This window comes from Pteropus medius, unplaced genomic scaffold (genome assembly GCF_902729225.1).
Source record: "Pteropus medius unplaced genomic scaffold, Ma_sr-lr_union100, whole genome shotgun sequence".
NCBI lineage: Eukaryota > Metazoa > Chordata > Mammalia > Chiroptera > Pteropodidae > Pteropus > Pteropus medius.
The window spans coordinates 18636100-18708188 of NW_024349800.1; the positions used below are offsets into that span (position 1 = coordinate 18636100).

At 37.0% G+C, this 72089-nt stretch overlaps 1 protein-coding gene and 2 pseudogenes across 1 annotated transcript; all 3 read right to left on the reverse strand.

Annotated features, from left to right (window-relative positions):
- Positions 1-30744: 30744 nt before the first annotated feature.
- LOC120622396 (uncharacterized) lies at positions 30745-30863 on the reverse strand (annotated as a pseudogene).
- A 226-nt stretch (positions 30864-31089) lies between these two features.
- LOC120622538 (uncharacterized) lies at positions 31090-31207 on the reverse strand (annotated as a pseudogene).
- A 7445-nt stretch (positions 31208-38652) lies between these two features.
- On the reverse strand, positions 38653-43673 carry SPRY2 (sprouty RTK signaling antagonist 2). Its single transcript, XM_039886974.1, has 2 exons — positions 43166-43673; positions 38653-40433 (listed from the first exon to the last, which is right to left on the reverse strand). Exon 2 carries the CDS (start codon positions 40380-40382, stop codon positions 39441-39443), a length of 942 nt encoding a protein of 313 aa, XP_039742908.1. The 5' UTR covers positions 40383-40433; positions 43166-43673; the 3' UTR covers positions 38653-39440.
- Between the last annotated feature and the right edge of the window lie 28416 nt (positions 43674-72089).

Consider the following 72089-nt stretch of genomic DNA (forward strand, 5'->3'; position numbering starts at 1 on the left):
CAGTGAATTGATTAATTCCGTACAACTGATATAGCTATTTAAATACTATGTAAGCTTTATAAAGTACATAGTCCCTCTTTCCTAAACTGTTCCTGAAACAGCTTCAGGCTCAAAATTTCAATTTCAATTTAAAATGCTCCAAATTAAATTTAAATTTATGGGAACCCCCTACCTAGGTCTGAGCCTGATAATGTGATATTTATTAGTTTCACTGTCATCTTGCTGATTTCATTTTCTTCAGTTTTCCAGGGCACACACTACCTTGGTTCTCCTAATCCAGAGCTGCATCTTCTCAGTTTCCATTGCTAGTTCTTCTTTATCTTCCTAACCCCTAAATATGTATGGTCCCAAGACTCCTAGAATCTTTTATTTCTATCTGCACTCATTCTCTAACTGATCTCCAGTCTCATAGCATTCAATGTTGTACATAAACTCATAAATTTCAGCTTCAATCTCAGCCACGCCCCTGAACTTCATCCTCATGTACCAATCACCTACTCATCATCATTTATGAGTTTAACATATATCTCAAGACTGAAGTGTCAAAAATCAAATTTCTGATTTCCTGCCCAAACTTGTTCCCCCTATATGCTTCTCCATCCCTCCAGCTGTCTCCAACCAAAATCTTTGGAATGAGCTTTGACTTGTCTTCTCTCTTACCTTATATCTAAAGCATCAGGGAATCCTGTTAGTTACATTTTTAAAAATAAATCCAGCATCACACCTTTTCTTACAGACCTACTATTTTCCACCTCTGTCACTTGGAGCCATTTTTTTTTTCTATCACTTAGATGCTTGTAATCATCTTGTAACTCTTTAGTAAACAAGGTTTGGTCTACATACCATGGGCATGGGCATCCCCTGGGAGCTTGTTAGAAATGCAGCAGCTCAGTTCCCATTCTAGATCCACTGAAACAAAATCTGCATTTTAGCAAGATTCCCCTGATTTGTATGCTCCCTAAAGAGTGAGAAACTTCATCACAACCGGTCTTTCTGTTTCTTCCCCAGAACCTCCACAGTCCATTTTCAACACAACAGCAGCCAGAGTAATCCTTTTAAAATGAAAGTGATATTATGTCCGTTCTCTGCTTAATACTCTTTACATTTTCCTATCTTACTACAAGTAATAGCCACAGTCCTCACCGAGGCCGACATAAACGCCTACATTACCTGCAGCCTGCTCCCTCTTGGCCCCCAACACACTACAACTCTCATTCATTGAGAACATGTCATTTGGATGTGGAAACTTTCTAAATCTTGTGGGCGACTCCTTAACAAACACCTCTCAATATATCTTTCTTCTACAGGTAACTTCATTCTTAATGTTAGCTTTGTACTGACGTCAGTTTTCCACTCAGAGAGTGAACTCTACTTTTACTTGCCCCTAATTTCTAGAAAACACCAAAAAATTTCCCAAACACTGATTATATTCTCCTAAATGTTTTAATATATATATATATATATTTTTTTTTTTTAATAGAGTCCTTACCTTTTGTAGACATACTGAAATACAGATGTAACTATATAAGGCTGAGATTTGCATTGAAATGATGAGAGGAGGGGAAGCAGACATGAGAAAAGGTGAAACAAGCTTGGCCATAAGGGAAGGGAAATTGCTTATGTTTTCCAATCAGCGTTTGTATATGTTTGAAATTTGTCTGAACAAAATATTTTTAACACATATACAAATTTATTAAAATAATTTTCTTCTTTTCTATGACACCAGAATAAAATTATATGATGTCTAAGTTAAGCTTTGATGGTAACAATGAACAAATATGCCAAAGTAATACGGGAATAATTATTTTCCTCTGTGCTTATGATTTTTTATCTCCTTAGGCCTGTCTAGATTATATCTCCTTGATAAAATTTGTTCTTATTAGCTTTCTAACAGCAGATTATTTTAATGGAAAATTCTGTCCCTAGGAAAAATAAATAACTGCAACTGCTTTGGGTAGCATTAAACTTGGAGAAAAATTACTGTTTCCAATTTCTAGAAGAATAATGATATCTTATTATTTAATAGACAGCATTGGACTTTCTAATTCATTTATTTGACTGTTTTCCTAATGTAAAGTCGGCACATAGTAGGCAGTCAACAAGAATTTACTGAATAAAAGAATAGATGAATAAGTAATTATATTAATGTTGATGGCTGTGTTAAAAAATAAAATCTAATCGAGTCTTAAATAAGGTCAAAATTATATTTGGCAAAATTGCTTTTTCTCAAATGATTGCATCACCAAAGGAATGTTTATTTCTCATCTGGTTAGGATTTCAACTCAGTATTTGTTTTAGGTTACATTCCTAGGATAACAGATTCTAAGGTGTAGATTTGCATACAGGAAGTTTATTGGAATATAGATGAGGGAAAAACACCTATAAAAGTGAGGGAAGCAGGATTGAGCAGAAGGAGAAATGGAACTCTGGGGCAATTGTGACAGTGACTTCAGCTAATCCTACCTAGAGTTTTGGAGCTGGGTGGTTCTTCAGTTGTCCCAAATCAAGAATAGGGAACCAGGCCTTTGGGTCTTGTGCAGAGCAGTACTGACATGCAGACTGCCCTGGGCTCTCTACCTGGGCCATGCCTAGAGAAGGGGTTCTGTGAGCCATCAGCGGTCAAGCTACAAGGCCCACCATAATATTTATTTTCACACCCAATATTGAAAATTTCACACCAATAAAGTATTCTACAATTATTTCCTATCTACTCATTTCCTAATGTGATCTATGCCACTGCCATATACTAGATCATTTCTGTTTAAAAGAATATTGAACTCTTTCTTAAACTCTCCTCCTCTCTTAAACCTATGAAATCTGCTTTTCCTTCTCTTTAGGCATCTTGTTTCTTAACCCTATTTATTCTTGTTTTCATTTTTATTTTTGAACTTTTTTATTGTGGTTAAATATATATAACAATGTCATTTTAACCATTTGTAAAGATACAGTTCAGTGGCATTAAAAACATTCAAGATATTGTGTAACCCATCACCATTATCTATACTCAAAACATTTTTAACATCCTCAACAAAAACTCTGTACCCATTAAACAATAATGCCTCCTTCCTGCCTCCTCCCAGCCCCTGGTACCTCTGTTCTACTTTCTGACTCTACGAATTTGCCTATCATCCTAAGTACCTCATATAAGTGGTATCATACAATATTTGTCCCTCTATATTGGCCTTATTTCACTAAGCATAATGTTGTTAAGTCCTTTACATTGTAGCATATAGCAAAATTTTCATTCTTTTTTAAGACTAAATAATGTTCCATTATATACATATACCACATTTTGTTTATTTCATCTATTCATTGGTAGCTGAGTTATTTCCACATATAAATAATGCTGCTATGAATTTGAGTGTGCAAATATCTGTTCAAGTTCCTGCTTTCCATTATTTTGAATATATACCACAGATTGAAATTGCTGTGTCGTATGATAGTTCTATGTTTAACCTTTTGAGAAACTACCAAACTGCACCATTTTAAATTTCTACCAGAAATGTATGAGAGTCCCAATTTGTCTACCTCTGCACCAATACTTTTTATTTTCCATTTGTTTGTTTGTTTGTTTGTTTATTATCACCATCTTAGTAAGTATGAAGTGGTATCTCATTGTGGTTTTGAATTGTATTGCCCCAATGACTAATAATGTTGAGCATTTTTTCATATGCTTTTTGGCTATTTGTATATCTTCTGTGGAGAAATCCCTATCTATTGTTCCAACATGTCAATCTCTTTCTGGTTTGCATATTCTTACTAAATCTAGATAACTTTGCCCTTCAGTGCTCCACTGTTCCTGTCATGCCAATTTCAAAATCCTTTGTTACTCCCAAAATGTACATTCTCCACATTTAATTCCAGGCTGAGAAGCATGATTCAAGACACAGGAAATTCTGACTCTATCCATGTCAAATCTATGCTATTAAACTTTAGCCTAGTTCTCAGTGATGCTTTCAAATCCTTTTTGTTATACAAGTAATATGAGTTATTTGGAAGAGATAACTGAATTTATCACTTCTTCCTTAAATTGAAATGATTTGTGCTCATGTCTAATTGTGCCTGGTTTTATCTCCTTTTAATAATTATTGTAATTCCTTGAAGATAGAAGGCCCATAATAAATATTAGTTAGCAGATGGAAGAATGAATATTGGGTAAGAAGAACTGAACATGAAAACTGTCTTATGCTGAAAAATTAAAATGTGCAGAAAAAATCACACATTCATATATATGGCATTCTTTGGCTTGAATGTTCCATGTAGGACTCTTTTGGAGACCATAAAATATCTCATAATGGTATTGTTCTAGAGGAAAGGATAGAATCAAGTTGAATACACAGAAAAAAGCAAATAAACAGTGAGATATCATGTATATGTGTATATGGCAAAAGGTCCTGCTAGATGTTATAGAGTATACATATGTGTGTGTAAGTGCATGTGGGTGGGGGTAGAAAAAATTATTATCTCATTAATTAGTAACAACATTCAATAGATTGGAAGTAGGAAAGGGAAAAGCTAAGATGAAACAAAAATTGAAAATCCTTAGATCATTGGCAACAGGTACAAAGTACATGTGTTCAGTGACAGCCAACAGAGTGAAGAACAGGATTGGTAACAAAAGGCTATAGGAGAGGTAGAAAACAAGAAAATTGTAGTCATAGAACAGAAGCTATAAATGAAAGGTTTTTAGGAGGAGAGGAGGAATTTTGACAATTCAGTTAACACTTTTTCGTAACTTTCCAGCATTGATCTGAGGCGTGAGAGCCAGAGCACAGAAACTGGTTGTAGAAAGTTGTAAGAGATGGGGATAGAGGAAAGGAACATAGTAATAAGTCAAGGAGATGAGATATGTTGGAGTGCCAATGAAGGTAAGAGGGTGCTTATATGACTTTGTAGATCAGAGCACTCTATTTGCATGAACTACCCACCATCTTGGGATTTTACATAAGAGAGGCAGCTGGTCTGGGGGTCTTTTTGTAGGGAGAGGGGAGTTGATTTGTTTTTATCTCTGTTAAAGCAGCCAATCCAATATTTTTATTTCATTTATTTTAATGTAATTTATTCTTGCCCCCAGGCAAGAGTCCTGCTCAGTGGAGAAGGTATAAAGCTAAATGATAAGATAGCTAAAGATATTCAATTTTTTAGAAATAAAAATGGAAGATGAAAACAATTCATATTAAGAATTTTATAAGTTGAAAACAGGCATCCTGTGAATCACATGCAATGTAGCTGCAAAGAAAGCAATTCAATGGAAATGAAATTGCCAAGTGCTAAGAGATTCGCAAATTGCTCTCAGTTGGGCTGCTAAATTGATCTATGGTCTTCACATCCAAGGAGGAGGACATGTCCTGTCCATGGCAAAACAAAGTCATCTTATCCCAGTCAGACCAATCACCTTCCCTCTCTATTTTCCCCACCTAAAACTTTCGAAAATCAAGCTTTAGATGAAGGGCAATAGACAAAAATGTACAGGAAGAAAAATCTCTCTTTTTCAGGGCCCCTCCTTTCTCCTGGGCAACTTTTCCCCCTTTCATCATCACTTTCATTTCTCTGCAAGCTCTGGTGTTTTCACACTGAGTTACCCCTAGTAGGAGAGCCTGGAAAACAAATATATTCTTTAAAAAAGGAAGTGATTTTAACCCAAAGCCACAACTTAACCCAAAGGAATACGCTCAAAACAATAAAGTTTTGACACTGGTTTAACTGGGTAAATAGTTTTTTGAGGGTTAGATGCTCTCCAAATCATGGCAGAGGGGACTATCTAAGCCTAGCCTACTTTTGAGGAATTACTATTCTTTCGAAATCCCTATGAGGCTGTCAGCTTTTGAGAGCTCTCTTCACAGATCTGATAGCCCTGGCTTTATAACTCGGATATCCTGAAGGAGCAGGATGAAACAGATTCTCCACTCAAGGGTCCTCGATCTTTTCCTAAAGAAGAACTGCTTTTGACTTCTACTTGGGAACATTACACTGACAGAGCCAAATACTGAACTGCTACTGAGATGAATAGTGAGCACAGCTGAGAAGACGAGCCTGGCATCATTACCCAACTTTTAAAAGAGGCAAATCAAAGGAGACAGGCTCCAAGATCAGCAGGTAATATCTCAATATGCCCATGTGAGCCCTAGACCCTAGAGATCTAGATTAACAAGCTGGCCCCTAGACCCTGACCCTGACATTGGGCCCCTAGAAAGGAAAATTCTTTTAAATCAAAAGCAAATATTTCCTTAACTGTGTTCCTTAGAGAATATTATCCAGCCTTGATGAGTGACTCATTCCTCAGAAGTTACTGCCATTCTTTAACACTTTAATATTAAAAATTATTACTTATTAAAGATTTTAGCATAATTTCCTCAGAGACTATCAGAAAGTCCCCAAATAACCCAAGATAATTTAAATTCTGCATGACTCCTAAAATTGATAAGATAGAACTATAGTAATTACAGTACTTAGGATTTTTGTCAAAAAAAAAAGTTTAAGTTTAAAGCTCATTTTAATGGAGGTACCATTCCCCCCACAAAATTAAACTATAATTACTTTTCAAATTTTACTTGATTTTTCAATGTCCGTGTCCCTTAAAATTAATAAGTAAAAAAAAAAAAAACACCTTATAGATTTGGGGCTTTTAATAAATGCATTTTTAAACTGTACTTAGAAGTTGAGAATTATGCTTAGAAAAAAAATTGTCATACCCTACTAGTATTTGCTGCCAAGCATAGATTTCTACTAACTGCATCCTTATACTAATCCCAAAGCTATAGTTTTCTGAAGAAACTTCAAACTTTGAAGGTAGCTATCAATAATTTAAAAACATATATCAATTACTTTTTTCTCTTTAACTCTTAGCTTTTTTTCTTTTCTTTCTTACCTTGATATTCATTTTAACTAGGCATGTTTTCCTTGAAAGAATCCTAATATTACGTATCAGATATACATAATGCAATATTTTTCTATATAGTTATTTGGACATTTGATTATTATACTAACCTTGTGAAATAAGCAAAGTAGGGTATTTATCCTTACTCTATTAATTTAAAAATAAATCAAAAATGAAGTGCAGAGAGGATAAGTGACTTGTCCAAAGACAGAAAGTTAAAGTCACATTGAACACTATCACTCAAAACTGATGACTAATCTCAAAATTTATTAGTGACATAAAATGTTTACTTCTTCCTGTTTTCACAATACATTCATAGACAAAGCCCGATCTATAGCTACTCCACTTCCAAAATGTGTACATTCTCATTCGCTCTGACTCTCCTTTTACTTTGCTGTTAGAAATGGGGTACCTGAGAGTGAGCCATGAAAAGATGCCATCAGATTGTATCAAAAATTAGTGAAAACCATAAAGAGCTGGTTTCCATCCATCCCTGCCCCCTTCCCCAGGGAGGAAGAAAAAAAAAAAACTTAAGGCTTGTAAACCAGCTATGGCCACAGAGCTGTTTGATTGCTTAAGCCGGGTGGTCAGACAATAGGACCAGAAAGAATGGCCGCTTCCTTCCTTCCTGTTGAGTGTTCTGCCTGAGTGAGCAAATTCAATAGCACTTTGCTTCACAGCAACACTAGGCTCTAGCATGAGGGAAAATCAACAAAGAGCCATTCTAGGGCATTTCCAACCCCACCCAAGCCAAGCCTCTACCTGGCCAGAATCATGGGGGAGGCCAGATCAGGGGGGGGGGGTGTGCCTGAAAGCATGTAAACATGCAGGTTATTGTTTATATTAAGGGCTGCTGTTTATGCTACAGTATGTATCTGTAATTGCCCAGTTTAGTTATCTTCCACTTTCTAATCTACAATTCTCTGAAATGTTTCAGTGCTTTCTTTCTTCACTGTGACAACAAAGACAAAATTATTTTGGACAACTATGATGATCATAACTCTAGTACCACCTTAAATGCTCCTCCCGTATGCCATCTTCTTTTCTTCCACTGCCTTTTAGATCTATGTACATAATAATTTGGCCAATTTGGCAGTTTAGAATGGGAACTAATGAAGGTGTGAAAGAAAGATATTAAATATTTACTACTGTAGAGTTCTATTTAACTAAACCTAAATTTCTAAGTTAAAATACTTTTCTATTGTCTCTAGAAGTATAGGTGTAGAGCCTATAATTTCAAAAGTCTTTAAAGGCACCTATGCTTCCAAAATACCTTTTAAAAATTAAATATCATCTTACAGAATAATGTTTTTGTTTTTCTCATTCTGTGTAAACCATACTCAGAATAAATTATGTCAGTAGGTTCAATTTCTAGAGATGGTCCCCAAGATTCCATACCCGAGCCACTGAAACCATGAAGGCGATGGGATATGACTCCCTTGATAGTGTAATACTGTGCAGTTAGCCTTAAAAAAGAGAGATTATCTAGATGGGCCTGACCTATCACACAAGCCCTTAAAAGGCAAATGACTTTCTCCAGATGCTCAGAAAAGAAAGAGATTCAAAGTGCAGAAAAGATTTGACAGGACATTGTTGGTTCGAAGGTGGAGGGAGCTACATGAGAAGGAATGTGGATGGTCGGGAATTGCTGAGGATGACCATCAGAAAACAACCATCAAAGAAACAGGAACCTCAGTCCTATAGTCCTATATGTATGTGCTAGAAACTGGCTTCTGTCAATGACCTGAATGAGTTTAGGAGGTGATTCTCCCCCAGAGCTTCCTAGTAAGGACCCAGCCCAGGGCATAAACTTAGGCCTTACAGGAGCCTGAGGAAAGAACTGAGCCGAACCCTCCCAAACTTATATCTACAGAACTGTGAGATAAGAAATAGATTTTGTTTTAAGCCAAGTAGGTGGTAATTTGTCAGAGAAGCAATAATAAATAAATAAATAAATAAATAAATAAATAAATAAATAAATAATATATATCTTTCTTTTTCTTCATTATGCTGAATTTTCTCAGTTGCATCAACATCTTCATGAATATGAAAATTTACTTGGCCATCTTTTGTTGTTGATTTGGGCATAGTTTCTGCCACTGTGACATCCATCATGTTTAAACATTTCTGGCAGTAGACGTGCATGTGTATTTATACATGGACACTTCCACAACTGGAAATAGGCAGCATCCAACATTGTTATTATAGAGGCGTTTAGACTACAGGAAACCATAATATGGTTAAACTAAATTATATTATTCATCCGATGATGCAAACTGAAACATATCCTGGGTTGAAAATTGAAGATGAAAGTTAAGATTCTTTAAGTGACTAAAGAACATGCAATGCTTCATCTTTCAATATGAAAGATTAAACTCTACATGCATTCTAATTGGTAATCATTTACAAATTTTATTTCATAAAAATTAGTAAGAAAAAGTCTCCAGGAGTAATAAAATTTACTAAGAGCCAGAGACTATGTGAATGCCTTTTTTATTTAAACTTTAAAACAATCCCTTTAAGAAATTACTATTATTATAACCCTTTGACAGAGGAAGCAACAGCAGCTCAGAGAGATTACAGGATTTACTCAAACTCACACAGCTGGGATTTGAGCCAAAACAACTTGAAAACAGAGTCCCAGATCTTATTTTTAGCAATGTAAAATACAATTTTGTTTTGAGAGAATTTTAAATATGTATAAGAGTTCCAAGTACAGAACAAAGAACTTTTTTTTCCTGAGTCACTTGAGAGTAATAGCTGATCTGATGTCCTATCACCACCAAATACTTAGGTGTATATTTGAAACAAATAAAGACATTCTCTTATAGAAGCACAATATAATCCTCAAAATTAGAGAGTTAACCTTGATACATTACCACCACCTAATCCTCAGACCCAATTTAACATTTTCCAATTGACCCAATAATATCTTTTATGAGAAATGGATCTAGTTCAGAATCACACATTTCATTCAGATGTCATGTCTTGTTAATCCCATTCATTCTGAAAAAGTTTATCAGTCTTTGCTTCATTTTCAAGACTTTTGAAAATTATAGGCCCATTATTTTATAAAATATCCCTCAATTTCCATTTTCTGTTGTTTCCTTTTGATTAGATTCAAGTTTTGTATCTTCAACAGCATATCACAAAATTAAAGCTGTGTTCCATTTGCACGGTATCTAGCAGTGCACAATGATGTTCACTTTAATCTCTTGATTAAGGTGGTATCTGACATATTTTCCTGCTATGAAGTTATTTTTGTTCCTTTATAATTAAAAATATTTTGTGGGGAGTGGCTCCATAGTGTAGTGGTTAGCACATCTCCTTTACACACAGAAGGTCCTGGGTTCATGCCCCAGATGAAGCCACGGACCATACCCTGGGCGCCCCAGGCCTTGGCTCCCCGAGTGAACCAGGGGCGCCAGGCCCCAGGCTCATGGCATGAGCATGTGGGAGGAGACGCCCCGCCTTTAGCGATCCAGTTCTTAAAGAGAAAGGGCAACCTCCATAGGTCAGGGGTGGAAGTGGAGGAGTGGGTGGAATTTAAGAGGGGAAAAAAAAATAGTATTTTGTGGAGGATGTTATTTGAAGACGTAAAACATTTCTTATTTCTTATTCTATTTCTTATTGCTTTTTCAGTTTGTTTATTTATTAATTTATATCAGAATCATCTCACAGATTTCTACTTTATTCAAAGATTTACAATCCATTAATATTATTATTTACTTGTATCTTTATTTTGGCCAGTGAGAGCTCATTTAAGCTGGCTGCTATATCCATTTGATATCTTAATATTATTTTGTATTCACTTCCTTAATTTCTGACACAGTTGCTTTCTGGAACAGCAGCCCTAAAATCAGCCATTTCTTCAAGGTTCTCTGGTTAATTTTGTGTAGAGAATGATAGTTAGAAACCCAGGTTCAGGTGTTAGATGAGTTCATTGACATTAGGGTGTTGTTCCCAGACCCTTTCACAGAACTAGGGAATATACATAAGTATATACACACACATTAACATTTGTTTTCATTTCTATTTCTATTGAAATCCAGAGTCCACACCAATAGCTCCTATTCCAATCCAACATCATAGGGTTAATTGAAAATTTCTCCTTTTTGTTAATTGTAATTTCCTTGTGAGAAAGTAAGAAATTCTGAAATTACATGTTCTCAGGAATCAGAATTTGCATACTGGAATGTCTGGGCTGCTAGCTTCAGAATGTTCTTTGTCAAACTTTCTCTGTCATCTCCAGTTTTTTTTTTCTCTTTCCTTCTCATTTGCTAAACTTCCAGTTTCTTGTGCACACGCCTAAGGTTTTGCTTATTACTTACTCTATAATAATATTACATTGAAGGGGTTCAGAATGAACCTCCCCATAATGTGCTTCTTTGGCATCTGGACTATTTTGAGTTGATGGAAATCAAGACCCAGCAGATTCAAGAAAGACTTTACTTCTCCCTTAATTATCTAAAAGAATTTAGATAGGAGTCCTGGCCCAGAAAGAGAGCTATTAGTAGAAATAACTTCTATTTAAATGACCTACCTGTATAGCAGGAGAAACATCTAATTACAACTATCTGTTCTTCTTACTGTCCTCTGAATCATCCTCTCCACCTCTGAAGTCTCAGGCCTAGTCCATTTCTTAGCTCAGGTTAGCATGTAGGCTTCAATTGCCTGACTTGTCCTTGGGTTTCAAATTCTTATTATGGTGGACCCCCATACATACGTAATTAAATTTGTTTTTCTCCCATTAATCTATTTTATGTTAGTTTGTTAGACCAGCCAAAGAATTTAGAAGGGTAAAAGGAAAATTCTTCCTCCCCCACAATGTATGTGTCTCCTCTACTTGATTGCAATGCCACAAAGGTACAGATCTTCCTGACATAGTACCTGACACAAAATGTGTTAATAACAGTTAACCAAATGAAACATGGGGTAAATAACAAATGAATAGGATGGCCAGTTTTCAGGTCTTTCACTGGAAGAAAAGACCAAATGCCAAATCCTTGACCTGATCTGACAGAGAAAACCCGTTTTAGAGTATTGCCTAGACTATCCTAGAGCAGACTTGAATAATCAGATAAAAATGCACATTTCTTTCTGGTGTTCTTGAAGACTATGTTTGCCAGGTTAACCAGAGACTTTAGATCTAAGCATTGTTTTCATCTATTGTGATTTTTTGTATTTGTTGTGTGTAGTCCATCGGTTTGGCAATACAAGTCCATTAAGTATGTTATAAAATGAAAATAAACACAGCATGAGAGGGCAGACATTACTATGTTAATTTAGTAGAACTTCAGAAGAAATGAGAGTCAATTGACAAATAACTACTTACACTATTAGAAGGAAAACAATAATCTTTTTAATATATTTTTAAGCTATTTAAATTTTTAAAGCATTTTTGTTATCCTGTCTTTTAGAATTAAACTGATTTTAGAAATAAAAGAACTTAAACATAAAGAGTTCAAGGACATGTCAAGTTACAGAGTTGACATTTATTTGAGGGGCCTGTACTAGATGCAAAGAAGAACTAAAATTTTGTCACCCTGAAGCTGCTTTTTGGGATGTTGATTTTTAAGCTGTTTATTAAGAAATAAGACTCAGAGAGAACCTTTGGCTCTCCCCACTTTCCAACCCAAGAGATACAGAAAGAAAAATGTGCTTTAGGAAGTGTGTCTGGGCTTAATCACCTTAGCAATCTTCACCCCAGCATTAGTCAGGAAGACTCCAAGCCTGTTAGCTAGATACCCCCTGTGTCCCATTGTTTCTGAGTTGCCTGGCAAGAATTTGCCATGTATGCTCTGTTCTTCCTCAACTATCTGTAAATCTCCCATTCTCACTTCTGAAAACTAATACCCTACATCGCTTTCTCCTTTGTCCAAGAATGTCATATATACCACTGTTTTGGAATTTTCATGCTTATGTGAATTCCCCATGGGCATGTTTTAAAATGTGATTTTTCTCCTGTTAATCTGCCTCTGTTAATTGGATTATTAACCCAGCTAGAAGAATTTAGAAAGTGGGAGAAAAAGTATTAACTTTTTAGACCTCACTAAAGTTTAAACACTGATTTCAATTTCCGATGTTTTACTTTAAAACTCTCTTCACTAATTTGTGGTATCTTGAATAAATGCCTTTTTCCCCTATAGATTCTTTTTCGTTCTCCCTCAGAAGACATCAGGATTGCATATTAATTTTTTTTATGTCGAATGATAGAATTTATTCTTATTTTCAGAAAGGGCCACACGACAACCTCTAACAATACTCCATGTCTTCATTAGAGTTTTCAGTTTGAAAAAAGCTGTATAAAAATGGAATTTCTCCCTAGTTTGCTGGTTAATAAGCACACCGCCACTGTGGGTCATCGCAGCTTCTTCCGGTGGGTGTTCTGGCAACTCCTTTAGTTAATTAAAAGCTAGACTACATGTACTAATTATTCATTATGGAGCTGTCTCCTTTGCACTGCTGTTGACTCTGTTATAAATATGAGAGTACACTGTTACTTTGCTTTACAAATAGCAGATCAGAAGTATTTCATTCAGTCTGACTCAATTGTGCCCTGAGAAACAGAATGAAACATCAGGTTGAACTAAATCAGCACATTAATGTTTGTAAACGACGAAGATGTCTGATATAATTATTTTAATTAAAGTGATGTTCTGTGAACATTTTGTTTCCCATATTCTATTAACAGTGAGAAAAAAAATTCTCCCTTTAGTTTGGTAAAACAGTTAATGTTTTCCTTCTTCCTTCCCCCCAAAGCGGTAAATCTATCCCTTTTATAACGTACAAGAGCTCTCCTGAGGCATTCATATGCTTTGAAGGTCTTATACATTATTATTCATTAGTTATTATTATTATAACTAATAATTTCCCTAAATCCACATTTCACTTTTGGCTAATCTATTTGGTTCAAATGTGTGTAAATACAGGAGTGTCCTATTTCTCCACATCAGAAAGGCTTTTTTAGAAGCTCTGTAGGAGGTATTCAAGGTTAAAATTCAGCAGGATTTTCTCAGCAAACCCAGTACCTTTACTCCCACCTCCACTCCAGCTCTGCAGTTTCCTTATTTCCCCTCCCCCAGAGAAGGAAGCTCATCATCATTAGCACACAAATGCCAAATAACCAGCCAGGCCTCTCCCTAGGAATACAAATTAGGGGCAGGTAGTTGAAGAGCTTAGAAAGCTGAAATCAGTCACAAAGAAAAGGATGAATAGATGAGAGACCGAAAGTGGGGTAAAGTGTTTAGTTTTTGTCATTTAAAGTGACGTTTTTAACTCTTTGCCTTCTAGAGACTACCCCTCACCAAATAATAGAGCTTTGCTTTGCAATCAAGAGTATCTGGGTTAAAAAAAAAAAAGGTATTGAGTTTCCTTTTGTAAGACATAATGATAAAATTAGATATTGGTTTCACTAGTGCCTATGTCTGACAAAAATACGATAGAGAGCCTGTGACATTGAATTATTTACTAGCAGACTTTTTATTAAAGAAAAGAGAGAGAGAGAGGTCCACATTAGCTTTCTAGTGCATTTCCTTTATTTTCTTTTGGTCACTACTTTCGGCTCAATGCAAATCATGTTTTACTGCATTTACACTTGGCTGAGTTTTGACTTGGGAGGTGAGTTTGGCTGGAAGCTTGAATCTTATTTTCTAATTAGTTCTACTTTATCTAGCAATCAATAGCAGAGCCTTGCCATAGCTTTTGGTAATAATTATGAGATCAATGACCAAGTATGTTTTTTTCTAGATTGCTAAGGCTTTGGATGTCCGGAAACTTGGATATTCCAAATGCAATACTGCAGGCAAAGCAACTAGCAATGCACACACACATTCTCAAACTCAAGTCTGAGTGTTTAAGCATGACTCTATCTCAGTGGTTAGCAACAGAACTACAGAGTAAGATGTGTTAGAGTCTTAATATAAAACAACCAAGGGGCACAGAAGTAAGTATAGAGTTTAACAAAAAATTCAGGGCGTCTCCTACAACAGTATATTGTGACTTAGAACTTTTTTTTTTTTCATTACGAGTGTTAAGAGTGCATTTCCTAATTTGGAGAGACCAATCTTTGTTTTCACGCTGCTAAAGATCGTAAATCGTGTACTACAATTATTTATTAAATACCTTCTGTGTGCCCTTTGACCACATTTATGCTCATCTCTGATCCTTACATTTTTGGACAAACAAGTGATAGATGCTGAAGAAGATATATGTCATTGAAGTGGAAACAGAGTTTGTAAAACATAAATTCTAAGATATCCTAAATGACCACTTATATGATGGTCTTGAAGAGGAGGGGACCAGGACATAGGCACATTTGAGGGGTACCTGCCTATAATGCATGTTTTTACATCTACTGTGACAGATTCACAGTATCTCCATTGCATGGGAGGGAAAGCAGGGCTGAAGAAAGTTTTGGTGTTTTGTTTTGTTTATAGTAACACTCCTGACTAAGGCTACTACATCATCTTGCTTCCCTTTTCTTCTTATTTTTCCAGATATATGCATTTTTTTTAGGACAAAAAAAAAATGTTTTTTCCTTTCTCAGCATCATTTTTTTTTTATCACCACCCATAGTTAGATTTCTTTCTGTCACCACATATCTGATCCCTTTTATCCCATCAACTCCCGCCCCAACCCCTTTACCCTCTAGTAACCACTAGTCTATAGTCCATGTCCATGAGTCTCTGTTTATTTGTTTGTCCTGTTTGTCATTTTTGATTTCACACACAGGTAATGCTGCAAAGTTTCTGCTCTGAAATCTATCAACAGTAAAATCCACATATAAAATCTAGGAGACAATAATTAATATCAGATAAACAGTTCAAAGAAAGACACCCTCTGAAAATCATCATCATCTTGTCAAGGGATTTTCCTAAAAAGCTTCATGGATGTTTCCTCCTCTTCGGATTGACATTGAATTGAAGAGTAAGAGCTTCCCCCCAAACTCTTGCTTTCTTTCTTGTTTGGTTATTTCCGTACATTTTTAAAAAATCTCTGTAAAATCCTACTGAATAAGGCAATAGGGTAGCAGTTAGTCCATATAAGCTTTAGAAAGAGATAGTTTGAATGGAGGAGTCCCTGTCATTTATCATTAGTCTGACATCTTTGAGCTCTAGTATCTTATCTACAAATGTAGGATAATAATATCGACCTCACAGTAGGTTGTGAGATTAAATGGAATCCTATCTGTAAGAAGCCTAGTCCAGTGCCTGCATCTAGGAGCTACTCAGCCCATGCTAAGCTACTTTCTTTCTTTCAGAGAATGTGCAGAACTTGTTTATTTTATAGCTGGGTTATTCACAAGGAGATTGACTTTAGGAAGGATGAATTGAGGAGCTTAGTCTAATAACAATGTGACTCAACTGGGTTCTGAGAAGGGGTCTGAAGAAGGACACACAGCAATGGATGAAACCCAGGAAAGTCCAGAGTAGGTTGGTTTAAATAAGAGGCTCTCTGCAGTTACCCCATCCCTCTCCCCAGCCCTAGGCTTCCTTTTCAATACTCGACAAGCGACCAGAGGACTCCATCTTGTGCCTGGAGCCTAAATCTATATGTGTAAGTGCTCCCGGACTCTCCACCTGGATGTTCCACATATATCTCAAACCACTCATGTCAAAAATAAAATCAATAAACTTCTCTATTCAATCTTCTCTTTATCTCGCATTCCCTAGCTTTATGGTTGGCATTATTATCTAACCTAGAAAACTGCTTTACATCATTATAACTTTACCTTTGTCAAGGACCTTTAATTTGTCACCAGGTCCTGTAGGCTCTTCTTCTCAGTCATTTCTTCTTTTTCATCTTTATCTCTACTGGTTTTTCTAAAATACATGCTTTGAGCCGCCCCTTAGCTTCAATACCCCCAATTCTCTCCACTTGAAGGCTGTCGCCCTCTATTCTCCACCTCAGGAATAACTACTTCTGTTTCAAGAAGCAATTCCACTGTCCCCTCTATTAAACCTTTCTTTTCCCCTTCAATGGATGTTTGTTCCCATTAGTGTCCATTAGTGTCCATTTGTAGATGAACTCTAGAACATACCCCTGCTCTATTGTTTCTTCTTAAGTTTTCTATTTCTAATAAAATGTCTGTATTTTTGAATTATAAAACTAATAGAAAAAAGATAAAAGTGTTCACAGTAAATGATTCACAATGTATAAAATGTAAAGTAAAAGTCCTGCATATTTCATTGCCAGACAAAATCACCACAGTTAACAATTTGATGTATGTCCTTCCTCCTTAAATAAACAGAAACACACACACACACTCACACATACACCAGTGCACACACTTGCACTTGAGTACAAACACACATTTATTTCCAAGATTGAGATTTTAATTTTAATTTTTTTAAATTTAAGTATAGTTGATATATAATATTATATTAGTTTTATGTTAGTTTCAGGTGTACGATATAGTGATTTGACATTTTCATACCTTTCAATGTGATCACCCTTCTAATTCTAGTAATCGTCTGTAACTGTGCAAACTTATCACAATAAGGATGAGATTTGAAATATAGAATATTCCATAACCTTCTTTTAGCACTTAAAATTGTTTGGATATTTTTTCATGTCTGATCATGAATATACACATATGGAATTCTTTTAACTAGTGCATGCAATGGAACACTTCATTATGTAATTGTGTCATAATTTATTTAACAACTTTATATCAGTAACCATTTTCAAAAAGTCTATGTAACCACCTGGCACTATTTTATATTAGAGTTCCTGGTTTTGGTGTCATGTTAAGAAAGTTCTTTTCTAATTAAAAGAAAAAAGTCATGTATTTTCTTTTAGTTTTCATTGTTTTTGTTTTCACAGTTCCTGTCTTTACTATTTATTCATCTGACTACTAATTCCTTTTGAATATATTTGTACTTAAAAGGGAGTTTTTTTCCCAAATACTTGCCTATAAACCCAAACCATTTATTTAACAATCAATCATTTCCTCTTTGATTTATAAATGTCGCCTTTGTTACATAAAGAGGATCACACTATGCCATCCCAAAACATGCCATCTTGGCCTAAAAATTATTTTGAGCTGAAGGCGATTAAGAAGCAGCAAACATAGAACTGGCTCTCTGCCTCCCTCTATCAACCTAAAAGCAGGGCATAAATATCCCTTGATGTAGATTTACCCCTTCCCTTCCTGTACCAGAAAGAGGAAGCACAATTTTTATCACTGGAGACAGAAAGTAGACACTACGATGGGTTTACGCACACAAACCTTACTAAAATAACGCTTATCTTCTATTAGTTCGTTCTCCCCATATAGTTACCTTCCCATAATTTACCACCCCTAGAAGCCTCAAAGCCCTTTCCTTTGTCTTGTTACTTCTCCACAAAATTGTCACCCTTTGTTAAAATGGTATAGAAGACCTCATCTTATGTGTCCTATCTGCAGCATTTAACCCAATGAATTATTCCCTTCCTCTTGAAATAATTTCTTTCCATGGTTTCCAAGACACCATAATGCCCTAGTTTTCCTCCTATGTCTCTGGCTGCTCCTTCTCAGTCTCTTTTGCTAATTCCTTCTCCTCATCTCCACCAATAAACAATGCACCCAGGATTATTTACTTTAGTGGATTATCAAGTCTCATGACTTTAAGTACAATCTCTATGCCAATGACCCCACCTCTAAACTACATAATCCTATATCCAACTGTCTTCTCAATATCCTCCCTTGAAATCTAATAGATATCTCAATCTTAATATGACCAAAATTAAACTTTGAATGTTCCCTCTCAACCCTGGTTCTCTTACATTCATTCTATCTCAGGGTACCTCTATTCTTTCAGTTCCACAAATTTTGAAGAGGTTCTTCACTCCTCTCTTTCTCCCTACCATACGTCCAGTCTGTCAGAAAATCCTGTCAGTTCAACCTCTAAAATAGAATTGGGTCACTTCTTAACCTTCAGCTATGACCACCTTTGTTTAAACCACCCTAATCTCTTCCCTGCATTATTGCAGTAACCTTCCAACTGGTCTCCTTGCTTCTGCCCTTGACCCACTGTGGTCTGTGCACAGCACGAGAATGCTTCTCTTCATGTTCTGTCACTCCTCTGCTCAAAATCCTGCAAAAAATCCTTTCAAAGTGCACTCCATGGCTTACGAGGCACTTTTTCATTTGTCCCCATCATCTCTCTGGCCTCCTCTCCTTCATCTCTTCCAGTAGTCCACCCTCCTCTAGCCTCTTTTTCCTTCTTCATGGACTTTCACTATTTCAATCTACATTAAATGCTCTGAGTGCCCTTTACCTCATCACAGCAAAAAAAAAAAAAAAAAATTGCATTTATTTAATCAAATTTGGAGCTTTTATTTATATTCATGAGCCTTGAAACATAAAGTTCTCGACGTATGTTGAATTCACTTTGGGGGTCACACAGCAGGCATCCTCTAGTACAGCAGAAGGGCTTGCCTGACAGCCCATTGCAAGAGATCTAACAACAAATTAAAATACCACCAAGAAATAAATAATGGTTTTAGCTACGAACTCTAAAGGTAAATGTCTAAATTACAGATATTGATTTGCGATCAACTGCTTCTCATTAGAATTTATTTGCTTAATAAAGATCATTTTTATTTAATGGTGGTTAATAATTCACCCTTTCAACACCAAGGAATCTAACCAGTATGATAGTGAGGTTGATGATAATTATAGTATGATAGGAGCTCATATTTAAAACTTTTTGATAGAATATATGTGTAGAATAAATTTTTTCCAGAAAGCTTAATATTCATCATACTGTTAAGTTATCACAAAAATTGTCTGAGGTATGTATTATTGTTATCCCATTGGCCCTTGAAGAAACTGAAGCTTAAAGAGATGATTTATCTCTCCCAAAGTCGTTCACTCAGTTGCAAATCCAGGTCTCAAATTCTATCTGACTTTGGAAATGACATTCTTAATATTGTTCATATTGTTGTTTTAGAAAAATAACTCTAGCAATAAGTGAAAAGCAAAAGCTAACTAGAAAGAGAAAATAAGCCAAGAGCCTAGTGCAATAGTCCAGGTAAGAAATTAACAAGGTCTGGTGTTAAGCACTGACTATGGAATGACATAAAGAGAAAGGATTCTGGGGCCATTTGTGAGATTAAATTAACCAGATTGGAACATCCATTGGATGTAAAGGATAAGAAAGAGACAGGAGTCAAGGTGAATCTTGAGTGACTAGGCAGATGAAGATAACATCATCGAACACAAGGCATGTAGGCAAAGGAACAAGTTTTACTGGGACACTCAGAGAAGTGATTGGAGCTTAAGATATAAATTTTGGAATCAGTTTCATTTCAATAATAGCTAATACTATGGGGATAGATATCTTGACCCAAGGAGAGAACCGAGAATCTGTAGAAACATGAAATAAGGAAAAAAACCAGAATCCCAGAAAAATTTCAGATATGCTATGAGAATTTAAGGAAGGCAAAGTTTAATTCTGGCTGAGGGCATCAGGAAAAGCATCTTGGAGGCGGGATATACAGCAGAATTTAAAAATATAAATGAGGAGAATAGTAGAGAAAGGAAATTCCAGGTCGAGAACAGTTTGAATAGTAGTTGGTGGATGTTGCTTCAGAAACTTAGTGTATACACAGGGAGGATAAAGTTGTAGTGGGAAGAAGAGAAATTGTGCAGTGGTTGGTAGAGCTGGAGAGGTGAAGAAGTCAACTTGCAGAAGATGTGTATTGGTATGGAAGGAAGAATTTCTAGCAGGAGAGTTATGTGATGAGTTCTGAGTTTCAGGAAGAAAGCTTGTGGAAGCCTCCCCATGGGAAAACAAGAGGATCTGACCTTTTCCAGGTCAAATCTGCAAATGATCGTTGTGTTAGGGAACCAAGGAAGAGTGTTTTAGGCTTTCTTAGGCAGAAAAGGAGGTGGAAGCATGTATTTTCTTTTTCATAAATCCTACGAAATCTTTAATTCAGACCTCTATCTGACCCATGAACTAAACAAATGGACTCATTAATCATCTAATTATGAAATATCTGCCTTTTAACTTGAACAAATTTATAAACTAGTTATGACAGCATTTCAGAAGAAAAATATCTTTCATCATCCCTCTAACTTAAAGAACAGTCTTAAATTATATATTATTTACAATGTTAAAAATCTGGAAATTGTTCAAAAGTTTGCCACGCTGAAGAATAAATTATTTGTGACTTTATAATTATTTATACTTCAGATATGATGTATTTATTCTTACGAGTAGATAAATTAAATTTTAAAAAGAGTTTTTTTCTGATCTAGGAAGTTACATAGCTTCCTTTACTTACAGATCTCTGATTTATGACACATATTTTACACTGTATTTTATTTTTTTAAATACTCTAAAAATTGTTATTTCTAGAAATAGTTCTGTTTATCCAGGCTATTAAGTTTTCTCAAAGCAGTTTAAAGAGATTCTTCCATTATATTTTGCTTTTTTATTTTATATAGTACACATATTTTTTTTTTCAGAAACACTAATATTGAAATGCTTTTGATTGTGAATTTCCAGGGAATATAGAAATAATATTATCAAAACACACACACACACACACACACACACACACACAAAGAATAGAAAGAATCAGAAAGTTTGCGATGACATTTTAAATAAAGATGTTTTAAAGTTTCATGTCCTTTGTTTGCTGTTTTCAGAAAGAGTCAGAAGATTTGCTAGCTAATATTGACAGTTGTTTCGAAAAGTTTTTACAGAAGTTTGGAAAGAAATATGACTCTTCCACGAGGGAAGGGGAGCAGGGGTTCCGCTGGGCTGACTATAACCTTAAGCAGCAGAGCCGGAAATGGAAACTTATTCTTCTGAGAGTTGACAGCGGTGTACTGTACTTTGCAGACTTCCCCTGGAGAGTCTGTTGCTAAACTTGTGCTCAGCAATGTTCATAACTGATTCATGCTCTATAAAAGAGAGGTCAAGGGATGTTTAAGTTCATTTATTTTAACAACCTGAGAATTTGAGTCCAATGGGATTAGAATCCCCTCTCACCTCCCTAATGAAGCCACTGTGCAATTACTATTCCCATGAGTTGTCCTGGTATCTTTTTGATTTCTGTGAAGTACCACAAAGACGAGAGATGCTATAATCAGAATCTGAATGCATTTACCACATATGAAATGAATGACTGACACTTGGATGAGGCCTTTGAAGTCACTAGTGTGTAGCCCTGTATTAAATCTTAAGAAAGATTAATTTTTATTATTTTTAAAGTAAAACATACATATGCTCTTTCTACACTCCAGTGATTCATTGTTCACACTTCGGGAGAACCCCCAACCCACTCTGGAGGTTATTCCTCTAGACTATTCAGGCTAAAAGAGGAAATCTGGTTGGAAATAAAAGCAAAAAACCATTTGCTGATGAAACAATTCAGTTATCTCTTGGAAATTAACACTTTTGAGCAGAGAGCAGCATTTTGTTCAAAATAAATTTATTCACTAAGCAAGAGCTATTCACTTAAGCAAATCTCCTTTAAATTGACAATCAGGCTGACTTTATCTTTTTTTTAATCATATATATATATAAATCCAGTAAAATGGACCATAAGATATTTCTCTATTTTGTGTTGAAAATTTAGTTTACCGTGTTCGTGGATGAAGTGGAGGGTTGAAAGTGCACTTTTGGGGAAATAGGTATGGTTAAAGAAATTGAAGAATTGCTTCTTGGTGGCTAGATAGGAAAACAGTGCCAGAGTCTGTCTATTGCCAAATTTTATTTCTCCTTTTACTACAAACAGAACTTATTATTTCTGTAAAGGATTTTGGTGATCATGTATTAATCCAATTCGCCTACTTCACAAGAGGCAAAAATGATTTAAACGACTTGCCTGTTGTTACACAGTTAGGGACAGAGTCAAAATCAGAATCCAGTTTTCCTCACTGTTGCTCCATTTATTCCATATTTTCTCACTTATGAAGAACACCCCATAAGTGCCCTTTGCATAAGTGCTTGGCACCTCGACGCCAAGGTGCAAAGCACTTATGCAGATTATTTACTATCAATAATTTATTGTATTTAAACATATGAACATGGCATGTCTTTGAGCATTCAGGCAATTAAAAAATAGTTCTGTTTTATAAGGCATCCTTTCTTGATGTGCTGTTCGTTGTCTTGGAATTTATCTGTAAGATATGTCTAAACTGCTTCATGAAACTCCACGTTTCCCTGACATCTAACAACCTTACCGTTGTCTTTCTTTTTTTTCCTTTTTTTTTGGGGGGGGGGACTTTAATTTCTTTTCTTTTAAAAAAATTTTATTTTAATTTCAACTGTACAGTACATTGGCTAGACATTTATATAGTTTACAAACGATCCCCCTAATTGCTCTCTCTCTCTCTCCTCTGGTTCTCCACTTAGCCATTACATTACTGCTGACTACATTCCCAATGCTGTACTCCCCATCCTCATGACCATTCATCAACTACTAATTTCTACTTCTTTAACCGTTGTCTTTCAATGAGCAATTTATAGTCCTAGCTTCAAAATCCCAAAGATGGGATAGATGATAGATAGATAGATAGATAGATAGATAGATAGATAGATAGATAGATAGATAGATAAAGCATATCTGGGATAATATGAGTAATGTAATGACCCTGAGATAAGACACTCTAGAAAGTGTTATCTGGTTATGCCCATTGGTCAATGGTTATTTTGGTAGACTGTGTTAGTGGCCACAGGAGAAAAGTACGTGACAGGGTGTAAAAAAATGGAGAACTCCAGTGTAGGTATTGCAGCTTCATTGTAGGCTGTCTGTAGCATGAATGCATGCCTACTTGCTGGTTCAGAACCTCGTGCTGCCATTGCTCTGCATGCATGGCAGGTCTAATAGTACTAGATTTTGGCACTTCTATTGACAGCCCAAGGCAAGGTGCTGTCCTTGCCTTGTGCAGGAGGACTTGCTATCAGAGAGGCTAAATTTGTTCTCTAAGGACAAAATAGTGTAATTGTATCACAGATGGAGAAGGGTTTCCTCAACTGGATTTTGCAGAGACGGTGTAGGACATTAGGGTTGCTTGAACTTGGAGAACCTTTACCAGGTGAGTATGCCTCAGATGATGCCAACATCCTACTGTCTCAAAACCAGCATCCAGGGATCCATCCAGAGTTTAGTAGGGCTGCCTCACTGACACCTGAGAAGCTCAGGGAAATGTTGGTCACCTTGGGAAAGAAACAATGTGATTCCTCAAAGTGAGTATTGACTTTCATTGCAATCCTACCTCATGAGAAGGATGAGAGGGGCACTACAGCAGGAAGAGAATTCAGCTTGTGCGTCTTGCTTAACTACAAATCTAAAGATGAAACACCAAAGCCATGGGTATCAAGAGGGACTGAGCTGTCATATCAGTTATTGATATGACTGGGAGATGTAAAGAGAATCAGAGATAAAAGGAGCTAACACATATCAACCAACTACCAGGAGCTAGGTGCTCTGCTTAAAAATGCACATACCTTATCTTATCATGAATTGTTATATAACTTGAGAGGTAAATATCTTTCCTTCGGTAAGGGTGAAGAAACACAGAAAGATTAAGACACTCATCCATAGTCACACAGTTTTCTTCTGGTAGAGCAGGGGTCAAATTAGGGTGTTGGAGACTTCAAAGCTCATGTTCTTTCTGGGACATTGCACAGATGAGTAAGTGAATAAGTAAATAAACTGGACTATTTATTTTTGTAGGAAATTACTCTCTTAGTAAAATAAACAAATTAACTAATAAATAAAATGACTCGGAGGAGTCTTGGTTTTAGGTGTGCTTCCTACCGGCACGTATATTCCCTGTTGATGATCAACCTACATTGACAATGTTGATATAATCTATGACAACACTACCTTATAATTTGTTCTCGTTCCACACAGAGAAATAGGAGTTGAGGAGTAACAGAGAAGGAGAAAGGAAGATAGAACTAGGCACCAGACCCTTCTTTCTGGCTAAGATCTGGGAAGGGTCATGACCTCATGCTCAGAGCAGTGAATGCCATAGCAAATTTCTGCATCCTCCTCTCTTAGAAAAATTCCCCAGAAATTTATTTTGAAAATTTAAAAGTAATTTTTTCCCTTTCTCAATGTCTAAGCTTTTCTTTTCAACTATCATGATTATACTACATTAAAAAATAAACTACAGTTACTCCTATATTAAATGCTTTTGTATTTTTAATGCCTGCAAGGCAAACACAGGTGGAAGAATCAAAGCAAAGGCTGTAAAACAAATGAAAACTCATAGCATTAGCAGAGAAAGAGACAAAACAAATTACAAGATTTTCTTGTATATATTTTCATAGTTTAGCTTACCACAAAATTCAGCCACTCTTTTTTTTTAACTTAATAAATTAAGCAATTGAACTTTGAATATAAGACAGGTCATCAGACAGACCAAATCAGTTACTTAGTCATTCCACCCTTATGTTCTTCTCCACTTTTGTTTGGCAATTACACCTAGCAGGCTGCAAGATGTGTGAGCTCTGGGTGCAGAAGACAGGAGAAAAAGAAAATGAATCAGCCTGGCACCCACTGCTTCGGGCCCTGTCTAAGAACCACTGGGAGGCAGGAAACTGGGAATTCTTACATTCTGCTACAGTGGCTGAAGTCAGCTTTTTTATGTGTCTAAATGGGACATAAATTATTGTTAACTTAAAATAGAACATGGTGATTTAGCATGGTTTTAATTGGATTTGGGCAATAAAAATACCCTTTGCTACTGAAAAAGGAACGCGAAATTTGAAAATGAAGGTTATGTAACCTCTTTATGGCAAAAGAGCAGTCTTTGAAAGGTTGTTCTCACAATAGAAGCTGATTTTATATTCCTAATGAGGCATGGGAGACAAAATCTACTCTCCAAATGTCTCAACTCTCTTCAGTGTTCTCTATTTAATTAGAATTATTCCCTATACTAACCTCTCCAGCTAGCAATCTAATAACCATTAGCAGAATTTATTTACTGTTTAAATTGCTACTTAAAGTTTAGGCTTGGTTCCAAAGATTTAGGCAGGTAACGAAGAGAAGGTTTAGTCTTTTAAGTCAAATCCTTGCCTCATCTCTCCCTTCCACGTAAGTACAAGAACTTTCCTTGTAAAACAAAACAAAACAAAACTCAAAGTCTTAAGAAAAGAGACTTTTTGGAGGGGAGGGGGCAGGGATAAGGGGTGATGAGACAAGCAGATAATTCTATGTGTCTGAATATACTTGCAAATCTGTTGAATTTGGAAACAGTTTAAGTAGATTCTTTTTTTCTTGTTGGTAAACACATTTGCAAATGTGAATCTTAGATTTTAATAATGTATGAGACAGACAACAAAGAACAACAATCAAAATAGATCTGCCACACTCAATAGGGCAGCATCTTTTCATTTCCTATAGGAAAAAAATTAAAGCTACAGTAGTAACCAACCTAGAATTGGGCAAGTTCACAGTTATTACTCCAGTATATACTTTTGGTAAGCTTTATTTAGAAGTTCTATCAAATTCAAATAGAATATAAAATTTAGTGTTTTAGATTTTAAATTTATAACCCTTTTAATTTTTAGATTAGTCTGATTAGAACAATTATGAAATAATTTCATTCTATAGTTACTAGGATTAGGAAAATCAATGAAAATAAAATAGTGTGTTTCTATATGATAACTAACCAGGAATTAAATGGCAAATTTACTCAAATTAAATTTTGAATAAATCATTATATAAATTGTTCTTAAGTTTAAGTGCCATAAAGGAACACTTTTATATTGTTCAACTACTTGTTCAATTCTGGTTCATTAAATGCAACACATAGGATAAAAAAATATATATTTTCATGGTTTCTCTTTATAGGTTTCCAAGTTAAGTAATTAATATATCATAAATAAAAAAAGGTCTGTGCATTTTTTCATTATTGTATAGGATTAGAATTGCTGAGACTAATTAGATGAGCTCTATTGCTAATGCACTGATTTGAAGGAATAGTAGCAATGATGATGACAATTACAACAAAAATTGTATTAGACCCCATGTAAGAAGTTAGTTTGGAACAGCCCAATTTTAAATAATAATTTGTGGCCTATCTGTGAAGATGCCGGAACAAAAATATCATCAATGCAGAAGACATTTAAGAGATGTTTCTCGTAATCATTGATAGAAAAAATGACTGTGATATGATCGAAACATAGGACTTGGAATCAAAAGTCTGAGCTTGAAGATATTTTCACTCACTTACTATATGATTTGGAGCTAAGTATATATGATTCTCTCATCTACAGAAACTCTGATTTCCTCTTATGTAAAATAGGACTATTAATATCTGTCCTACAAGCATCTCAGGGCTAGCTGTGAGGAAGAAAAGTCAAATGAGATACTGTGCGTAAAAAGAACAAGTCAAAGGTAGAGTACTGTACCATAAAATGCAATTGATTACTTGCATAGATGTGGCCCCAAATATCAAGGTCTCAGTCTAGAACTCAGGGGGAAAAAACAGAAATAAGGTACATTGGTACATAATGGTATTTAATCTAAAATGTTTTTATTTCTATCCTGCTTTATCCTATGAAGAAAGTGAAGTGGCTAACAACCAAAGCTGCTATTTTATTAAGTGCTTTGTTTATTTGGCATGTCTTCATGCCAAAATATTGCAAATCTAAGGCATGTGCTAGATACTGGGGATAAAATAGATTCTTGCCCTGTCAAGGATTATATGAACCAAGTTAAATAAGGCAGTGGTGATATACCATAGTTTTAATTTTGAAACAATTCACGAAAAGAATAGTTTTAATCTCTTTTATCTGCGAATAAATTGATGCTCAGAGATGTTAAATAACCCCCTAAGGTCATTCAGCCAGCCAGTGGTGGCACCAACATGAGATGCCATCTATCAAGTTTCAAAGTCAGTGATTTTGTAACCTTGTAAATCTTCACTTCTTTAAAATGACTTTTTCTCTTCTCTTTCTCCTTGATTCAAACTGGCCTTGGGCTCATTGCTTCTTTTCTTTCCTTATCCTGCATACTGCATGACCACTCCCTTAATCATGAAGCCCTTAGGTCATCATCAAAACAGCCTTAGGAACAAAGCTTCAGGTCTGTGGACCACAAAAACAGAGTTTCCCTCAAACTAAAGATAACATGTGGCAGCTCCACACCCATGAAGGCAGAACTACGCCTTGACTGACATCAAGACCTGAAGCAATGATCAACTGCCTCCTACCCTAGCCCTGACCAGTCAGAAGCCCCACAACCCCTTAGTTTCCATGACGACTCATTTTTCCCTATATAATCTGTACCCCTGAGACACTCGGGGAGCCAGGCCTTTGAGCGTTTGAATGATAGCTTGCCTGTGTCTCCAGGACTTGGATATCTCTAATAAACTTTACTTTCTTTACTACAAAACCTGCACAAATCTCTTCTTTGGCTTAGACTCATGCAGACAGATGAACACTTTTTCTGTTCCAGTAACAATTTTGATTCTTACATATTGCTTCAAAATAAAGTTTTTGGTGCTTTCCTACAGACCCACGAAAGCTCTAATAGGTAGTTCAGACATTAAATTGTTCTATTAGTTATTTATGTACACAGTGATTTTTTAAATACATCAGTTTTCAGAAGAAAATATATTTTATATTCTTTAATATGGCTTTCTGTTTAATACAAAGAGTTTAATGTCCCATTTTTTAAAGTTCATTCCTTTTGTCACCAGGAAATGAATTATGATGTATTGATGAAAGCCTAAAGGCAAAACAAATCGGATATAACTATTCTAATTAAAAACCAAGTGATTCCCTAGATCCGTGTTGTTTGTGATGATGAATTTTGTATGTCAACTTGGCTGAACCATGGTACCCAGCTATTTGGTCAAACATTATTCTGGGTATTTCTGTGAGGATGATTTTGGATGAGATTAACATTTAAATTGTCAGACTTTGAGTAAAGTAGATTGCTCTCCACAATGTGGGTGAGCCTCATCCAATCAGTTGAAAGTCTTACTAAAACAAAGACTTATCTCCTCCAGGAAAGATGGAAATTCCACCAACAGATGTCTTTGGGCTTGAACTGCAACATTGGCTCTTCCCTGGGTTTCCAGCCTACCTGCTCAATCTGCAAATTTGGATTTGCCAGCCTCCATAGTCACATGAGTGAACTTCTTAAAACAAATATCTTGTGGGTTCTGTTTCTCTGAAGAACCCTGACTAAAACACTGCTCAATGGGAGATAAGCAGGATCTGTATAACTAGTATGGAAATGCAAAATCTCAGACCCCTCCCTTGACCTATTGATCAGAATCCACATTTTAGCAGCATCTCCAGTAGACTGGTGTCAGTTAAGTTAGAAAAATCCTACCCAGGATGATCAGAAATTCAAGATTTTTTTTCCTTTTATGTTTGTAAGTATATCTCTGCTAGACTTGACACCTGTATTCAAGGCATTGAAGGTCCTTTTACTTCAGGTTAGTTGAGTGCTTTGGGTCAGTGACAGTGTTAATGAGAAAAATTGTTCCTAGTTCTATTTGATTACTACCACCACATGTTTAAAAAAATTGATAAAACTCTTTCCAATTCTGTGATCTAAATCATTGCCAATGGGAAAGCCTAGTACATATTTCTGTTTGGATTAATGGAGTAGATTCATAGGCTGCCCACATAAGAAAAAATATTTTGAAGGGTTATGAGTATCTAGATAAAATATGTATACATATAAAATCATAATAGACCCACTTCCATGATGGTTGGATTTTCGTTAATAAAAACTCGTTCATTCAAAAGACTTGTAGAGAGCATCTACTTTGTGCCAGGCATTGTGATAAGCACTAGAGACTAAAAGAAGTCTCATTCCTGTCTTTAAAAACCTTACAATCAGCCCAGTAGATGGCTAATGTAAGAGAAATACCATGATACAGCTGTCTCCCACTAATGTCCATGAAAGGAGGAAGAGACAAATTTTTCTTTAGCTGAATTTTTCTTTTCTAATTTATTCCACGTAAAATAATCAGCTGAGTTTTCCAAAATGGGTACTTCTTCATACCTCTTCTTTCTTAGACATTGTTAGTATATCTTCACTTTTATTGAATTCACTTATTCATTTATTCATCAAATAGTTATTGAGCACATCCTATGTACGAAGTGCTGGCCTTGGCCCTGGAAATCCAGCAGTAAACCAAATAATAAAGGTCTCATGGAGAGGAAAGTTAAATACTCACACATATAATTATATACCTACATTGGCAACATGTGCTATGAAAGAAAAGGAGTGAATAATATTACAGCAAATCACAAGAGGACATTATCTAGACTAAGAGCTTCCCTGAGAGGTGATATTTTCACTGATTCTTAAAGGAAGGGTAAGAGTTTCTCAGATGAATGGATGTGGGATGAGGGTAAAGGAAGAAGATTCCTTGGAAAGGCAGTAGTATTTTTGTGATGGATGAGATCAGAAAAAAGAGAGAATGCCAACACTTATAGCTCTTGTGTAACCGGGCAGAAGAATAGGTATCGGAATGGAGAAGAACCAGATCACTCAGGACCTTGAAAAGAACTGGAACTTTGTTCAAAGAGCAAAAGGAAGTCATCAAGTCTGTTTTAACAGGGATCAGCTAGTTTAGAATACCTTTTTGAAGAATCACTCTTACCGTCAATAACAAAATGTTATGGAATTGGCTAAAAATGGATTTGGGGATAAAATACAGGTTCTTTAGTTTGACATTCAGATCCCTCTGAGAAGAGGCCAAATCTGTCTTTCTAGTCTTCATTTCTACTTCTCCCTTACATTAATGTTCATTTCAGCCAAACTGGTCCACTCGCTATCTCCTGAACAAAACTTTGCTCAATCCTGATTTCTGGCTTTCCAGAATACCTTCTCACTACCTATTTTCAAGAGCCAGGGAAAATTTCTTTCTTTCTTTTTTTTAATGCCTACAGCACCTGGTATTTCTAGGTGGCCTCCCATCCAAGTTCTAATCAGGCCCAACCCTGCTTAGCTTCCAAGATCAGATGAGATCGAGCACATTCAGGGTGGCATGGCCGTAGTTTCTATTATTATTATTATTATTATTTTTTTTTTTTTTTTAAGAGCCAGAGAAAATTTCATCTATCTTTGGTACCCTGGTTGAACATTATTCTTTTCTCTACATATCCCAACTACGATATTCCTGAAAATTTAAGACACTGTAGATTGTAAGAGACACTGATATTTTTGAACCACAAAGAAAGTGAATATTTTTTATTTTATTTATTTATTTATTTATTAGATTTTGACTCCTACAACACCTGATCTTCCTAGGTGTCCCCCATCCAAGTACTAACCAGGCCTGACCCTGCTTAGCTTCCGAGATCAGATGCGATCGGGCTTGTTCAGGATGGCATGGCTGTAGATAAGAAAGTGAGTAAATTCATAACAAAACCTTAATGTTAGCCTGTGGAGGTACATAAATTGGTCATACTAGCTTAGCATTGCTTTGAAATTTCTCTCATCTATTTATCTACTTGTGGGTCTCTCCCTTTCTTAGGTCCTATAAAGCGCTTACTTGCTTTTTTTAAAAAAAAAAAAAAAAAATAGATTGCAATTTATCCAATAACAATATTTTTCCTTACTCTTATATTGAAGCCCAGTAATGAAATATTTAATATCCTTGTTTTTTAGGTACATGATAAATTTTCATTTCTATGTTGTTTCATGAAGACATTCTAAACAACGATTAAACTTAAAATGTATAAAACCAACAATGCATATTAATTCAACTGGAGTGGGACAATATGAATAGCTATGATCATATTTAAGCACTATGATGACAGTTTTGCCATGACCGTTGCCTATATGCCAATGCTGGGCTCACCAAATGAACTAATACTACGAGTCCCCACCTCCCCTGACAAAAACAAAACAAAACAAAACCATCTACATTGCTAGCATTGTCACACATTCAATCCTGAAGTTATCAATTGAGACCATGAATGAATTCCTCAAGTTCTTTTTTCTGATGTGCTCTCAAAGTAAATTAACATTGGATAAAAACAAAGTATATAAACCTATTGACATTGCTGTTTGCTTTCCCAGAAATATTGCAAAATTCTGTATGTGCACAGAAACACACACACATACATGCCTATATACATGCATATATCTCTATGGAGAAACTGTAGAAAATTGAATGCATAATATTATTAACAATATTCATTTAACAGTTCTCTGTTAACAAGGTACTTTATTTGAAGGGTGGTATCTCATTTAATTGTCAGACCACAAATGAAGTATGTATTATCACCCAGTTTGCAGGGAAGAAATTGAACCATAAAGAGGTTAAGTAACCTGTCCAAGAAGATAAATGACCTATGGTTCTATAGCCAATGTTTTTCCTAATAAGCCATATGATTTCCACATCATTAATATCTTATAGGTAGTTAATACCCAACAATAATAGTTTTATACACATCCCTTTTCAGACTTCTATCAAAATTATAGCTAGTCTGATTTAGAGTTATATGTCATATGAAAATTTTCATTACTTTACAGAGAGACTTACCTGTGTCTTTTTTTCAAAAGAAGTTTATTTTAAAAATATGCTTCAATTTGTCAACTACTTAGGTGAGTGGGAAGAAAACAGCATGTTAGCTAGCACCTATCAACAATTAAAGATAAGTCTACAAAGAAAAGGGATTTCTGTACAGATTTTTAATCTTAACAATCCAACATTCTTTTTAAACTAGAGTATTATTTACAATGATTTATACTCTACTTTTTCTCCAAGAGCTTTAAAATAGCTTAATGTAAAAGATAGTATACATGCCACAGATTAATCAAGACTAAAGTAAGCTAGCTAATAATTTGAATTACAAAATTATACTAAATTAAGATTTTTACTTGGTGTGTCTTTTTAGGTGACAAAAGTATCTCGTGAATTTTATGAGACAGCTCACTTATTTCTGCTGCTTGAAACAAATATATGTCCATTAAGAAATGTCAGAAACAATTACGACACCAGTAAATTCTAAAGATGTGCATCTCTTGAATGTGCACGTTTTATACAGATATGTCTTATATATAAATAATACATAATATACACATACACATATTTATTAGGTGCCAATTTTCTGTAACTAAAATCTCTTATGAAGAAACATTTATTTGAAATTTATCAATCCTTTTGGCTTCATGTCAATTCTTTTTTGTTCTTTTTACATTCAAGAATGAATCCCTTTCTCTCTCACACCTGGCTATCTGTGGACTCCTACCCACCAGCATGATTTTAGAGAATGATTCAAATCCTCTTGCAGATATATCCCCCTCTGAAAACACTTTCATACCACAGCCAAGATAGTTCGTTTCTCCCTCTACAGATGTATTGTAAGTCTGTTAACACATGTATTATGCTCCATAGTAAACATTTGTTTTGTTGTCCTACAGAGAAGTTCTAGGAGAACAAGAGATATTGTCTTATATCTCCAGTATTTTACACTGTGCTTGAAGTTAAAAAAAAAAAAAAATCAAACTGAAATACAAAATACTAGTAAATATTCTTTAGTACTTACTTTGTACCAATCACAAGGGTTAATATTTCACACATATCTCTTCAACTTCACAACAACCTTTGGGTCAAGAAATTATTATCTCAGATAAAGCCATTAGGCTTAGAGAAGTTAAGTAACTTGCCTGTGACTACACAACTAATAAGTAACAGAGGAGGGCATTTGCACTGGAGCTTGTCTCCAAAGCTTATGAACTTAAAATACTATGGGAAAGTACATATATTGAACTTATATAGATATTTACAAATATAGGGCATTTATCCACTAGAATTTCAGAGGCCAAGCATTCAGAATGAAAATTCCAAAATTATGGTCATAGCGATCTCCTTTTGTCTTTTGGTCTTACCCTCCCTCACACAGCTGACAGCCTTCCTTGCTATATGTTAGAAGGATATATTACATTCTCCCCACTGCTCCCAGTTTTTCCTGCTGCAGAACTTATGAAACTCGATAATATTGGCATTTTGGGCTGAATAATTCTATGTTATGGGGGACTGTCCTGGGCATTGTAGAATGTTTAGCAGCAGCCCTGGCCTCTACCTACAGGATGCCAATAGCTCCTCCCTCCTTACTCCCAGTAGTGAAAAACAAAATGTCAAATGTCCTCTTGGGGGATGAAATTGCCTAAGACAGAAAATGGGTAATATTATGAGTCATCTTCTGTGACTTAGAATCTGAGTCTTAGATTATTAGCTTCCAAAGATTCTGAGCATCATCCTTAATTTGCTAGTGCAGTCACAGATCCAGTGAATGCTTTTTCTCTTCTCTTACTGTAACATCTTTTACATTGAAGATACACAATAAATATTAAATCAGTGACAAGTAATTGCATCTAGGGCCTGCAGTTTTGATTGTTCATGTGGAAGGGCTAAGGCCCAGAAGACACATTGTTGAGTTATTATCTTCAGACTTTTCGTAGGCGATTAGAATCAGACCAAGAGTCTTTAAAAGAATCCATTTCCAAAATTTAAGCTTAACAGTATAGTGTTAATGTTTGGAGCTAAATCAACCAGGCGCTATCCTAATTATGTAGGTCAGAATCCAGGTGACATCTAGACCTGAATGCAAATGTTGATTTTGTGGTTGCTCATGCTCCTAGAATCAGTTTCTCACTAGCAGAGTGATGATGGATCAGAGACAAACATCTCTTGGGACATCCTAGCCATTGATCACCAATGTAACAGATACTGGGTGTACCCCAATACACTGTATGTGCTACTGCTTGATGCATGTTAGGCTGCTTGGTCACTAGGCTTTATAGTGTTCACAGTTACCATTAGATATGAATCCTTAAATGCTGTTCTAATTTATAAGGCTGACTTTCTAACAGGAATGTAACTGCTTTATGCCTACTTTTAAGCAGGAAAGCTGGGTTTGGGACTACAAAGGGTACACTGAGCCTATTAAGAACTTGGGAGAAATGAGAGATGATACAAAGATGGTATTTGCCAGAACACTGCTTGACTGTAAGCCTTATTTAGGCAAATCAATAAACCAGATGTTATTTGAAGGACAAAATGTTAAGTCATATTAACTTAGGAGCCAGACATAGTCATCTAGGCTTTGAGAGCCATGTGGACCTGTGCAGCCAGAGCTCAGGCATTATTTTTTGGCAAGGTCAGAATTGTTCCCAAGTTCAACCACTTTCACATTATCACACCTTTTTTCTTAGCTTGATTATCCACACTTCATTCACAAGTGTTCATCCTACTCTACATACAGAAGCAGGCTAAAATTATGGTTTAATGATAAGAGCTGAATTCCAGCAAAAGCTGGGAGAGCAAGAATAGATCAATTTTTCCAACTTATTTCTTAGTTAAATATTTTTAAAATGTGTTTTGTAATGCATACTTTTTAGGGAAAGGTATTAGTGGATCATGAATCTTAAAATGAATAAACATAGCAAAACATAGCTGTCCAAATAATCCAGCATCTCTACATTTCATTTAGGATTTAGGATATTAGCATGGTGAACATAGTTTCATTTCATGAATAATGCTAATTCTGTTGCATCTCCTTTAGCAAAAAAAAAAATTGTTTTAAATTTAATTTTTAATTAAAATTTTTTCAATTTTTCTATTTAAATAGATGTAACCATTGCCGAGAACTGGTGATCAACCATTATTAAGAATACATCAGGGCTTTTCCCAATTTTTTGCACATGGTACCTTATTTGTGCCTTTGCTAACAAAGTTCTGCCATTTATTAAGAGTTGCTAACCTTTTCCTTTTGCATTACATCAACTAGCCCTGTGACTCGTAAGAAGTACCCAGTCAAAAAATGTTTAAGTTGAAATGCTAAACTATTTTGGTGCCCAAATTCCATTCCAAGTGGGCCTTTATATTAAGCCAAATTATTTATTCTTCTCTGTGTATTAGAACTGTTTTGAGAAATAAACCCTTTAAAGGTATGCTGAAGCCTTTACATGCCTCTCACCTAGCCAAGCCAGAGGCCAACACAACAGGCTTCATATTAATCTCCTTTAACAGTTTCTTAAAAAAACATGAGTTAGTTGCCAAATAAGACTGGTTTTTAAAAATTCTTTAGGTCAATCAAAGTGCAGTTTTAAATAAAAATGTGAAACATTTCCTAGCCAAGGATAAAAGTTCAAGTGCTACTCTTTTTTATTGGCTCTATTTCTATCTCCTTTTTCTTTTTTGATTCAAGTTAAATGAATATTTTAAGTTTAATTTTGACCATGAGTGCACTATAGTTAGTGGTATTCGCATGTCATCATTCCCGTGGTTGTCTCTCATGATGTAAGGAGGGTGGTGGTGTGGCATCCAAACAAAATCCAATTATAGGAGGTATATATAGTCCTACAGTTTTATCCTCCCATGAATGGCCAAACCAGTGTTTAAATATTCCAGATATATAGCTTCACGCTGATGACCAGTTAGGCCAAATCAGATTGACCTTATTTTAAAATTCTGCTCTGATCTTCAATCAACAGACTCATCCTTGGTATACTACAGATAATTGAGGCAATCGCCCCAAATAAAATAGAAATTAACATAACTTTTGCCTTAATAAATGATGAAAACAAACAATGGATACTGATACGATATTGATGTAACTAGTTAATGCCCTATTTTTATTTTTCTTTACTGAAATAGTATGAAATACCTGCAAAAGATAAAAAACTTATTGTTTTTGACCTATGCCAAACACTAAAGTTTTCAATGTTGAGACTTCTGCGTCTACATTCCGGTCCTTTTGCACAATAAAGAGAGGAAAGCAAATGACCAGTTGTGGATATAACAGCGAGTGAAACTCCAAACTGACCTATACACTCAAAGTTAATGATTATCAAACCCATTAACTATCGAATACCTCGTAACACTGGGCAAAGAACAAATTCATTTCTATGACATCAATATTTTCAACATATATGCTGGAGATGAGCAGTCTTTGAGACACAAGTGTACTAGAGAAAGGAACTACGCAAGAAGTTCGGTTGGGAGTACCTGCACTTGGTTTTTGCTTTTTTCTTTCACAGACAATCCCCAGAGCATGCTCTAACATGGCAGAAATTGGGCAGGGCCTTACAAAAAAATCTCCTCAAAACACATAAATGAGTGTTTTAAGTAACAATCAAGTTGTCATTCTTAAATGAATTTTAATATAGAGAATGTACAGGTTTCTAAAAAAATAAAAAGGCAAGAAACCAGAAAAATAAAGATTTCCCTAAATGTTTAGCAGTCAATTGACATGTTTGCTGTATTGTTATATTTTTAACCTAACACAATATCAAAATAATGGCCATTGATTTTAAACTCATATTTATGAATTTTCATGAACTTTAGAGATTAAAAACTTGAGGTGGTTATTCCTGCATATCTCGTGAGATGATTTGTAACATTTAAACTCTCTTTACCACACTGATGAGCACCAGCTGCTTTCAATCTATTTAAACATTTAATTTTCCATATTCTGAAAATGAATTCCACACTGGTTTATAGATTTACAAATCTTGCAAACTATCCAATGAATAAGAAACCCTGCCCTATTTTTAACATTCTAATTCCTCTTAGACCATTTGAAGGGTTAAATTTAGGAGTGGTAGAATTGCAACATCCAGTATCCCAAAATTGGAACTTAGAGTAAATCATTTCTAAATTAATTTAACCTTGTTTTTTTGGAGAACGTTTAGAGGAAAGTGAAGAGGCTTACAGCAATATAGGAGGCTATATAGTTCCTTGAAAGCCAATTTAAAAAAACAAAACAAAACAAAACAGAAGACGACCTGTATACTAAGACCTCTTAACCAAAGAGGAGCCTCAGAACAGGAAATGAGAGATTAAACAATGATAGGTAAATCATTTCCTAGACTTCCGGCGATTCTTGGCAGCAAAAGAGTGTGCTTTTGGAAGAAAAAATCATCAGACACAAAGTGACTAATTAATCAAGTGACTTACTACAAAGAAGAAAACCTGGTATTTGTTAAGATGGGCTTGTAGCAGCTTGCTGTGTTTGCTCCATAAAGACAACTGCAAACACTGAGTTTTTGCCATACTGCATCTTTTTCCCAAAGTAAAATTTTACAATTTTCTGGATAATCTGATTAAATAAATGGGGCCTCTCAAGTCAGCCTGCTTGGGCTTGAATTAACTAGGCTAACACAGGATGGATGACATTTCATTATCTCCTATACCTGAATCAAAAACAAGCTACATTTTCCACGTCTTTCCTAATATAAGAATCTGGTATCATGGTGATCAACTTGAGAGTCTAAAAACCAAATAGACTGGCAAAACATAGCCATGACTGCCTAAGACAAGAAAACTTTTTTTTTGCCTCAATCACAAACATTTCTACGTGTGTATACTGCATGCCTGACACACAGAGGACATTCAATACATTTGTTAAACTAAATGTGTTTCTCTGGTCTTGAATCAGCCTCATGGCATTAATTCTTAGTACTGGATAAAAAGTCTCATCATTAACATTTTAGGGATGTCTCCAGAATGAATCAATTTAAGATTTTTCCCCCCAAAAACCTGCAAAACAAAGGCAAGTCAGCAAATCTACAAAAACAGAAGGAAGAACAGGAGTAAATGACACAACCAAAGTAAGCTCTCATGATTAATACAGGTATATCAAATGCTTATTTCCTGATTGCTAGAATTATCTCTGAAAAAATCATCAAATCTCCACGTACTTTAAAACAGCAACCATAAGATAAAAATAACCTTACAGATAAGTGAAACTATTTCTTTGAAATGCTAGCCTTAACATAAAATGCGGTTTCTTTCGCGTCAAGAAAAAAAGGTAAAATAAGACAAAACAGCTCAGTTTAATTTCAAACGTTAATATATTTTCTATTTTATATTGAACATATGCATCTGTAACCCCTCATTTGCAGCAACTATCACATCCTCATAAAAGGGACAAAATTTGTAAGATGCCTCTTAAAATAAATATTCTTTTTTATAAAATAATAAAACTTCAAATAAATATTCTTTACACTAAACAATATGTTGAAAAAATTAGAAAATAAAGGTTGAATTTTACTGTAACTGTACAATATACATGAAGTCCAAAGGGAAATCAGAGTCTTACAATAAAGGCTTTCTGTAAGGCAAAATACAATCTAAAACATACTGATTGATTCACATTCTTCCGAATGTACAACATATTAGTATAATATTTTGTGACTGTGCCATATAGCATGGCACAACTTGTTTTTCACAGTTGCAAATATTATTGTATATACAAAAATATAGCACATTATCTCTGAAGAAAACAATGAAAAAAAAAGTCATCTGCTAATTTACAAATTTTGCAAGGACTATTAACAAACAAAAATTTTGCCTAGGAGAGTGTCTGTTCCTTTAGCTTATGCAAGGTGTGAGTCGCCAGGTTCCGTATGTATCCCATACTTTGAGCTCTGTTAGCTGAGTTCTAACAAGCATATCAGTTAAAATGGCACATGGACAAAAGCATTTCACTGCAAACAGCAAAGAATATCCCAACCCTCTAGTAACAGTGCCAAGATTATAACCGTTTAGTTGGTTGCATATGTGTGTTAAAAAGGAAAAAAGGAATAATCCTTATTACAGCAATATTCCTGATTAATGATGCTATGTTGGTTTTTCAAAGTTCCTGGGTGGGACAGTGGGAACTTTGCAGCAAACTGTGTTTGAGTTTTTACAACGACAACCAGGCCTGTTAACCCGGTCATAACACCCCTGGCACAATTTAAGGCAACCCTTGGCTGGAAGGTAACACCATAAACAAGGCAAAAAGAGGGACATGACGCCCATGGCCGACCAACGTGTACAACAGTGAGACTGGCTGCAAGAACACGGGTTGTCAGCACAGTTGTCCTCGTCATCATTAGAACAGTGATAGAAGAGACCTTTCACACAGCACACACAAGTCCCATAGTCAATCACGTTCTGGGCCGAGCAAAGGCACTGCTTGTCGCAGATCCAGTCTGACGGCAGAGGCCTCGGGTAGGTGCACTCCTTACACTTGCACTTGCCACAGTCCTCACACCTGTAGGCATGCAGGCCCAAATCTTCCTTGCTCAGTGGCTTAAGCTCACCTGGCTTGAGCTCTGATTTGGGCTGCACCCGGATTATCCCATCGGCAACTGGCCCAGAGAAGGATGGTCCCAACAGTCTCTGTTCGGAGGAACTGCTGCTGGTACTTGTCCTCGTACTGCTCCGGGACCCGGAGCTGACAGTGCTGATGGACCTGGACAGAGGGGCTCGTGCAGAAGAATGAACAGAGTGTTGGAGCCTGGGGGGCTGGCGGTGCTCAGGCAGACCATGGAGTCTCTCATGTTTGTGCTGAGTGGAGGGGCGAGGAGCAGGCTTGAGCCCAGGTCTCGGAACCACAGTGGGCCCCTCTGTGTACTCATTGGTGTTTCGGATGGCTCTGATCTGATCCAGAGACAACACGTGTACCTGCTGGGTGAGGGCATCTCTGGGGTCAGGCTCCCCACGTTGCCTGCCACCATCACGGGGTGCCTGTAGCAAGGGCTGCGACCCGCTGCCACTCTGAGCTCTGGCCTCCATCAGGTCTTGGAAGTGTGGTCACTCCAGCAGGCTTAGAACACATCTGAATTCCTGTGGAAACCAAGAGGGAAAAGTAGGTTTATACTCCAGGATACTTCCCACTCTCCACCTACCTGAGTTAACTCTTCACTTCCCACTTCCCCTAGAGAAACAGGATTTGAAATGGAGTGGCTGTGGGAGTTATAGAATAGCCATATGATCAATGCCTGTTCCAAAACATAATAATTATGGCTGAGTACTGACAATTCTTTAATCCTGTGACGTGCAGTGACACAAGCTGACCTGTTTCAATCATACAAGTAACAATTTCTTATTCAAATAAAATTTGCAAGATTCAAATCAGTGTAAAAATTTCAAGAAAGTAATGTTAGAACATAACATTGCTACTGACATTCTCAAAAGTTGAATACTTTTACCAAATTTGAACTAGGTTTAAGATTATCATGGCCATGTGCCTTAAATGTCAATATAGCTTAGAAATTTGTACTTTAATATACAGTTCAAATACCTTGAATTATGATTTATCTAGTTTTCTGTGACTTTATTAAAATCCCGTAGAATAGCATGCAAAAAATAAATATTCTCCCCCCAAGGAACAGTTATAAATTTTATAACAATCAGGTATTAACTTATATAGTAGCACAAAGTTATAGAATTAAAAACAAATCGATTCAAAAATTCTGTTAGGTGCCAAAAGCACAATAAAGCAAACTCGCACAACAAGCAATGAGACAGAAACTTATTTTCAACTTTTCAACTTGAGAATTGAACCTTCTACAGCCTGACTGCCTAGAACTTAAATTCTGCAGCTGAAAGGCTGTTCTGTTTTAGAAATAAGTTATGTCAAAATCTTAACTGCTGTGCTTGTTTCCAAAAACTTAACAGTTCAGAACATAAACTGGTTGGTGATAACGGGAAATGTTCTAAAAATTCAAGTGTCACATCTCAAATCTATCATTCTGACAAGTAATCGCTTCAATTGCAAACCCTTTATAAATTTGAAAATTATCATCCCCTTCACCACTAAATCTACAATAAATAAAAACAGGCAAAAGTGGACCTTTATCCAACCTCCGCTTTTTAGAAAAGAGACACAAGGCAGGTGACACACGCCTCCCAATTTGGAACAAGGCAGAGCTGGAAACCGGATCTCACTTCCAACAGAAAGGCAGACAAGACAACGATGCTCTTTGCTTTCACTCCATTTATCGGCTCTATCTACACTCCAGCACTGTCCCCAGCAGGTGGGACACAGTCGGGCTCCAAGGGACTTTTTTTTCTCTGGGCGGACTGCCGCAGCCCAGAGGCTAGGCTGGCCCCCCCTGCGCAATCCCGAAACATGCAGACAGGCGGGGGGCGGGGGGCGCGGGCGCCTCGGAAAGGAACGTGCTGTGAAACGCTCGAGCACACTTCCCCCTCCCCTCCCTTTCCTGCTAAAATCTCCCCTACCCCTGGCAAAGGTCACGTAGCCCACCACAAGGCGTTCTCGAAAAGGCCTCCGAACTTCGGGTACAGGTTTTCAGCCCAAAAGCCGCCAGGACGAAAGCCCTGCCTGAAACACAGAGCCGGGACACGGAGGTCTAATCCACGTACACTGGGCGACTCGACAGTGCACTGACCAAAGGGTCACTGCCTGCAATCTGCACACGCCTGTATGTTAATTTAAGAAATACAGAGGTGTGTGCGCACACACACCTCTGTATTTCTTAAACGAAAAATTGCTTTTTAATGAAAGAACATGTTGCAGGGCCCCACTGCACACGTCGGGCGTGCAGAACCCATATCCCTGGGCCGGGAACTTTTACTGTAGTGCAAAGAAGCTTCTTTTGGGGGGGAGGGGAGGTGTTCTTTTTTTTTTTTCTTCTCGCGAAAGTGATTTCTGTCCATCCTTGGCCTCCTTCGCAGTCCGCCCCCCATCCCCCGCTTTGAAACTCCCATTAAGAACAGTGTGTGATCAGACTAAGGATTAGGAGGAAAGGACTTCAGCACAGGGGTGGGGCAAACACACACAGAACCGCTTTGTAAAAACGCACAAGTTTCCGAATTAAAAAACAGCAGCAACAAAAAAAGTAGATCAGCCAAAGGAAATAGAAAACTAGCCTCTTATGCCACCTATTTTCAGGTAATGGAAAACGATCACGACCGCTTGATGACTTTCTTCCTGTGTTGGGTCAGCCCAATCTTCTAAAAATAAAAAAAGCGTGACCCAGGCGCACCACGGAGAACGGAAAAAAGAGAAAGCTGCACTTCCGAACCGCAGAGACCCGGCGCCAGGCAGGGCGACGCTCCCATCCGCATCGGGCTTGCCTCTGTCCACACGGGACAAGGGCGGGGGCTCCCCTCCGCCCGGCACACTGTCCTTTTTCCACCCGTGGGTTCTCGCTGCCCCCGTGAGGCGAGCGACTCGCGCGCCCTCGGTCCCGCCTCTCCCAGGATTTGCCTTCCCTGGAGAGGAACAGGTTAGAAATGCGGGCGCCTGCAACGGCGACCTGGAAAACACAAAGTGGTTTGCCTCCCTCTCTTTCGCCCTCAGCGCCGAATTCGCGGCCAATGCAGGGTCAGGAGCCGACCCGCGGCGAGCGGTCCGCCACCTCAACCACCAAGAGCGCGGGCGCGTGGGGTCGGGCACACTGCACCGGGCGCGCACTGCAGCCCCCGCCGGGATTTAGAGAAAGGGAGGCCCGAGGACAGAGACCCCACTCCCGGACCGAATGCACCTACTCCATGTTGCCCACAACGCGCCGACTACGGCGCCGGGAGTTGAAGAGCCGAACGCGCCTCACCGTGATCGCGGCTTTGCACCAACCCCTCTCTCCGTTGAATTCTCTTCTTCCTGCGATGTGCAAATAAATCCAGCCCCGATGCAAACTTTTCCCCCCTTCTTTCCAAACTCTGCTCCAGTCCAACTTCTGAGCAATCGGCGGTAGGGAAAAAAAGGAGAGGACTATCCTCAGCCAAGTCCCCAGCCGAAAAACACTCCGGGGTTCGTGGCTAGACGCGACCCCTTTCCAGAAGCGCACGCGGAGTATTTCCTTTTTTTCTCAATGAACTGGAGGCCGAAGCGCCAATGGCGAGTCTCTTTTCCTGGCAGATGAGCGAATGAGGAAAGAAAACGGCCTTACAGAGAACCTAAAGCCAGATGGCTAAGTCGTGCGGCCGCCGTCGCGTTGGAGCGGAGGCGGCGCGGGGACGCGGTGCCGCGGCCGGGCCGGGCGGGCGCGGGGGCCTGGGCGCTGCGCGCTCCGCCGGCCCCTCTCCGCTCGCGCTGCGGCGCGCAGCTCTCGGCGGTGCAGACTGGGCGTTGTGGAGGCGCGGCGGCGAGGCCGAGGCGGGGGCGGTGGGTGCGGAGGAGGAGGCGACGGCGGAGGAGGAGGTGGAGGAGGAGGAGGAGGAGGAGGAGGGTCCGGAGCCCGGTCGGGGGGGGCTCGCCGTTGGCCTGCGCCCTCGCCTTTCCGGAGGAGGCAGGGAACTCTGCGGCGGCCGCGGCAGCAGTAAATGGCGTCATGTGGATCCGAGGCGGAACAGAGCAGTTGTTGTCCCAGAGGATATATCGCATCCGGTCCCAGCTCATTGGCTCCGCGGGGCTACATTCACTCACACTCCAGCGCCCGCCAGCGCTCCGAGCCACAGGAGGCATTCAAAAGGGCAACCGCGCCGCCCTGCGCGTCCCCAGGCCGGTCCTGCAGCCCGGGCGCCGTCACGCGGGGCGCCCGCGGGGCCGGACTGGGCATGGCGGGGTTAGTTTATCTAGTTTCAAGGAAACACTGACCTTAAGGTTTCCCCAGAGGCCACGAGGACGAGCCATAGGCTCGAGCTGACTTACGGAACTTTCTCCTCGCCTCTTAGAAAAAGAGAATGAACATTGAAAACTAATTCGGGCCACACAGTGTTAGCATTTAAAACAAGTTGCAGGTTTTAAGACTTTATTCGGAATCCATTTCAAGCCCACCTCTCCCCTTTTCTGATCCCCCTCGAGGGGGCGACGGGGAGAGAAGGAGGGGGAGGGGAAGGGGAGCGGGAAGTGAGGTGGGAGGGCTATTGGTTTATTCTTTGTCTACTGGATTAACCCGATTATACACCAGGCACCAGCACTAACCGCCTCCCCCACCTCAGAGCGGTGTACCAGAGGAACGGAATGCAGATTCGGGTTTCAAGTACTTTACGCTCTGACCGGGATTTGCTTATTTATTGTGTCGATTTGTAGATTTCGGTTTAATATTAGATTTTATTTTTGAACGGGGAGTTTAAAAAAAATATTTGTTACTGTTTTGTTTGACACAATAGCTGAAGGAAATTCTACAGTCTACGCCTTTTTAAAATTAGTTAATTCAGTAATACGCACATACACGACTAAGGGCGACATCACGGGTTTCTGAAATGGGAGCGGGAGCTCTGTTTCGTTGAAGATTTCCTCCACTTACCCAGAAAAGTCATCCTTGATTTCTTATTCTCCTTGTCACCGAGGACAATTCTCAAGAAGATTCTATTGTCCGTTTGGAATGTGGACTGTATTTTACTAGTTTAAAAATGTAATTATATATAAAGATAGAAATGCATACATATGCACTGCTCTAACTGCCGTTCACTTACTAAGAAACGTTTGCACGTGGGCGCACTAGTGAGAAATTAACACCCCCTCATGCACATTCCTAGTACTGGATTCAAATGATTTACAGAATGTTTTTACTTTACAGAAAAGTACGGTTAATACTCCCAAATAGCACCTGCGATCTTGCCCCCGTGCAAGGTTAGAGTTCTTAAAACAGTGCTAGGAAAACGTGCTTAACTCCCCGGGTCCAGCTCCAGCCCACAACCGTTCGCAGCTGCCCTGGCACTTGCTGCCTTCTCCTGAGCTCTCGCTCTAGAATGTCCCGGACGCATTCCCTGCCGCGCTGCGCTCCCGCCCTGCCTTCTCCATGTTTCTCTAGGGCTGTCTGCCCTCGCCCGCGGTTTGGAACAAGAGATGGCAGGGGAAGTGGCATGCGTTATTTCCGGGCGCTGGCCTACGTCCCCACACCCCTCCGGTGAGGGTGGACGAGGCTACGTCGGCCGGCTCCGCCGTGTCCCGGGTGCTGCTGGCACAGGTCTACCCGGCTTCCCAGGTCCAGGCCGCTCGCCCGACGCCCGAGTCCTTTGAGCCACCGCATGAACGCGGGCGTCGTGTAGTTTACGGCCCGTCCGGCCACCAGGGGGCGCCCATCCGGCGCGGGGCTGGAGCTCCCTTCCTCCTCATTACTCAACGAGGGTAGGCGAGGTTACCTTTCGAAATGTACTGTAGGCAGGCTGTTTCAAAAAAAAAAAAAAAGAAAAAGAAAAAAAAAGAAAAGGAAAAGGAAAAGAAAAAGAAAGAAAGAAAAAGAAAGGAAAAAAAGCATTTATAACATAAATGCCACAACAGGTAGTTTTCCCTACCGTCTCCTCGGACACGTTCCGTTTGGAATGCGAAATGAAGCACCTAGGTTCTGAAAAACTCCAGCTTTTACCAAGGGGAAGGAAGGAGTTGGGGGCCAAAGCCAGGTTGTTCAAAGCTGGTCGGGAATGCGCTGTTGGACTGCGGTCAGGCAGTCTCAGGCAGGACAGGTGAAACAAATGTCTTCGCCTCTTCAAACCCCTTTATCCTGTGACTGCTTCCTGTGAGACACTTGTGCCCATTCTGTTCTCCCACCACTGCGGGGACTCTGTAAAGACACGTTGTTCTGGATCAAAGCATAAAATGGAATTTAAATCAGGAGCTTCCGCCTGGTTAGAACACCTTATATTTTATTGAGTCAATAGGGAAGAAACTAGGAATTTATATTTATCTTTCATGAGCTAGAAGGAATCCCATGTAATCTAGCTCTCCCCTCCTCCCCCACAGCCTCCAGTTTGCTGGCTGGAAAAACATTTAACCTGTAATTTAAGCACAAGGTAAAAACAAGAATCTGTTGGATTCTTTCTAATTTACTCCTTACTATTTATTTTATTTAGTGCAATTATTATTTTTCAGACGTGGTGTATAAAGCAGTATATTGTACCTCCAAAGTTTATTTAGGGAGTTATAATCCCAAAGAGGAATTATGTTTATGTGTATGCATGTGCACGCACACACAATGAAGTGTTTGGTGCAGCTCTTGTAATGTTTTCCCAAATTGATTCTCATGTTGCATTCCAAAATTATGACTGGGATTAATTTTGAAAGATTCTTCAGAATTATGAAAGAATGTTATGTAAAACTTCACAATGACGTCCATTTCAATCGTGTTGTAAAAGATTCTAGAGAGGCAGCATAGTTATTACCATTTGCCTAATGCTGAATCCATGGAAACTCGTGCAGCACCAACACTCACCTCCAAGTTCTGGGGGATACACCAGGTAATGTGCCTTCCTACCCTAACCATGGAACAGGACTGTGTGGCATACATTTGGAATCTAACCTCTGCCTTTATTTTATTTTCTGTGTTCATTTATTTGGATTTATTTCATTTTATAACTATTATTCTCAATTTCTTTTGTTAAATGAGGCAGTATATAAACTTATGTGATTTTTGCCTCCCCCAATCTTTGGTAGAAGGCATCAATAGAGATGACGTAGACATGCCACTTTACCAGTAGGTATGTGGGCAGAGTTAAGTCAGATATTTTCAAGGTTGCACTACTCAACTCACCTAAGCTTTTGAATATATTTAGCAATGGGTGAATGTAGCTTTAAACAACTCTACTTGTAGTTTGTGTGTGTGTGTGATTGATCAAACTACTTGGCCTCACTTGGTTCAGAGCCAGTTTTAATAACCAATGAGAATTCTTGCAGTGATATGATGAATTTTTGAGATAAGAATTAATAGCTATTGATTATTTGGTTATTTTGTTAGTTTTATAAACAAGACACTTTATTTATGTATTCACATTGAAAGTTGGTCCAGAACACACCAGTGTATACTGCTTCCAAAGAGTAACAATTTAGGTCTCTCAACTATTACGTCTCCTCACATCCCAATTGCAATAGCGAACATAATTTATGCAAGGACTCTTCTGGGAAGGACCTTCCTCAATTAAAGGGCTTTGCAATAATGGACCTTTTGATTTGGCAGCCATGACTTTAGTCACTTCACTTTTTGAATTGCTTTGATTTTTCAAATTCTGTTGATATTGCCTCTGGGAAGGAATTGGGAGTGGCTGTACTAAAAGATGCAAATGGATTCAAAATAGACCCCTGAGGTTTTTATCTAGATAGCTTGGAGAACTGGCAACAGTTTATCTCTGCATCTAACCTTCTTTGGTGGTGTCCTTTATCTCTAACTAAACTGTAGAAAAGATTTGGAATTATTTCAGGGTAAGAGGAGTGGTCTTGATGAAGTTGACCTTGAACTGGAGGCTCCTGTGGGTCTAGTCTTTTTCTGAGATCTTATATTCAACCTGATGATTCCTACTGGTCCTGCTAGATCTAAGCAATTATTATTACAATTTCTTCAAAGTTAGTTGTGGACTGAAGTTCTGAAACAAGGCAAAACAAGATTTCTGTGCTGGCCAGCATGATTTTTCTCATATTTCCAATATATTTGTCCTTTCACCTGAAGACCAAGCTTCTTCCTTTGTAGGATTGATGTGTGCAGAGAAAGTCTAATCAGTGAAAACACTGCATTGTTGCTTTTGACTTCCCCCAAGAGTCCTAGGTTAACTTGTTTTTCTGTTTAACATTCGATCCCTTTTGTTCCGGAATCTTTTTAACCCAGATGCTAAACCTTCATGTAAGTGAAAATTGTAAATTGAAATGAAGATTTGGATATTACTGGACAAGTTTTGTAGCAGTAGAAAGATTTTAGCCTCCGAATAAATAGGAAGCTTTGGTTTTATACTTATTATTATGTGGACACTAGATCAAAAGTGCATATGAAGTTCAACCTGTTCTCTAAGGGAGATGTAGTCAAACATTCCACTAAACCCATTCCTATGGTCCAGATGCCACAATATCAAGATTGCCAGCTAGCCTTGAATCAATCTCAGTTAACAGGTCAAATCTAAAAATATTCGTTTTGGTAAATGGACTAAGAGTGCATGCAGATTTAATTTGTTCCTTTGGACAGGAAGTATTTTGAAGTCACAGTGAATTGTGAATCATTTGAGAATATTGCGGGGTTATATAAAACAGCTTTTCTATATATAGTCTGTGTTGGGTGTGACTCTTTAAAAACAGAGATTATTCCAAGGATCTGGAGAGTCTATCAGGCCTGCTTTGGACTTCTTTGTTAGGGGACAGGAATGAAAATGAAAGATACTGCAACATTTCAATCTTAAAAAAAGAAAACACTCGGATCTCCATAAACATTAGATACTCAATAAGTGCTTGTCAATAAATGAAATTAATGAACATAATTAAAATAGGTAAATATTTTGTATCTTAATTTTGTGGCAAAAAAATAAGATTTAAAAATTTTTTTAATAACAGAATTTAAGAGTTCCACCAGTCTGGAAATTACCATCGTGTTTTGCATAATCATCAGGCAGTGACTGAAATAAGTTTAAGACCATGATTTTTAATAGCTGAAATGGTAAATATTAAAAAGTTAAAAAATAAAGTTTTATGGAAATTTTATGTAATAGAAAAGAATTTCTATAAAGAAATTATCATACAGTTTAAGAATAGGTGTTCCTTACAGGCTTCTTTTGGATGGCTGGAGAATATAGGTAAAAGTAAACTGTTATGAATTTCTTACTTTGAAAAGTACATTTGGCGAAAGTATGACTATGTTAATTAAATTAAGTACTGAACTGTAATTTCAAATTAAGAAATGATCACTTTGTTAACTTTTAAGAATGTGTTTTAAAAATAACTGCGGGAAACCCACCAAATAGTGAATGACTTTGCCTTTCATGTTCTTTGTGAAAATCTTGCCATTCTGAGAAATACTCTTCTTACCCTGGTTTGACAGTGCAGAGACATACTTATATTATAACCTAAAAGATGTTAAAACTATGAACTTGCAAAATTATAAATTAGATCTTCAAAATCATAATTCTCTCTATTTTTTTAACTGAAATTCCTAAACGCAAATGATACTGAGGTTAAACTTTAAAATATCCTAATAGATTCTGAAGGCTTTGAAAGTTCAAGAGATCTAGATTTGGAGTCAGTGTGGGCTATTTTGGGCAAATCTGAAGCATTTAAGTATCCCTGGCTTCTGATTATTCCTAGGGTAAAGATTCAAGTCCTTAAGTCAACTTCAAGGTCCTACAGTCCAGCTCCTTTTTATTCCCAGCCTCCTCTTACACCACATTCTCCTGCTTTCTGTCCTGCAGCTATGACTGCTATCTTTAATTGCTCAAAAGTACTTCTCTCTTGCAGTAGGAACTTCGTGTGTATATGCTGTACCCCAATCACTTCTGGCCTTTTGCCACGTTAATTCCGATTTATCCTTCAAATCTCTGTTGTCATTGTCTCTGGAGAGCTTTTTCTGACCTCTCTAACTAGGTCAGATTTCCCTTTTTCCTTTTCTGACCCTCTCTGATACAAACATATATGTAATTAAATGATTGATTGATTAACTACTGTCTCCTTCACTGTCTTTTAAGCTGCGTGAGGTCTAGAATCCAAGTCCGATTTTGCCTGCCATTTTATCCCCAGCCCTAAAGAGCCTGGCACATATAAGGAATTCAAACATTATTTTTAAATAGGATGAATGAATAAAATTATTAACTTTAGTTTCCATCTGTAAAAGGGTTGCTGTGAAGATCGAATGATGTAAAATATCTACAAAGCCTAGCATGTGAGAAGCTCTCAATAAGTAGCAGTGATCATTTAAATTGGATTTGATAGTTTATTTGGAAAAATTAGCTATTTTGCCTCCATATTTTCAAAAACTTTTAAAATTAGGAAGCACGATGTAATTTATTTTATATATCTTATCGTGTGGGAATAAAAATCGAGGTTTAGAACAAGTTTTAATGACTGTTATTAGCTTTATTCAGCTATTAATAGTCAGTATTTCTATAGAAAGTTTAACCTTACATTGATTTTTGTTTTCACGTGTGACCTTTTCTAAGTAGGTAGAGCACTTTAGGGAAGAAGGGATTTATTTAGCTGATGTGGTAGTTTCTGACTGGAATGTCTACTCACCGAATTGCCTGTCCAAGATGTCTGGAGGCTTAAAAAATGTGAGTTCCTTTCTGAGAGTGGCTTCCACATTTGGGCTCTTACTTGGCACTGAATTTAACTGTATGTTTTGGGGATAGAGGCTTGTGTTTGCGATGGCGTTCAAGCTCCGTCCCGTTAGAAGGAAGATATACGTTCACATCAAATGATGGGTGGCAGAGGTTTTTGTTGTATACTAGAATGCAGTGATATTTCAGTGTTCTGAATTCTTTAGGTTATTATGGTGGTATAAAGGTGAACTTGCACATGACTCGTAGTAATAATGATCAAACACAATCCTTAGGTTTAGAGTCTTACATTATGTAACAAGTCCTATTCTCCAGCATTCTGGGGGAAACACATGTCAAAAACTCTAACTTATTTAATATCAACATGGCATGGACTTCTTGGGGCAGAATTCCTTGGCCTTAGCCTGGGAGCTGCTGACTCTATCACTTTGCTCAGTGGGTTGAGATGAGAACTAGCAAGTTTCTTACTGCAAGGAGCTGAAACTCTAAATGGGGAGACAAGGCAAATAGCCATGAAAATACTAGAAAGCCATTGGAAGGAACCCACTAAGGCAGTTTTTGGGTGCTATTGATGCTTGAGGGTTTGCTGGCCCTGGGGAATTAAGGAAGCTTGTGAAGGAGGCAGCCTCTGATCAGGGCATCAGGTTAGGTGTTTGATCTCCTTGGGCCCTGGTTTACAGATCTGTCATCCTCTCATTTTGGCAGTATGAACTTTAAGTGGTTTATTAAAAAGCTAAAATTCTATGAATATATACCAAGAGTGTGGTTGAAAAAGACCCTTATGTTTATAGTACTGTAACTTTATAATGGAATTCAGCTAAGACAGTTCTAGACAGAAGCCAAAATACTGTATTTGAATTTCATTAAAGAATCCTGTAAGTATATTCAAGACATCAATTCAACCTCAGGCGGGGCCAGGGTTTATGGCAACAGACAAATGATTGTCTTAACATTTTTGGCATCCTTTTCCCAAGACCTTCCTACAATTGTTAAAATAAGTTGTTTTTCTGACCTACCTTCTTAATCACTTTTCAAATTATTAGTGGAGTATGATACTTCTGAAATCTAATACTGAATATCCTGGGCCCATGGTACCTGAGGGGCAAAAGCCATCTTCCATGTGGCAACGATTAACGTTATAGCTCAGTAGGTATTATAAATCAAATCAGCTGTGATTTAGCATGCATTCAGCAATAGCAAGGGAGCTTTTACCAAAAAACTCTAGTATATTTTGATGATTACTTTCTATCAATTTATATCAAGTACTTTATATTCTAGAATTATCTATAGATAACTGACTTTCCATTTTCCCTTATTACTTACTGCTTCCCAATGACAAATGAATTACTTTCATTTTTTTTTCTGAGTTATTTGCTCACTGTAAGAAAAAAGGATTAAACAATTAAGAAAACTATAAATAAATAAAAATACCATCATGATTAATATGAAGTGAATATTTATTTTAAAAATCCTTCATTACTAGTCATTAGAGTCCCCATTTTTGAGGGCTCAGGGGACAGGTGGTTTTGCCAGAATAAACAATGCTGGGACAAGCATTTTTCTTCATATATATTTGCACATTTGCCTTATGTTCATAGCATATGTCAAAGACAAAACTAAAGCAATTTAGTAATAAGTTCGATGTCTTTTATTCAAGGGAAAACAATTCATGGATTGGGGGAGGCTGTGCTTCACAAGCAGTGGAGCGCATTTCTCAACAGACACTTTCAAAGAAATTGAATTTGAGGCAAATTTGTGCCTATTAAAATTCTGATAATATTTCTAATAAGGTTACTAAAAGATTATTCCAGTTTACATGTTTATTCTCAGTTTATGAGAGGGACTGTTTCTCCCAAACTCTTACCAATAGTGAGATTTGTCAAAAATTTTCATCCGTGCTTATCCGATAGGTGACTCTTGGTATCTCATTTCATTTTGTATTTCTTTGTTTACTTCTGAAGTTAAGCCTATTTTCCTATGTTTACTAAACATTTGCATTTTTTTTTCCTGTGAATTCAATTTTGTATTCTTTTTTAAAAATATTTTTTTTCTTTTTTCTTTTACTTTGGGCGAGGCAACCCTTGGTTGACCTCACAGATTGCAAGGACCTTGTCAGCTTACAATCTTTTATTTTTAATTAATTAATTAATTTATTTTTTACACCTACAGCACCTGGTCTTCCTAGGTGGTCTCCCATCCAAGTACTAACCAGGCGCCCGACAATTTTGTATTCTTTATTCATGTTTTAATAGGGGGGCTTTGTTTATTTTGTTTATTTTGGTCTTTCTTATTTTAAAATGCAAACATTTCACCCCCCACCATTTTCCATTTATCTTTCAAACTCACTTTTATTTATTTATGTATTTGTTTTGTTTTGTCTTTTGCCATGTAAGATGTTTTTCAATTTGTATGGAAACTCATGCCTATCAATTTTTTTTCATTTATGATTTCTGGCTGTGCTCAGTTGCTTAAAATAGCTTCCTGGCATCCGAATTATAAAAATATTGACCCTTGTAGTAAATTTATAATTTAACATTAAGGACTAAAATCATTGGGGATTAACTTTGTATAAATAATAAATGCATATTGCTTATTGGAATAATCATTAGGCCAAGTCTGGAGGATGTGTAAGTTTGGATGATGAGAGGTAGCGAAAGAAGATTATCCTTTGAGTTTTGATTCAAAACATGAAAATTCTGGCCCCAAATTAAGTTAAGTTTGCCAGATTCAGCAAATAAAAATAAAGGACATTCAGTCATAGTTGCATTTCAGATAAACAACAAATAGTTTTTTATAAGTATGTGTCATATTGTATTTTATCCAGTGACCCTAAATTAAGCAAAGTAAATAACAATATAGTACTATTTCAAATAAAAGCTAGTCATTTCAAAATCTACTGCTACCTTACTTATTGAGATATTTAGGTTATTCAGAATATTGTTTTAGAAAAACTTTATCACATCCTAAAGATGACCCATATTCTCACTTTGTTCATCTCGAGATTTTTCCATGTATGATGTATGTCTACCCAACAAAATAGAAGTGTGAATTGAGCTTTTCATCCAAGAACTAACATATAGTTAGTCACATTCAATAGAAAGTTATATATTTTTTTCAAATAGCAAGTGTTCTTGCTTTGTTTTCTAGAACAGAGGTTCTCAATCCTAGCTGCACATTAGACTTACACGGGAAGATTTGAAAAACCCGGATGACGAGAGCCTTCACATAGAGTCTGATTTAGGTTGGTCTGGGCCTTATATGCATTTCTCAATCTCCAACTGTTGTAGTTTCCTCACCCATAAGGTTAAGATCAACATATTTTTTTATGTCTGAGCATCATTGTGAAGATTAAATGAATAATGCATGTAGAGCTTTAGAGGAGGTCTGATGGAATAAATCGTCAATAAATGAAAGTCATTATATTATTATAATGAAACCATAACAGAAATCCATAGCTCACTGAGAACCAGAGCAGAAAATGGAGTAGACACCAAAGTATGGGTGGATGAATATGCTAGAACAGTCTTGCACCTGCTTGCAAGACCTGATTATCAATATCTCATCTTCACATTTAGTGATACCATTAGGTTTGAAAATCAGCCATAGTGAGTTTATTTATAACACGGAAATCATCGACTCCTGAAATCAAGATTTTTTTTGTACCCCAGAGAGCCAGTTATTAACACTTAGCTCCATGCGAAAGGATAAAGGCAGCGAGAGGGAAGTCTGGGGTGAAAAACAACATACATTTACTTCATGGTTTGGCCTGGGCATTGGCCTGCCAGATCATGGTGTCTGTCTTTTATGGAACTGGGCCCCGAACTGTGGGTCTTGGGGTATATGGATGGAAGAGCACAATGGTCCTCACTTGCTTTTGAGTCTGGAATCACCAGGATGTGATGGAACTCTCAACCAATCATTAAGTCTTGGGCCAAGTTACTTAATGTTGTTCTCAAAAACCTAATGATTAATAGAAGAGTTGAATGGTGGTTGCCAGAGACTGGGGGGTGGGGGAAATGGGAAAAAGTTGGTAAAAGGATACAAACTTTCAGTCATAGGATGAACAAGTTCTGAAGATCTAATGTACAGCATGGTGACTATAGTTAATAATACTATATCTCATGCTCAAAATTTGCTAAGAGAGTAGATCTTAAGTGTTCTTACACACACACAAAGGAAACTATGTGCGAGGTGGTGGATGTGTTAATTTGGTTGTGGGAATCATTTCACATATATACGTATATTGAATCATCACATTGTACACTTTAAGTATATTACAATTTTATTTGTCCATTACACCTCGTTAAAGCTTGGGAGAGGGGGTGGTGAGGAAACAAACTAAGGATTTGTAGACATACCCCAGGGATAGACACAGGAAGCCACAAGATAAACAAGGTCCCCCTAAGTATTTCAATTTACATACGTTTTTAAAACACAAGCTAATAATAATAACAATAACAACAACAACTGGCAAAGAAGAAATCCCCCTTGAGGGCTTTAGTTTCAGAACACTCCAGGAACAGGTTCACTGTCCTTTGCCTCTGCTGGGTACTTGGTTAGAAACAGATGGAAAGCACTGGAACGTCTCCCTGCCTCAGTTTCCTTACTGGTAAGAACAAGATGATTGTCAGACTGAAAAGAGATAAATGGATTTTAACTGCATAGTGGTGGTAGTTAGCGCCTCAGTTTTTAAAATGTTTGTTGTGTCAGTTTATGACCTAGGAAAATAGAGCTAAGTAAATAATACCCAGCCAGAGTCTGAACCTTGACCTCGGGCCTCAGTAGCCCTAAGTGCTCCCTAAAACCAATAGTCCTAATTGATTCCACCGAGATAGAGCTGAAGAGTCCCATTGCCTAACATTTATTTTTGCTGATCCTGTATAAATCAGCATTTGTCATAGTCTAATTTAACCTTTATTTGACTTGCTTTAACAAGAGACATAGTAAAAATCTTCTCATAATGATTGAAACTTTTCACTTATAGAATGTTTTGAAAAAAAAATCAGCTTGTATCCTTCTGCTAATTCACAATAAAAATGTGCAACATTGTTATTTTGGATTATTTTCTAGGAATCTATATGTAAAATCATGCATTTAAAAAATTTCAATGTGATACTTTTAATCTCACAGTACTTCACCATATATTTAAAATCAATCGGAAATGTACATTCTTACAAATTTTTCTCGGAAGCAGTATGTATATGAAATTATGATATATTGTGTTAATGCTGCATGCATATAAAGTAGACTATAGACCGTAAAAGTAAGCTCTTTGGACCCAGACTTGATTGTCAAGCTGAGTACCCTGGAAAACAAACTCTCTTTGTCTGAACATTTGAAAGGTAGCAAAAGAGAGTGAAAACCAGTTTTCTTTCTTTCGTTCTTTCTTTCTTTCTTTTTTTTTTAACTTTTTTGTTTTTGTAGGAGAACCAGCAGTGGAAGAAAAGATCACTTCCTCTGTAGACACTTTATGGGTTTCGAATTCTGTAAACTCTGCCATGTAACTTGATTCCAAAGCCAATGAAATCCTGTTAGACTTTCCCTGCCCTCCTTCCTGCTTCCATCTTTTTGATTGTCTCACCTTTTAAAAACTTTGTATTTGTATACATGTGTGATCCTCATATCATTGTTTGGCTTTTTACCCAGGCACTTTTCACCTACATCCTCTCCTTCCCTCATTTGGCAGCCGGTTGGGCTTCTTCCTGCCTTGAATACCACACTGCCTAGTTATTCAAGCTCAGTCATTAGCACCCTGTCCCCCTACTAAAATTATGAATGAAAAGCCTTGTTGTTCTTTACAAATAACTCAGGCTTCCTCAGTCAGTCAAATTCGAATGGAAGTGACTGCTGGACAAAGGGGCGGGATGATGGACAGTCCTCACAGCAAGTCATCAATGCCCACAGGAAGTTTTTTAAGCCACAATATAGGTAGAGAGGGTTGGGCGTTCCCGGAGGACAAGCCTACAGAGGGGGGCTGGGAGCGGGGCGCTCTTTGTCCGTTTGGATTTTAGAAAAAAAAAAAAATCCACAAAACCGAGACCTAACAATGTACAGACTCAATTTTGTCCTTGCAGGGACTTAAAAATCCTTCCATGGAGACATCTACCTTGCAGTAATTCTGGTTTAAACTGACACACACAGACAAAAGTGAAGGCACCAACCATTTACTTGGTTTTGAATGCTGAACGGTGCGAGCGTGGGTTACGTACTCAGAGCTGCACAACTCCCTGCTGAGAAGTTGCTTTGTCCTGGGCCCCTTTTTCACAACAGGGGAAAAGGTAATTGACAGCCCAATTGTTTGGCCGGGACCCCTGCTATTTTAAAATCCTGGAAGGCCCCAGTCACACGTTGTCAATAATAGCCGTCGGAGGTGCGGAGTGAAGAAGGACTGTTCAGGAAACAGTTTGAGCCCTTCAAGTGGACAGGCCTCAGTGACTTTTCTTGCACTCTGGCTGCCACAAGCAGCTTATTCAAAAATAACCTTAAAGTAATAAATCAAACTTGTTTCCTGAACTATACAAGGAACAGCTGGTTATTTTTCCTCACTTTTTTTTTTCAAAGACAAAAAAAAAAAAAAAAGATTTTTTACTACAGGAAATCAAGCATGTCAAAATTTGGCAAAGCAATTTGGATGATTTAACAGCTAAACACTTCTCTTTTTAATGTTAGGCTTTCATCGGTCTTTTTTATTTAGGTTTTTCATTTTTGCATTGTTTGCTGCAGTGTGTGTCCCTTATCTGTTCTCTTCCCACTTTTGAAAGGAAAATGAGTTTAGTGTCTTGTCCTTAGAATATTTTTGGTGTAATTTCTAATGTATCAGTAAGTAATTCAACTCATTGTTCAGCTAAAATTTGGTTTTTTTGGATTTAGACCTACAGCTCTATGTATCTGTTTCTCATGCGATCCATATATTTTGGGAGTTCTTATGACAAAGCAGTTTTTTCTTCAATCTGTTGATTTGGGAAACCCAAGCTAGCGCATATGTCCTAACTGAAGTAGTTTGGTATTTTAAGAAAGTGCATTTTGGAATTTTTCTGTCTCTTTGTGTCTCTCTTTGTGTCTATCTCTGTGTTTCTCTTTGTTGTGTCTTTTCTTCCTTGAATATGTCCACCCTCCAGATTCTGGAAAAATCTTCCAATCTCTGATTGACCTTACCAATAATTAGACATTCAAGTATAAATAAATAGAATAAAACAATTCCTTTTTGTGATGATTACTGTTTCTCTTTATAGATGTCTGATATTTCAAACAAATCCATTCTAAATGAAAATATGATCATCAGAGTGTATATCTTAGAGGTTAGCTTTTCACAACTTGTGAACATTTAGAATTAAAAACGAAATGTATTTGAGGACCTGTCAAATTTTAACACTGTCAATTTTAATCAACTTAAATATAATTAAACAGTTAATTTTAAGATTAGATATTAAGATTATATAAAACATCGCATTCACAGGCTATTCCAATCACTATTTAATAAGTTAAAAAAAAGAATTGTTGATCATAATTTAGTGTTATATGAGCAACTGTAAGTTATATTTTGGGATATTGTCCTATATGTATGATTGATTTCTATTTCTCCTTCATTTTGTTAAAGAGTTTATCTATTTGAAAAAAATACTTGCAGTGAAAAGTATGTTTACAGAAAGATAATGATGGAATTCAATGTGTAATAGAATTAGATCATTGTCAGTTTCCTTTCTATTTCTGTTCTTTTCTTTTTCCATTTCTTTTCCTTTGTGTTTGCAGTAAATTTCAATGCTATAATAGCACAAATCTTTCTTTTGCTTACAGCTAGTCTAATGCACTTTGTATATATACAATGTCTTGGCTGATACAACTGCATTTGGCAGTGGGTGTGGGTTCCATATAAATGTTTCTTCCATATATGGTTGATATTCATACCTGTTTTGATGTAACATTTCTGTACTTTCAGCATTTAAGCTTCAAACATGTGATACGTGACTGGATGGAATTTCTTGAGAACTGTATTAACATGTCTCAAAGAGTTGAATTCTGAGGTTAGTGCCATGTCAGAAAAGTGTTCTTTGAAAATTTGCACAGTAATTATATGTATGGTTTATAAATGATAATATAATTTATAAGTGAATTATAAATATTATATTTAAAGTAAGATAAAATATCTAGTTCTGTAGATGTTTCCTATCTTTCTTATAAAGTCACAGCCTTTCTTTTTGCTAAGAGATGGTCAGGAATTGATGAGATAAGTGGACTTGGGCCTGCTGGTGTCCTCATGCAGCCTCACAACTCCTCCCCTTGGCCCTGTGGACTCTGGGCACAGTAGGGGCAAGATAGTGAGTATAGACTGAAAGTGCTCTGTACAGACTTGCTTTCTGGCCTCCGGTTCAGCTGCCAGTCTCACAGCTTGCCCTGAAAATGGACTTCCTGTGCTGTCATTTACACTCAGCATCACACTAAGCACTCTTTGTCACTCAGCCTTTGAGACAGAAGGGGGTGAGATAACAAATCTAGATTGCTTGTGTTGACTTTGTGGATAAAGTAAAGGGCTGGAGTCAAGAACTCTGGGTCTTATCCTAACTTTGCAACTGCCTTTCCTGTGACATTGAGTGAGGCTTTTGACCTTGCCATTCCTCAGTTTTCCTCATCTATCAAATGAGGATCACTATATGGTGTTCTCTTATTTTATCATGAAGGTGCAATTATTGAAAGATATTCTAAATCCTTAAAGCCTTTAGCAAAAGGAAAAAGAAATCAGATAAAATGACCTTTTTGGCCTTTGGGGAGATGGGAAGGAAACCACAGTTGACTACTCCTCATTCCCAGGAATAATTCTCTCTATAATCCTAAACGCAGGGAGTTTGCTCTCCTACCCTTGTCAGTTTTTTTCCTCATCCGTTTCTTTTGCTCTTTTCCTCTCATTCTCTTTTTGTGTCCTTTTCCCTTTCCCTCTGCCCTGCAATGTTTCCTTCACAACCACATGCTCAAAGTGCATAGAAATCAGCAAATATGAAGAATGCCTCTGATAGGTTGTGTACACTGTGGGTATGCAGAGAAGAGAGAACAAGGATGGCACTTTGAGTTGACTGGATGGGGAGTGACGGTAAGGGCTATGGAAGTTTCTGTCAATTTATTGCACTCAGAAAGATAAACCTTCAGAGACAACTACCAGCTTGCTGGATGGTAGGGACCTGGACTGCTTTTTTAGAAAGTTCTCTTTGCAAAGAGATGAGGTTGGATAAGGGTAGAAACTTGTAGTGAAATTCAGGGATTGTCTCAATGGGATGGGATGGAGAACCTCTTCTGGCCCATCTATGGCTACATTCTTTTTCTTTTTTAGTTAAATTATGCAATTGAGTGTAGCTTTGAGTGGAAAGGGATTTGGTCCCCTACTTCAATTAGAATATGTGAATTTTAAAGAAAGCATTTTAATACATTTTACTTTTTAAAAACCATTGATTGAGTTTTATTGCTGTTGTCTTGTTTTCATTGTTTTGTGAAGAGATCAGTAACATAAATTGCCAACCAGATATTAATTTACATAATATTCCTCATGGCATTTTAAGAAGGTCATTGCGTATTCTGGCTTGCTTATTTGTTTATCCAGATCAATATATCCATTAATATGTGTTTAGAGTTTTTTCATTTGGAAGGCAGTGATATCATTTTGGTGTTGTATGCTTTTGATCTTCTATAGATACATGATTTTTATATGGCCTGACATTGTGTTTATTTGATATTCCCTACTGAATTCACTGTATATTCATGGATATTTCATGCTATTTTGCTACTCATAGATAGGCTTTTTAACCATGACCTCATTAAAAAAAAAAGTAAAAAACTATATGGAGATACATATGAAAAAAATTTTTTAATTATTATTATTTTTACTTCTTTTAATAAGAAGGATATTAAAAGATACATACCAGTCTATTTATAATACACAGGCTCTTAAAGGAAGTCAGAAGATTAACTTTTCTTCTAATTTGTTTCATTTTGTACAACAAACATGTATTGCTTTCTTATTTAAAATATAAAGAAAATGTTTGCATACTGATTTAATATAAACAGTTAGAAGATTTAGCAATCACAAAATACAAAAAATATTTGTATTTTACAAGGGTTTTGCCAATCTTGTTAGTGTTTAAAAATCCTTAAAGAAAAGACAGTTCCTTTTGTTTTTAGAGCTCATATACAAAAAAACAGTGGTTGGTGCTCCCTCTGCTGGTTTCCTGCAACAATTAGCTGGCCAACTTGGGTGGATGAAAAAAGACAGCAAAGAAAATTATAATTCCTTGATCTTTAAACACTCTTTCTGTGTACAGTTCTATCCCTGATTAGCAGCAAGTGTCAATGTCATTTGCGAAAAATGGATTCTTTGCTAAAATTTAATAACGATACTGAAGTTGCGTTAGATAATATTTTTTTAAATGAATTTCATCTTTCTCATTTCATAAAGTAGGACACAAAACACAACTATTCTGAATTTATTGAGTATTTTGGAGTGGAGATTAATTTTATATACCTAAATCTCAGTAACTGGATCTAGTAGTCAGTCAGTTGTCTAAACATCTTTACATTAGTAGGCAAAACTGATGGGAAATGACATTATCACTGGACAATTACATTTTTTTATTAAACACCTTATTTATATCATTTGGAAATTGCTTAATTTAATTAATATTGATATCTAAACTATAAAGATTCTTAAATTTATCAGTTTGTTTTCTGAGAATCCTGACTTTCATGGATCAGAGTATGTTGAGCCATATATACTATTCATTTATCAATTACTTATATTAAATCATATCTAATTCTTCATTAGACTCTGTATTATAGTACTGTAGTCTTAAAGGTGTTTAATGTGAAGATTCTGCCTGTAGACATTCAATTCCTACTACTAGTTTTTACCTTGAGATAGATGTCAGTTATAATATTAGCCGATAGGAAAAAATGAAACTCTTTCTCTTAGGAATATGTGCATTTAGTAGGGAGCTCTGGAGAATCTATAAGCTTTCAAGGGAAGCATTTTTGATGGTAAGTTTCAGAGAGAGGGCTTGTAGTAAGATAAAATAGACCGGAGAAGAGTCACCTCTAGGAAATTGACGGGTCCATGGGAATGGAGCAGAGAATTAAGAAAGCTTCAAGCAATAGGCAATAAAGAATGAAGAGGTGCCGTCCAGCAGGGAAAAACAGGAGCTGTATTTCTTTGATCGAGAACTGCTCTCTTCTCAAAAAGTCATTTTGTGAGGGGTGCTCAGGTAACGGTGAAGATTAAGGATAGAAAGGCAGATCTCATAAATCAGCTTTACCCATTATTGATATGAACCACAGTTAGATCATCCTAACACCCTAGAAAATACCAGGTAGAGAATTCAGCACATGACAATGTTAGAGAAAAGCAGTTTCAAATAGCAGAGATTCAGCTACAGTTATAGGAGTTTAAGTATGGAGTTTCTAGGCTCTGGAAAGAGTGGGGAGAGAGATGACTGTTGGCGGTATGGGTATACAGAAGATGCACAAATTCTATAGCTCCAGTGCTGGAGGGCCTGGAAGATGAGGCAATGAATCAAAGTAAAGATAAGACTCGGTTCCTGCAGCTGGGGTCTGAGGTCAGGAAGATTCATGGCAGGATGCTTGTTCTGGATTGTGGGATATTGGCAGTTAGGGTCAAGGTTGATTTGGTACTGACCCCAATGTACTGCTACATTCCTTTGTCCTTAGTCTGGAAAGGCTTTGCACACATGAGTTTCAGTTACAACCTTCGAGCCGTACAGATAACTGCCCCAAAGTGGGAATTTCAGGAGATATTATTGGATGGGGAGTCATGCCCCTTGCCACTCAAACCATGATATATGGGCTAATGCTTATTTAGCTACTTATAAAGTCACTCTGCATTAGAGGTTAAGGATTAAAGAGACCAGAACACCCCTTGTTCAAACAACTTTTACATTTACCATCAGTCCCGCATAATTGTTCTTTAATTTTTTATGTATTTTTTTTAGTTCTGTCTCTTCAGAGATATATTTTAAGTTTCTTAAATGTAGGACTTTCTTTTTTTTTTTCCATATATTTTGCATTTCTCTAAGTGCTTAATTTTGTACCTAGATTATTCTAAATGACAGAGCCATTAAGGGATAATTTTCCAATGATGCTTTATAGAGCTGTGGCAAATCCACCGAGTTACCACGTGAGGGTGGAGGATGAAAGGGGACTTTGATTTTATATATTTATACTATATGAGAAAAAATGCAAATTAAGCATCTTCTGGTCAGAGGGATAGAATCCTTTAGACCTATGCTGTTAACAGTAGCCATTAGTCACATGTGGCCATTGAGCTCTTGAAATATGCTGTAATATATACAGGATTTCAAAGACTTAGTATGAAAAAATAGACTGTGAAATATTTATATTTTTATATTATTTATATGTTAAAATGACAATAGTTGGGTCAAATAAAACATTACTAAAATTATTATTTTTTAATTAGTTTCTTTTTACTTTTTCACTACTCGAAAATATTAAGATATATCTATATGGTTTTCTTTTCTATTGGAAAGAACTCCCTAGATCAGTAGTTCTTAAACTTTTTTGAATAATAACAGATTCCTTTGAGAATTTGATAAAAACTCAATAGTTATAGAGATACATAGATATTGTCAGTTCTGATACACTCAATGTATGTGTTCCTAAGACCCATCATGCTATGCGAACTCAGGCACTAGAAACTACCACAGTCTAGAAACTGGGGCTGCGACTGAGCTACACACTCATAAATTTGGTCTGTGATACGTACAAAAAGATAGGAGCATAATAAAAATGGCAGTACAGTTTTATCTATGGTAAATGGTGAAGGACTATATCAATATTACAATAAATATGACACTCGACCTTAAAATATGTCCCACTTGTAGGGGAGTAGGTGCCCCTACAAATGCTCTCCAACCACACCTTCCCTGTTCCCACAGCCATGCCCTGTGCCAGAGGAAGAGAATAATAGGGAGATAGGAAATGAGTGAGGGAAAGAGACATAAAGAGAGAAAAATAACAGAGAACAGAGAACAAAATATCTTGAGAGGAAAGGGAAAAAAAGTGAGAGAAGGGCATGGGGCAGGGTTGTGATTTGAGCGTTATTGGAAGGTTAACCTGAAATCAGATGGAAAGGTGGAACAGCAGATATCGAAAGTCGAAACAGCAAATATAGTAAATGAAACAGCAAATATAGAGCTCATTGTCTTCAAGAACTGTGTGCATGCATGTGTTTCATTGATTCGTGTGCAGTTCAGTTTAGCTAGCTACAGTTTTGTGTGTTGGCCTGGAGATGAAATTGACACAACCAAATGCAAAATTAGCATTGTGCTAGAATTTTCTCCCATTTATCAGTCACATTGGAGCAAATCTGCGTTTTCAAAACTAGTGTTACAGCAGAGCTGACTATAGATACAGACACTGCAATAGATTGCCAAGTACAGCCCGCATTGACAACTTCCAGACTAGAGGACTTTTAAAGAGCACCAAATATTAGGAATCGAAAATGGTATACCAACGTCAGTTTTAAAATTTTCTTTTAGATCGCAGTTGACATCCAACATTATATTAGTTTCAAGTGTATAACATAGTGGTTAGACACGTAACTTACTAAGTGATCCCCCAATAAGTCTTGTACTCACCTGGCACCACACATAGCCACCACGATATTATTGACTACACTCCCCATGCATTAGGATTTTTCAGATTTTGTGATCACAAGGGATTATGAGAAGTGGAGCCTGATTAACAATTTATAGCCCCGAGTGGAGCTTAGGGAGTAAATGTTTTATTGGATCCAAGGAGATAGAGGAAACATGTTGGATTTGGAGGCAGAGAAGGTAGATTCCCTTTAGATACCAACTGAGACTGATCTAGCTACATAGGCCTTTTCTAATCTATGATGAAATTGTCCAAGAAAACCCTTTATGAACAGGACTATTAAATATGTTCCCAGCGATAGTAAATAAATGCTTAGTGAGTAGGGAAATTTCAACAGATAGCAGGGAAAAGGAGCAGATGCTGAATTAATTTTATGCTTCTCTTTATTCTGGGATTTAGTTACAATATACAGAATTTGTTTCTCATGAATTCACAGAAATAGGCCTAAGTATCTGTCAAAGGGAAGTGAATTGAGAGGATCTTTAAGTCACTAAGAATAGTGAAGTAACTTTGAAAATTAAATCAAACCATTAAAGGTGATTGCCAATTAAAAAGATTAATACAGATGATAATGAGGATGATGATAAGCTAATATTTCTTGGGCTTTTAGTATATGCTGGGAACTATACTATGTGTTTTATTTGGATTATTTTACTTAATATTCACAACATTTTGAGATAGGTTTTATTGTAATCTTTTTTTATGGCTAGAAAGTACTCAACCAACATCACACTAATAGCAAGTAACTGAGTTGGGACTTGAATGTAGGTGATCTGGAGCCAGTGTTTTCATGGAAACCACCAGACTCTTTGGCCTTGTGAGTGGATTGCTGGGATATCATCTACAGTCGTAAAGTCTGGTATTTGTTAAATATTGTGCATGAATTCTATTACTTATGTTATTTTTCTAAAAAGAGAAGAAGACACAGAGAGATTTAAAAGAGCAAGCCTACAAAAACAAATACAATTAAAACAGTTTTAAAAAGTGAAAGTCAACTTTTAAATTCTACATCCAACATTTTATAATGCATGTATTTGGGTAGCATGACTTAAAAATGTTTTTATTTTATATATGTGTAAAAGGGGTGCCTATCATATGTAAGCTCAACTGGCAGTTTCCTTTGCCATCAAATGCATTTAGAATTGCCAACTGTAAATTATAGTAACAGTGGGCACTATAATCAATTTTAAATTGCTGTTCAGTTTTATAGCAGAAGTATTTAATATTAGGCTATTAAAATGTTAACAAATGTCATTTATTATTTTTTGAAAACAGGGAAAATTAATCATTTTTTCATATGTCCAGTTAGTCTATCTTGTGTGTTATGTTGTAGCAAAGGTTACACTTTATTCTAAATTCTAAGTTGCATGTTTGTTAAAATCATTTTCCATTTAATAATCTTTGCTCTAGATTCTAATTTATAGGAAGTATGTAGTTGTCGAATCATTATATCGTACACTTGGGACTAATATAATCAATATAAGATTGTATACCAACTATACTAAAATAAAAATAAATTTAAAAAAGAAGTATATAGTAAGATATTTTGTGTTTAAGCCAAATTCATTTTTAAATTAAATTTTTTTCTTCAAGTACCAATGGGTACTACCTCATTTTATTTCCTTTGCTTGATAAATCTGTTCTTTTTCCAGATACTTGGCTCTTGTTAGTGGATTAACAATGGGAGATTTTAGAAATGAGAGTAGAAGATTGTCCCTCCTCTCCTCCCCTTTTGATCCCTCGTTTCTGATATTGCGTGACTGTGGGCATGTCATTGCACAAACTTCTGTCTCTGTTCTCCGTTGTATGAGAGGAAATAATAATACGTTGGAAATGAGATCTCCTTAAGGAAATCTTTTTTAAAAAATCCCAGTAGGAGCACCTTTTCTCCTGCTATTGGATTATAACTATCTAGGGAAGCACTCTCTTCCTCGGATTCCTCTTCAGATTTTCTTAGAGAAGAGCCGAGTACCTGGTCTGCTCTCCGCATCACCTTACCTGGCGCCCAAACGTTCTTGGCTGCACTTACCAGAAAGATGGTATGTCTGGGACTGCTCAGGGGAATCTGTTAGGTGCAGCTGCTCTCCCCTCTGGTACTGGCCACCGCTCAGCTCCCCGGAAGGGAATATTTGTACATGGCTTCTCAAGTGGTGTAACTGTGCTCTCTGCCAGCAGCCTGGGCCTGGGGCCAAAGGAGAGAAAGGAGGGGCGGACAGTCTCCCTCACCACCCCAGACATATTTTCCTGTCCTCAGGGCCTAAGGAGAACTTAATTCATCTCATAGTGTGATGAATGAAAAATCAGAGTGGCAGATGGGGAGCAGATTTTTAATAAAGGAACACGGTTTTCTGAAAAATATGATAATGATAATTTGTGATAAAGATTTGAGCTCTAGTGAAATGAAGTTGATGCCCATGTATTTGTGATATCAGGCAAGTGGACATTAACCTGGCAGTTTACCTTGAGTCAGGCAAAGTGTTAGCATTTCTCCTAGAGGCTGAGTCATCTTTCCAGTCTTGATTATGAATCAAGGCATTTCTTGCCTGTCCTGGCATTACCATTTCCAGGGAACTAGGAAAATTGTGCATTACCAAAACCCTTTCATGATAAAAGAAAACAAGCTGATAATTTCATTGGAGGACTGATTTTCATCTCTCCCCTCCCTTCTCATTTCCCTCCTGTCCTTTCTGCCTGTCCTACAGGTTCCAGTCTATGCTCACATTAGGATGAGTGCCTTGGGCCATGGGCAGACAGGGAGAATCACACTTGTGTGTGGCAGGATCCTACAAATCCCAGTATGCGTCCTTGCAAGTCAACTGGGCCCCATAACAACCCGCAACAATTGCCTTACTATGGGAATTGAATTAGTTTTCTAGGGCTGCCATAGCAAAATACCACAGACTGGGGGCTTAAACAACAGAAATTTATTTTCTCATAGCTCTGGAGGCTAGAAGTCTAAGATCAAGGTGTTGGCAGGGTTGGTGTTCTCTGAGGTCTCTCTCCTTGGTTTGCAGATGGTGCCTTCTACTTGTGTTCTCAGATGATCTTTCTTCTGTGTATATGGGCATGCACATCCCTGGTCTCTCTCGTGTTTTCTAATCTCCTCTTTTTATAAGGACATCAGTCAGATTAAGGTCTACCCTAAAGGCCTCATTTTAACTTAATTACCTACTTAAAAGCCCTGTCTCCAAATACAGTCACATTCTGAGGTACTGGTGTTTAGGGCTTCAGCATATGAATTTTGGAAGAACACAATTCAATGCATAACAATTTCCCTTTGTTCCTAATTTAGAACACCCAAACAGTAGTTGATTTAGGCCCCAGTCTTTTCTTTTGAAAGGCAAGACGGCATTTTTGGAAGAAGCATACCCTTTGAAATTAGACTGCTAATGGTGTAAACCCTGATTTAATAACTTACTCTTTTTTTTTTTTTTTCCACTTTGGGCTCTCTGGGTCTTTATTTTCTTATTTGTAAAATCTGTGTAACAACTCCTTAGGGATAGGGTGGGATAATTTGTCTGAAGTGCCTGGGGCAATGATGTAGGCAATAAGGTTATTTCCACTTTCTTCCTTTCAGGATAGGTGAAGGTTTCTGTTACTTTCAAGGGAAGGCATTCTTCCCTGGTTCCTCTAGTGATATTCAATTCCTTTCCCAAAGGGAAAGAAAATGGCCAAGGAGGTAGTTAGAAGTAGTCGAAATACTTCTTTTAGGTGTACCATGGATTTCTTAGGCTTTTGTGGAATGGACTGGAAATTAATAATCATTTAGAGCCCTTTATTTTAGGGAATGATATTCAGTTTGAGAAACAGAAAATAATATATCGAGGGCTAGTGGTTGCTGTCATGAGATATCAGAGCTGGATAGGGAATTAAAGACCCAATTAAGTGGTTACTGAATAAACTAATACATAAAAGACAATCACTGGGATGGAACAAGTATAGTAGGGGTGTGAGGAACAGCTATTGCATCACATTTGGTGCTGCAAGACAACTCTCACCTTGAACCTATTGGTGAATATAGAGCTTATGATATATTGCTAAGCAGAACTGTGGGATGTCCACTTGCAATTGTAAGCCTTTAGATTTGTTATCAGAGTAAGGCTAGAAGGGTAAGATCTAGATAGTGGCTTGGCATCTGAGAACAACTAATAAGCATTTTTTGAGCATAATTATTGCTCTTACACTTTGCCCATTTGTCTCATCATAGAAGTAACAGACTGGATAACATGTAATTTATAGTTTATTGCCAAGGTTCTTTGACTCTCAGATCACTTCTAGAAAAGACTTCCGATATCTTTTTATTTTTGCCATAATCATGATTCATAGTGGAGTAGGATGAAGAAAAAATAAAGAAATAAAGCTAAGTAGAGAACTCAGACACAGTCCACTGGTAATTTTCCACTACTTAAGAGAGAATGTCACTTTTCTCCCAAACAACCCAATCCTTATGCTTATCACCAATGTACATAGCATGATTGATATTGCATATCTGCTATGTAAACATTGCTTTAATATTTTTCATTACTTTTGCCCAAATGACCCTGAGTAAATGTAGTATCTGGCACAAGGTGCTAGAGTCGTGGCACTGTTTCAAAGCCAGTGGCTTTGTTGCACAACATGAAACCCTCAGAACTCTGGCAGGACTGGAGTTCATTTTTATCTTTAAAAAATTTTACTGAAGATTTCACCTTTATTATCCATAAAGGGAACCAAACAAATGAGATACTTTTAACTTCCTAACTGGGTAATGATAAATAGTTTACGTGTGAAGAGCATCCAGTAGTTGGCAAAATATTTTCATTCACAGACTCACAGACACACAAGCACACACACCATATACTTTGGGTAGAAACAGAAATCCATTTTAGCAGGAATAAATCTCACCTTCTAAAAAAAGGGGAATATTATAACCTGATTATCCTTCTATAAATGTCCTCATATTCACTGATATTAATGTTTGGAGAGTTTTTTTTAAAACTTTTTGAGTCTCAGTTGTATTTTTATTCAATAAAGGGATCTGTACTCCTACTAAGGCAAGCAGATTTCAAGGATGTTTAGATTTCAATATGATATCACATGGAGATGAAGTACACAATTTTTTTGTTTTAGTGGAAAATTAAATGAAGAGAATTTTCGATACAATCTTTAACAGTTCAATTTAAAAATAAGTGTTATTTCACCTTCTCTGTGTCAAAAAGAGATGGGTGCATACATTAAATGATTCTAGCTCACATAAGCCAGTCAATGGAGTTTTTCCATGCCCACAAAGTATTTTATAATAACTTTTTTCAAAGAATTAATTTTTTAAAATAAAAGCTTAGTGGATTATTTAGATACCTCAAATATTATCCAAAATACTCCCACTGTAATCATTAATTCTGGGTAAAAAAATACATTAACAGTATTTTAAACAGTTTGAGCATGAATTTCCCATGATTGGAAAGCTAAATAGAATTGCATGAAAACATTGGAAATAATCGCCAGTTACTTTTATCATCATCATCTTCATCATCATCATCATCAATTGTTCTATGTCCTGTTAAGCAGAACTCTTCAACAGAAGCTTTCTTCCTACAAAAAATATTCTCAAATCCTCATGAAATCCAAAGTAGTCCAGTTTCTTCATGCATGGAAGCAAAACTGTTTATCACAAATTTAATTGGGTAAACTGAGAAAACATTTGAATGAGAGGCAATGTGCTAGTTGTTAAGGCAGAGCCGGAATACAATGTGAATAAGAGATCCCAATGCCTGGCTTCTAGATCTGACTTTGCCACTGGAGAATTGTCTGTTCTCAGGTAAATTATTTAACTCCATCCCCAGCCCCACCCCAGGGCTTTGGTTTTTAAATCTGTAAAAGAGAAGCTCGAAACTCGGTTCTGCTTACTTCATAGCATACTTCTAGGGTAGGCGAGATAGTGAATGTGAAATGCATTCGATATTTTTAAATGTTATGAAAATATAAGTGGTTGTTATTATTTTTTGAGTGGAGGTGAAAAGCTTGGTGGACTTGCTCAGAAAACCTGAGTCCAAGTTTCCATTCTTCCACTTAGTATCTAGGAGAACTTGAGCATATTAGTGGACCTTTTTCCATACCTCTGAATATGTTTAAAAAATAACTACTTTGCATATGTATTATATGAAGACTTTATAAAATCCAAGATAGTCTAGTTTTCTTCCTGTGTGGAGGCAAAATTGTCACAAATGCAACCAGACAAAGCAAAAAAAAGTTGTGTAAGAGGTAATGTACAAGCTGTTATAGTGTTTTTTAAACTGTAAAAACAGTAAAAAGGTGTTTTTAAACTGTAAAGCTCCTTGCAAATGTTCAATCCCCTTGCTGACAACACATGAATTTTTCTATAGAATGAACTAGTGGTGAGATTGGACTAGAAAAAGCATCTGCATAGAACTTTACCAGAGTGAGCAAATATCCACAGTCTTTATAAATGGACAGGAGAGCGAGCTGGGTGACTAACTGGAGTATCACCAGCTTCCTCTGGCGCTGCTGCCGGGACCCTCTGTTGAAAGCCAGGCAGAAGGATCTGAAATTTCTTTGTTTGAAGGAGTCAAATCCAGCTCATTAAGAGATGATTTAGAAAACAATGAATATACGAGGGAAAAATCTTTAACTTTCATTTAAAAAAATTAAATCAGACTTTGAGAACTCAAAGAAAAGTGACATATGAAATAGAATATGCAGTTTCTGAGGATAAAAAACCAACATCGCAGTTTCTAAATCTAATTATTAGTATTATATTGCTAATATCTCCTATTACTTTTGACATTAGTAAATCATTGCTAATATTGCTTTTGATATGGCATCATTCAAAGGGAGTGTGTGTCAGATGTATTGGAGCAACTCCCTACATTTGCGCTGGTTTCAAACAGAATTACAAAATCTCCAGTGCTTTCCTTGCTGTTTAGTTTTCTTCAGAAAGTAGTTTTCATAGCTCTCCAGTTCTCTAATCTTCCTACTTCAGCTCTTTAAATTAACTTTGCTGCCAGAAACCATCCTATTTGGCTTTTGGTATGTTTTACTAAATGTGCTATTTGGCAATAGAAAGCAGGCAAAGAGTCAGAAGACCTTCAACCAGATAGCCTTTTATGGTTGTGAAAATACTACTGCTATTGCTCTCTTCAATTTCTCTCTCTGTGCTGTTTTTGATTTTAAAAAAATTACTAAAGCGAGAGAATTACCAAAAAATTCAAAAGATTCAGAAGAGTTTCTACCTCTGAAGCTCAGGGCAGAAGAGGATGAACGGCCTCTGAGGTGCCAGTCATAGCACATTTCTCTACTTGCTTGCCATGATTCAGCCAGTGCAGTGTGCTTGGTCCATCTGCATGGTGCCCAGCAGCAGCTCACCCCATCTGAGCTTCTGTGTTACCTCCTCTGGCAGATTAGTATGATCACAGATCAGCAGTTGTAGTGGCCGAAGAACAAATCTTTCATTTCTGGTTTATTGAGCACCCCTGAGAAGGGTGTGATGAATGAATGAATGAATGAATGAATGAAAACAACCAGTGCTAGGCAGCATTGATACCTCTGACTGAGAGAGGTATCAGTCACTAGTCAAGGATACTTCCTTTAGCTATTTAAGATTCCTCAACAACCATTGCCCTGTCTTTTGGTAATGGCACTTTAACTTTTATAATTTAAGTACATGATTTGTTTGGAGTAAGTTTTTGTATAGGTATGAAGTTTCAGTTGTTTCATTTTTTTACCTACTGATATCCAATTGTTACAGTACCATTTGTAGAAAAGGCTACATATCCTTCACTGAATTTCTTCATGGGCAGAAGTGAAATTCATAGTGTTCCATTTTAACATGCATATTTTCTTTTTCCTTCAAAGCAAGGAATTTTTTCTATTATACTTTGAATATTTTTCTCCTTCTACATGTTGATT

Coding starts and splice junctions, on each gene's coding strand:
- SPRY2 (XM_039886974.1), bottom strand. CDS start 40,382: ATGGAGGCCAGAGCTCAGAGTGGCAGCGGGTCGCAGCCCTTGCTACAG.